Source organism: Hydra vulgaris, chromosome 09 (assembly GCF_038396675.1).
Source record: "Hydra vulgaris chromosome 09, alternate assembly HydraT2T_AEP".
Lineage (NCBI taxonomy): Eukaryota > Metazoa > Cnidaria > Hydrozoa > Anthoathecata > Hydridae > Hydra > Hydra vulgaris.
Genome location: NC_088928.1, coordinates 46344233 through 46416321, shown reverse-complemented (window position 1 = coordinate 46416321; position 72089 = coordinate 46344233). Strand labels below are relative to the sequence as shown.

General features: G+C 28.4%; 3 protein-coding genes across 3 annotated transcripts in view; 1 reads left to right on the top strand and 2 right to left on the bottom strand.

Annotated features, from left to right (window-relative positions):
* LOC101235886 (protein YIPF4) overlaps positions 1–11607 on the top strand; it is a 46053-nt gene extending 34446 nt beyond the window's left edge. Inside the window, exons 4-5 of the mRNA XM_065805875.1 lie at positions 995–1111; positions 11016–11607. Of these exons, the coding sequence (XP_065661947.1) occupies positions 995–1111; positions 11016–11153 (255 nt within the window). The 3' untranslated portion in view covers positions 11154–11607. The remainder of the gene's footprint in view (positions 1–994; positions 1112–11015) is intronic.
* Positions 11608–21533: 9926 nt separating this feature from the next.
* On the bottom strand, positions 21534–52427 carry LOC100198684 (ribokinase). The gene is made up of 8 exons (XM_065805874.1): positions 52294–52427; positions 49912–50044; positions 49527–49590; positions 49378–49440; positions 42625–42789; positions 39955–40046; positions 33995–34198; positions 21534–21718 (listed from the first exon to the last, which is right to left on the bottom strand). Exons 1-8 carry the CDS (start codon positions 52335–52337, stop codon positions 21542–21544), a joined length of 942 nt encoding a protein of 313 aa, XP_065661946.1. The 5' UTR covers positions 52338–52427; the 3' UTR covers positions 21534–21541.
* Positions 52428–59677: 7250 nt separating this feature from the next.
* Positions 59678–72089, bottom strand: part of LOC100214187 (U6 snRNA-associated Sm-like protein LSm7) — a 20427-nt gene continuing 8015 nt past the window's right edge. Inside the window, exons 3-4 of the mRNA XM_065805873.1 lie at positions 69798–69869; positions 59678–59968 (exon numbers count right to left, since the gene is read on the bottom strand). Coding sequence (XP_065661945.1) covers positions 59829–59968; positions 69798–69869 — 212 coding nt within the window. The 3' untranslated portion in view covers positions 59678–59828. The remainder of the gene's footprint in view (positions 59969–69797; positions 69870–72089) is intronic.

Below are 72089 nucleotides of genomic sequence, written 5' to 3'. Positions count from 1 at the left end.
TTAAAAAATTGAATTTAGAAAAAATAAGCACTCAGAAAAAAAGGTTTTGTCTGAAACAAAAAATTCTCATAATATTGTGTGATTTAAAATGGAAAGACCTAATAAATAGAGCAGCCCTCACGCAGCGGTTAGAAAACTTGCTTTAGAAGCTAGAGATCCGTGGTTCAACGCCAGCTCTGGGCAAGATCTATAACACCTGTAAGGAAGGAGGTGTGAACTTCCTTTCAAATGCTCTTTCGCGGTGCTCTGTGATAAGTCTGTAAAGACTTCTTGGGGCACCTAAAATAAACTTAAAATAAAAAAAAACAAGAGATCCATTGTTCAAAGCAAGCTGTTGGCATATCTATTGACATATTCAATTTTATGTTGTTTGTTTGTTTTTTTTTTTAAATTTTGAAAACTGGAAAGAGTTAAGAGAATGAGAAAGAATTTTTTTTTTAATTATTTCATAGATTGTCTGCCCCAACCAAATCCTCAGTTGACGTAGTGGCACTTTCTTGTAGCAACAGGTTATAAGATAGTCAATGTAGCAGCAGGCTATAAGATAGTCAATGTAGCAATACTCCGCACATGTTTTACTGTAAAAAAATAAAATAAAAACATTCAGTATATATACATTCAGAATGTTTTTAAACACATTCTCATCTTTTAATTTGCATTTTTGTGGTTTTAAAATAAAAACAATAAATTTAATTAATTTCCTCAATGCGTTTTGGCATAACCTGACCTCAATTTTGTCTTGTTAGATGTCATAAAGTAGTTAAGTGCGGTTTTTTATACAAAAACTGTAAGTTTAAGATCTTTACTACAGGAATATATATATATATATATATATATATATATATATATATATATATATATATATATATATATATATATATATATACTCTTGGTCATTTGGTATTAAAATGTTTACATTAAGTTCTTACTTTTTTATTTTTGAGAAGCATTTTTTTTTGAAGAGTTGTAATTAATTTGTTTTTATATTTACTAGGTTTCATTTTCACAATGTCTTGGAGTAATTGGATACTCTCTGTTACCTCTAATAGTTACTGGACTTGCACTTCCTTTTCTACATCAATTGCCAACAATTTTTCCAATATTTTTCAAGGTATTCAATAGTTTTTAATGTAAATGGAGTTTATTATATGAGCTTTTATGAAAAAAAATCCAATTAATTAATTCATTTTGAATATATAGAGAAATTTATAATTCAAGAAGCAAATTTCTTAAATTATTTATTTTCTAATATTTTAAAATACACATATATAATTTAAAAATTAAACCAGAAGAGCTTAGCTTTAAGAAATTTATTTTCAAATTATTTTATTAATAATGTTTTATGAATTACAATTTGTCATTACAACTTACACAACACCAAAAAATGTAATTGACACAAATGAATGTTATGTTATGCTTTTATTATTATGTTATGCTAACCAGCTTTAGATGTTTGCAGTTATTGAATTTTTGTTTGCAATTTAAAATTTATGAACCTAGTTTAAAAAAAGCTTAAATGTTAGTTACTTCAATGAAATATGTTGACAACATATTTTATCTGACAATGTCGACAACATTGTATCATCTCAAAAACAATCTGTGTCATAATTGCATGTTTTGTTTTCAATTTTAGAATATGTTTAGTATAAAAGTAATTATAACATATATCTTATGTTTGGCTTTATCAAAGTTGTGGCACAAAATATCTTCTCTATTCTTTTGATGTGTGTTTAACACATTTCCTATACCAATTTTCCGTATTCTACACATTGACACTATTTGTTCAGCATTGTCACAATTAAAACAATACTGGTTGACAACAGGAGCCTGATCAACAATTGCAGAACTTGACCTAAATTGTCTGCTTTTAATTCGTTTTGTATGGGTTGGTGACTGTTTATTTCCATTTTGGAACATTTGGTGTTTTCACTGTTATGTTTTTGGGAACAGAAACTTTAGCATAGATAATGTTCATAATTAGTGTTCAACCGAATCAGTTTTTTCTGGCTCTAGCGATTCACTGTTACCTAGTTCTGTTCTGCCTTTTATATCTGGAAAGCAATACAACCATTTGTAGGAATTGCATTTCATTTCTGAATCACAAGCACATCTAACATCATAGTAAGTTTAATCTGTCAACAGTTCTCAGTTGATGTAGCTTCATTAAACTGGGTTTTTCCAGTTGCAGATTCCAGTAACAGAGTTCCAATTTCAATTTGTACATGGAACAGCATTTTATTGCAAGCTAGTAGCTCATCTGCAGTACATTTAATTACTCCACTGACACCATCAGCAGTCCTATGACCACTTTCAAAAAAAATCAAGCTACCCCATTTAAAACCAAAACTATGTAATATTTTGCAGAAGAAAGTAAAATTTATTCTTTTATCTGTCTTGTGTTTTCAGTTCATTTAAAGTCATCTGGAAGTAAATGATTTATTTTAATTCACTTTCCCAAGGCCATGAAGGCCACTTCAGTCGAAGAGGCTACTTTAGTTGTAGTTACAACCCTCTCTCAACTCAACAACTCTAAACACGAACCTTGACAAACAAGGCCGCTGCGCAGAGAAACAAGTTGAGCACGATACTACCAAGGACATGTTAGGGATTGAACTTAGAACTTCTCGCTTATGAGGCAAGCATCTACCACTACACCACTATGGCTATTTTTGATTGATTAAAATATGTTAGATTATAAATATATAAACAAACTTACCTGATAAAATCTAACATGACAGTTTTGATGTTTTATTTCTATGACAAAAATTAAATTTTAAGTCAAATTTATTATTTTGATAGCAAAAGTATTATTGACGAGACTATGGTTAGACATGACTATGATCTGGCAAATTGATTAAAATCAGTAAGACTAGTAAGTTGTGATGTTATAGAAAGATGGCGGCAGTGACTAAATTTTAATATCAGTGTTAATATATATATTTTTATTTGCAATTTCTCTGAAAGATATTTTTTTTTATTCTAACTACTATTAGTTTGTTGACAAAATAAACTAATAGTAAATACTATAACAACAAATATCTATTATTAAAAACAATATTTAACAAACTCGTTATTACAAAAATAACAAGTTTGTTAAATATTGCATGACAGAAATTTAAATTGCTTGGTCGTTGTTTGTTGTTTTTTTACTGCTTTTTTGTAAAAAGTTGTTGTTGGGACAGCTAAAAAAATTATACTCAGCAACCTTTAAACAGCTAAATTTGTAAATGCTCGCTTCAATTTTGTTGCAAATTTTATTTTTCTAAATTTATTTATAAAGTTTATTTATGCAGTTTATATTATGGCCCAAGAGTCTATGTGGAAATCCTGCATGGTCCTTAAGCCTTAAGCTAGTTATTAGATATGTCTTTTAGGAAATTGTATATACAATTACTAGAATTTGAAATCCTGGGATCCCGCAGTTTTTAACATTCTCAAAATTTGGTTTTTTAAGCCTAAAATGAAAAGTTCCCTTTAATTTTTTTTTTTTTAAATTGTATTTAATTGAAATTTTTGAATTTCAACTAAATATGATTTCTTCGGTTGAGATTTGACTATTTTCATGTTGTAAATTCCTAATATATTTTTTTGTTGTTGTTCGATTGCAATTAAATTTGAACTTTACAAATTCGAAATTCATTTATGTTTATTAAATTATTATGAGGGCACCTTGATCTTTTTTATGTTTTATGGTTGATTACTTGAAAACCCTTGCAGACAACAATACTATTTTCAAAAGTTTTAAAAGAATATTTATTTCTTTATTCAAATCAACAAGCTAATTTAGGTCCAAATAATATTTAGTAAGCTATAACTCAACTTTATAATATCACCTACAAAGGATCACGGTACCCCTTGATCTGCACTATGGGGCACTTTGTTCTTATATACAGTTTTTTACAAATCAATAAAAAGTTTTTATAAATCAATAAAAAGTTGGCAATAAAGCATAATTAAAAGCATAGTTCCTTTTCTGCCAAGAGATTCACATTTAAAGTTTAGTGAACAAGTTTTTTCATCAGAAATTTTAAGAAATGTTTGCAAAAACTAAAAAATCGAAAATCAAATGTCGACTGACACGAGTTGTGCCACCATGCTGCATTTGATCAGGAAGCTTGCAGACAATATCATCTCTGATAAACTAGTACAATTGTTTCTCAACTTGTTTCTCCGCGCAGCGACTCTGTTTCTCAAGGTTCGTGTTTCGGAGTTATAGAGTTGAGAGAGGGTGATAACCACAAGTAGCCTCCTCATCTGTAGTGGCCTTCTCGGCTTTGGGGAGGTGAATTAAAAAAAAATTGCTTACTGACAGAGATGAATTTATACGATTTTAAATTTTCTCTTTTCAAATATTTGAGCATTTGCACATTTTCTTCTTCACAGATTTGTACAACATAATGAATAGTTTTCTTTTTTGTATCAAATTTAACAATAACAAAATCCTTCACATTCAGTGCATCAAAGTCAAAGTTCAGGTCTGATGATTCAACTATCTGTTGAGAAGGTATCATTTCAAGATCATTTTCACTGTCATCACTTTTAAAATGGTGTAGTGGTAAAGCGCTTGCTTCATAAGCGAGAGGTTCCGAGTTCGATCCCCACCACGTCCCTGGTAGTACCGCGCTCAACTTGTTTCTCCGCGCTGCAGCCTTGTTCGTCGAGGTTCGTGTTTCAGAGTTCTAGAGTTGAGAGAGGGTTATAACCACTGTAAGTAGCCTCCTCATCTGTAGTGGCCTTCTTGGCTTTGAGGAGGTGAATAAAAAAAATAATAATAAAAAAAAAAAAAAGCGGTGGTAGACGATGAATATTATCATAATCATTGGAAAGTTCCATTGATTCATCATCCTTAACTGCTGCATTTGTAGCATTTTTTTTCTTATTACTTTTTATCTTTCGAAGTCTCAATTCTTCCTCAAACTCATCATTGGATTCTTTAAACTGAAGTCTTGTAGCAGCATGTTTGTTTTTGGTTTTCTTGTGGTCTTTTTTGGATCTTTCTGAACCATGGGTACTTTTTTTTTTTCAGTTTTTTTTTTTCAGTTTTTTTTTTTGCCAAACAAATCTCATTTCAAACAGGAGTGTTTGTCAAAATTTTTGTTTTTTGTTGCCTTCTTTTAAATTGTTTTTTTCTGGCTAGAGCCTTCGGAAAAGGTCTCAGAACTTCCGGTGTTATGATATTCGGGGTTGCTGTTACGGCAACAGATGATCCTGCTACAGCAACAGAGGGTCCTGCTAATTCAGAAGAGTCTTGCTTATCCAAGCTAGCCATTTCCTGCAGATTTTCATCGGGTTTAGATATAATGGTTTCTGCAATATCTGTAATGATTTCTGGATGTTCAACAGTATGAGTGGGTGCTGGACGATCGGTCACTGATGCTGGCAGATATTTGTCATCTGTGAAAATGTCCAGATTGAATGGTTCGATCCCGGCAACTTTAAATCCAGATTCAATGTTTGATTTTGTAAAGGCTTGACCGTATGCTTCACACACAATCAGAACAATGTCATATATATTCATTAGTCTTGTACTGCTGACTAGCCAGTTGCCGCAAGCCGCATTGTAATACCTCTTTAGAGACCCATACACAGATCTGTCCAACGGTTGCAGCTTGTGACTGCAGTGTGGTTGAAAACTAGGCATAGTTATTCCTAGTTTTCAACCACACTGCACAGTTATTCCTAGTTTTCAACCACACTGAAAAATTTTATCAAACATTTGCACTGAACAGTGCAAATGTTTGATAAAATGTTTCAATCACTCGACAAAGATATCTGATGTCATTCAACCAGATGGATTAGCAATTTCTACGCATCCGGGTGGGCCATCTTTAATCATGAAGTCTTGAAACTTCACCCTTGGAAAATTGAACAGTTGTGGTATCGAATTGCCTATCGCATTTACAGCACAGCAAGCTGTCACGAGACTTCCTCTTTCTGTCGATGATATGCTACCTACTTGTTTGACACTTTTACTAGCAATAACCTTAACAGGCTTTTGTACGGTTGTTATTCCTGTTTCGTCCACATTGTAAATGCTTTGTGGACCAAACTGATGGCGTTCTCGCACTTCCCGGAGATTAAAAAAAAATTCACTTATGGTGAATCTGTTGAAAGCTGTTGCTCTTGCAAAGCTGATGGCTTCTGGAGCTCGTAAAGATAATTCTGGTTTTCTTTTCATAAAGCTCTGTAACCAATTGAAGCCTGCGATTTTGTTCTTAATCCATGAATCCGGACAAACTTTATTATTAGCAATAGCCATTTTATATGCTAATTGGCGAGTCGAGAATTTTTGTTGAAAGGCCATAGTTCATCTTCGAAGCTTAAAGAAAATAATTTGATAAGCAGTCTTCTTCTTTTTCTGTGAAGACTTGTCATGTATTAAATCTTGGTTTAAATGAAACATCCGTATTAAGTCTTTGCTTTTTAACATATCTTTTCAATGTCATACGATTGATACCAAACTCTCGAGCAACTTCATTGTTAGGCCTGATTTTCAATAAAACTTCATCCACAGCTGCTCTTATTGTTTCGGGAGGTACCATTCCTCTATCTGTCTTCCAAATTCTATTTCTAACCATTTTCAGTCAACACCAAATCTGAAATTTTGAAAAAAAATCATAAACATTTTTAGAATTTGATACAATAATTATATATATATATCTTTATTCGTCACAAAAATGACAGTAACATAACAAAAGAACATAAGTAATGATACAAATTCAGTCAATCAATCAATGAAGCAGCATTAGTTTGTTAAACATTAAGAAAAACAACGTAAAACTAAATGAACGAGAAACAGTGACAAATTTAGCAGCTATTTTTAAATACAGACGCTCAGAATAAATTGACCAAGCGTCTGCTATGCACGGGTATCGAACCCCGACACCAAGCATGCACCACTGCTCAATAGCCCGATCTTTTTCTTCAATGAGAACAGCATGGAAAACGTAAGACAAAAAACTACTCTTGTTCACAATCATCTTATTTAAATGTTTGACCTTTTGTATTGACAGTTTAAAATCCAGCGGCAGTTGATACATATTTATGTCTATCAAAAATTCAGCAAAATTAAATCAAGTATTATTACTATTTTTCTTGATAAAATAATTTACCTTTTTATTATTAATTTTGTTTATCTAGCAAATAGAAATATTTTTTCTTTGTGCAATGAATGCATTTCAATAGTTATTCTAATGTAATTAAATATAACAAGTTATACATGTATCATAATTTTAGTATGGGGCACCTTGATCCTCAGATCAACCAGCCCCATGTAAGAGAGATCAAGGAACCCCTATAGGTATACATCATGTAATAATGGCTGTATCTTGCGGATAAATAACATTCAACGGCGAAATCATACCATAAAATATACGTCGATAAAATACCTAGTGACTGCAGTTGATATTTTACAAATATTTAACATAGTAATAAAAATGTATAATAATTCTCATGTTTATCAAATTTACCTTTTATAGTGAAAATCAAACCTTTATTTCTTAAAATTCGTAAAATCCATTTTTCGACAAAACAACGAAGAAGGCAACGACAAAACAACGAAGAAAATAATTAGTCAGAAGTATATGCTGATAGTAACTTGACGTAACGCAGATATAATTATAAATAGATGATGTAGCGCTAAAATATCAAGCTGCCCCACAGATCAAAGAGCCCCTAACTCCCCTATGTTTATTCTTAAATTCACTAATGTATATGCACTTATGTTTTTGAATATTGTAATTTGCAATTACATTCTTAAAATTTGTTAGTACTTAATTGCGTTTATTCAAGTTTCTCAAAATTTTTATCTGAATAGACATTATTTGTTTTATTGACTATGACTATTTTATAGTATTAATTTTAATTAAATTAAAATTGTGAGTTATTTAAATAGTAAATTGTGTTAAATTATAATAGCTACTTACATGAAATATTACAAAGTATTATAAAAAAAGTTATTCTGCTGTTTGGAAACATTTCTTATGAAAGGAAAATGAGCAGACAGCAATGTGTAAGTATACTGACTGCAAAAATACTTTAAATACTGGTGACTCAACAAAAGGTCTCCATACTTTCTGCCCATTAATTAAATTAACATCACACTAGCTACTATTTCAGCAAGCACTAGATGAACCACCAACAAAAAAACCAAATTGTTTACCAAGTATTTTTCCATACTGGAGCAAGAAGAAAAATCACTTCCTGCTACACTTGCAAAGTTAAGAGCCCTTGATGGGATTTTGTTAAACTTTTTATGTTGTTTTAGTGATATATGTGCAGGTATTATAGCTAGAGGATTTAAAAGTTTACCTACAACAGCAAACACTGCACGTAGAATGGTTGTAATAAAAAGCTGGATTTGGTGTAGGAGAAAGATTTTTTTATCTTATAATGAATGGACATCACTACGTAACCATCGTTACTTGAAATATTAGTTTACATGCATAAAATTTTCAATTCTTAGTTAAGCTCATATGACAGGAGCAATGATAATATAATATAATTTAATGACAGCATATAAGTGTATTGAGCTATTAGAACAAAAGCTTGCACAACATGAACATTTGCAAAAAGATATTGTTGCTTTTATGACTGATGGAGCATGTTGAAAAATGATTGTTACTTGTAAATCAATTTGTTTTGCTCATGGTGTGCAACTGGTCGTTATTGTACTATATCAAAGCCAGACAATAGAAAGAGAAATAGATTAGCAGTTTGACAAAGATGAACAATCAGATATAGAAGATTATTTTCTGGGAGTCTTTCAAGGATGATAATTTTCTAACAACAATAAGTTGATTAACTTCAATGCAAGTCATAATAGGCAACCAATGTGACATTGCTGAGGTAAGTTGAGGTTCAGTGATCAAAAAGGTATGAGTATTAAAAGTTCAGACAATCATCATCAAAAATCAATATTTTGCAGAAGAATGTCGCAGCATTTGGAATGCAACTAATAAAAGACTGCAAGACTAGATGGAATAGTCTTTAGCCAATGCTTTAACTCATCTAATTATTAAAAAATTATATACAAAAGACATTAATAAACATAAGTCTACCTGAAGGTGAATCTTTGGCTATGTATAATAATGAGATTAAAACTTTATCTGCCATCATTTGTTTGCTTATCCTAGTTAAAAACAACAGTTGAGGCCCTTTGCCAGCAGGATTCTAATTTGTTTACAGCCAATGTTGCAATAACTTTTATGTTGAGAAAACTTAAATGTGCCAATGATGTTATTAATACATACTATATTATTGATTTTAAAATAAATAAAATTTTTATATTTAAATGGTTGCTAAAAACTCGCACCCCTGAATTTACTAGTTTTACTATTAGATGTACCCATAAGTAATCAACTGTTTTTAGTGTGAAATGTTTGCTTCGGCCTAGCTCCAACTTGAAAGTATAAAGACCTATTTTACTATGCAGTATTACAATCTGTGTAATTTATGAAAAGTGAATTTTTTATTACTCTTTTGTCAAATTGTATACAGTCAACCGACTGAAGAACATTTACTTCATTGCATGCTGTTTCATTTTCAGGTGTTAATGCAACCATTACAGTAAAGAAAATTTATGATGTGTTTGAAGGCGTAATAAAAGTAAATAAGTAAATGTTGGTTTAGAATATTTTCTGATGGTGGTTTTGACTTGTTTGGTAGTAAAATGAAGAGCTATGGCTGAATTGTATTTCCAACAATTGGATAAATTGCGCAACCAATTGTTCGTAATATTTATTTCGATCCATGGACCACTACCTGAAGAATCACAAATTTTAGAAATGTTAACGATGTTCGAACCCATCTAGTAGCATATTTTTCTTCAAAGAATACTATATTTTAATGAGAATAGAATTAAAAGTCTACCAACGCAATGGCAAAATGTCCTAGATAGCGTTGGAGATAATATAATTAGTTAAAAATGAAATTATGTGTAGTTAATTTTTTTGTTGCTTCTTAAATAATTGATTACTTATTTACACCATCCTGAAAATAATTTTTCAGGATGGTATAAATAAGTAATTCACAAATTAAATTCTTTATTTTTCTGATTTAAAGTGTTAAACTTTGAGCATTAGCATATTAGTATTTTGCACGATAGAATCACTTGTTATCTAACATTAGCCAAAAAATATTCATTATTACATTAGGTAAATTGTTTATAACAATTGTAATAAATTAAAGAAATTGTGTCAAAGGTTATTATTTATTTTTAATTACACATTCGCCATTGGCAACGCACAGTGAAACAGATTAGGTTAAAAACTGCAAAAAGTCATCAAAAATTAAAATTGGTCAAATAAAAAGGATGGTATGAGATAATCATAAAAACAAAAAATGTATTAATTAATAAAAAAGTCCTTGCATTCATATCGATGTGCCAAAATTTACCGCTTACAAAATATTTTAAATAGGTATTTTGGCCAAGAAACGGTCTCATAAGGAAACAAGTTTTAATGTTTTAAAATAAAATTTATTAAGGCGTATTTTTTTGTGTTAAATGTTTATTTCTGACATTGTGCGGTGCCAATTAAAGAAGTTTTTTATGAAAATGTTTGTTTTTTTTCCCTCCTAATTGTGTTCTATATAACAAAATGACAATGGATTTTAAAAATTAAGTTTTTAAAATTAAATTTAGGGGTTGCTCAAGGCACTTGATCTTTGGGTATCTTCCCTATATTATTAACCTGGATCTCAAAAGAATCGAAGTTATATCAAAATTTCAAAAATTTGAAATAAAAATAAAATATTTTAAATTTTAATGCATAAAAACTATGGGTTTTTAACTAAGAATGAAAAAATGTATTTTAAGTTTTATGATTTTTATTTGACTTATTTTTACATAAAATATATTTTTAAATAATATGTATTTTTAAATTTTATATATATATATATATATATATATATATATATATATATATATATATATATATATATATATATATATATATATATATATATATATATATATATATATATATATATATATATATATCAGTTTAACTATTTAGGTTGCTGGGATCGTATGGTCGTCGTATAGTGCAGGATCGTTGCTCGTACCAGAAACGCTTTATACCAAACGTTTATTATTGCTATATCCAATCTTTCTTCTTTATGTGTATTTTTTCTCATTGTATACTGGCGCATAGAATAATCAAAAACCTAACGTTCTGCAAAACAAGTATTGTTTTGCATCATGATCAGAACTCTTTTTTCCCAATATGGTATTAAGATGATGAGTTGGTGTTTGTAAATGAAGATTACAAATAATTAGCGAATGGTCTTCTCTATGAACCAAATATATTTTATGACAGTTTCTCATTTAGAAATACAACTAAACCTTTATTTCTTGTCCAATCAAAAAGAAAGTCTTATCTATTTACTTACTGCGTAGAATATAATTTATTGATGATCGTTTTGAAATTTGGATATAACAGAACGTTTTTTTACTGTCGTTGTCAACAAAAGGTTGTGACGTTTTTCGTCAACAAAAGGTTGTGACGTTTGCAACTGCATAATCTTAATGGTTTATTTTTTTAAAACAAATTCGTATTGTAAAATAATTTATTTAACTTAGTGTTGAGAATAAATAATTTTTTTTTTTCGTTTTTATTGTTTTTCTTTGTTCAAGTCTTGCTGGAAATTAGAAATTAATACTCAACTTCCCCATGAAAATGTTTGAAAATAATTTGCCTATTTTGGTGATGAATTGTGAATGAGTTTTGTTGTGGATTGTAATAGAATTGTCGAAAATTTTAACAGACCGATTCATCTATAATGTAGATAAAATATATTTTTAAACTAGTGGTATAACATGTTTTAATAGGCCATGTTTTAAAATGTGAAATTAACCTGTCTGCGTTTGTCTTTCACTTACTATCAGTAATTGTATATCAGTAATTGTGTTTGTTTTCTCAGCAAGTTAAAATCATAATATAGGGAAGAAGTCTTAGCGTTCAATCGACCAATTTTTTAAATTACAGATTCAGATAATATACTTACTTTAGGGAAAAACTGTTGGCTAGATATTAAACAAATTTGAGATTAAATACAAAAGATCATCATAAGTTTTTCACAAATTACCTTTAGATACCTAAATATACAAGTAGGGTCATTCCATATAAGGTCATTTTTCAAAAATATTCAAACGAAATAGAGTAGATTTAAAAACATTAAATTAACAGACACATAAGTACTTCTAAAAAAAATATCTTCACTTCGTCAATTATATTTACGCATGAGTAGATGTTAATAGCCATTTTTAATATTGTATGATAGAAAAAACTATATTTCTTACCATAAAGTTGTGTTAAATGTTGTTTGTTTTTTTGTTGTTTTTTTAATTCTCAGATTAAACATTAGTGATGAAATAAATTTGGTAATAAATGATATAATCTCAACTTTTTGTGTTCTTAAAAATAAAAAAGGCGTTTTTCACCGTCACAACCGCGACTATTATGACAAAGTAGTTTTTTTTTTCACAACCTAAATATTCTTTTTTTAATTGGAAAATCTTTAGCAATTGCAATTTAGTTGAAATTAATATCTAAGTCAATTTTTTTTATTTTAATAAAATCATTGTCTGCAAAAAACTAAAACTACATTTCTTTTTTGTCACAACCGTAACGATTAAATTATTGAATTCCTACAGTCAGATTTTTAGAAAATTAAATTTGAATAAATAAACAAATCTGTGTTTTGCACTAAAATTGAGTAACAATTAGCGTAAAGATGGTTTCGATGTTTAATTGCGTCAACAAAGCAGATTAAGTTCGAGAAACTTTACTTAAAACACGCGTTATAAAGAGTATTTTAAATAATTGATATAACTGTGTATTTAAAGGTCAACCGTAATAGTTATGAACTATTTTAAAAAATTATTACTTTGACATTCTCAACATTATAATACAGGTAGCGTATAATTATAAAAACAATAGCCAAATCGCACAAACGTGTTTGTAAAGATTATAAAGAAACAAAGAAGACTGAATTAAAAGAAGTAGAAAAAGAAAAAATTAATATTTGTTGCCAACAATCAACGCCAGAGCAAGAATTGAAAAAAGGAGCTTGCTAAATTACGACAGCATAAATACAGAGATCTTCAAAAAGCTCAACATAAAATTGATATTCCTGGTTTTTTTTCTTGTCAAATGGAAGAAGTCTGTTATTCAAGCTTGTCAGAAGCTCGTGCTGTGAACCTTGTTCAATAGGCTTTACCAAAGGCTTTATCTTTTCGTGTATTGAATAATGTACATCCCCAAAGAAATATTGATGGACTCCAGATATAAAAGACATTTTAGAAATTGATAGTGAACAATTATAAAACGTTACTTGTTGCTTAAATTAAGAGAATGTTATGCCCTGCATAAAACTTTTTGAATGTTATAACACAAGTGAGTATACAAATGGATTCTACAGATGCCCTCACTACAGAATGCCCTCTCACTACAGAATGCTTCTTACTCTCATATAGTTTTGTGCCAACTGTTCTATCAACCGAATGCTACCACCATCCAAGGAGTTAAATAAAAAATGCATAGAAGTTCGTTATATAAATTGGTACAAAGATAAGGTTACAAATCGTATTCAGCTGGGGATTGATCAAACAGTCCTTTTATGTAACAAATACAGAGTTTTTGAAAATACTGCCTCAGTTTCAGATTCACCATTAAATTAATGTCACCAAGCGTCTATTTATCGCCACCAAATGGATGATACTATAGATGGTGAACTAATAATACGCTTAGATTATAGCCACAACTATAGCTGTATTCATCAAGAACTAGTTCAAAGTGCTTATTGGAGACATTGTCAAATATCATTCTTCACTGTTGCAATTTGTTGTAAAAATTTAAAAACTATTTTTGCTTATTTAACAGATAAATATTGTCACAGCAAAGTATGCGTCAGTATTTTCCCTGAAAAAATTTTGAAGGTATTTTTCTTAAACTGTCCAATTATTATATCTTATATATATAAATATCTTTGAGGAATGCAAAATATTTGTAAAATAGTTTTTAAAGGTTTACGCAACCAATTCAAACATACACAAAGTAACGTTTTAGAGTGATGGTCCATCTTCTTAATTTAAAAACTGCTTTATTTTTAAAAGATAGCATGGCAATAAGTTAAAGCAAGATAAGTTATTATATGCGTGAAAGTTTTATGAAGCTATATCCAAAAGATTCATCTGTAAATTTAATATATTTGACTGAAGATGGATAGGATCAATATTATCGTTAGCTATGTGATATTTTATTATTAAAGAATTTTATTATTGAAAAAGCAGATAAGGTTGAAGACATACGACTTTACTATTTTTGGAGAGTTGAGAACAAAATTTTCACCACTATCAGACGATTAACATAGCAAACAAGGAATCTTTATTTAACTTATTGACCTGTTAAGTTTATTTAAATATATCTTTAATATTGCACTTTAATAAAGTGGTTTGTAACGAATTTTCATTAAAAACTTGTTAATTTGTTTTTTATTATTTTTTTTCTCCTAAGGGTAACAAAAAACTTGTTTATATGTTTTAAAAGATATAAACAATTTACATTTTAAAATATAAACAGTTGGCATTACTAAAAAATACCTTGAAAATACTTAAAATCTAATGTTATCTGATAGTACAATATTTTGTCAAAACCGCGATGTGACAACATTTTGCCATCTTTTTATGTAAAAAATGAACAAAAAGTGAAAAACAGTTATAATATATTTATGTACAATATATAATGTACCATATATACAATATAAACAAGCCATATTTTTTTTTAAAATTCTTTTTTTAAAATCTAATGACGTCATATTCGCGTGTGGTATTCAAATTTAATATTAATTACCAAAGCGTAGTGTTTAAAGGCAGACCTAAATTAAATTCGGTTTTAAGCTTATTTGGCAAAAGCGCAGTATTTAAAGGCAGAATTTTAAAAAAAATGTAAAAAATGTTGACAAAGCTGTATTTTGCTATCAATATTTTGTGGCGAATACTTTGTTGTCGATCACAGCCTAGCATCTTCGAGGCATAGATTCGATCAGGTGATCAATGAAACTTTGTGGAATCGCTGCCCATACCTTTTGGATTTGTTCAAACAGTTGATCCTTATTACGGACGCCTTCGCGATTAATTCTGCGGTTGACGATCTCCCACAGGTTCTCGATAAAGTTGAGATCCGGAGATTGAGGCGGCCAATCCATCACCGATAGGTGGTTGTCTTGAAACCACTGCTTGACTACTTTTGTAGTGTGTTTCAGATCGTTGTCTTGCTGAAAAACCCATTTTATTGGCATATTCCATTCACCATGAGGTAACATAACATCTTTCAGGATATTTTTATACATGAAACGGTCCATTATTCCATCGTTTCGATGTATTGGACCTAGACTGTTAGCAGAAAAACACCCCTAGATTATTACATTGCCTCCACCATGCTTTACGGTCTTATGGCAGTAACGTAAATCGAGGCGTTTTCCGGCCGGTCGACGTACACGGCAAATGCCATCGCTCCAAATGATGTTGAACTTTGATTCATTACTGAACAGGACAGTTCGCCATTTCTGCACATTTCAGTCAATATGAGATGCAGCAAACAGGAGTTTTTTCTTTTGGTTTTTTAGTGAAATCAGCGATTTCTTTTCAGGGCGTCGAGAAAACAATCCGGCTTCAACAGCACGTCGTCTGATTGTTCGGTCCGATACAGGCAGCTCTAATTGCTTTTGTATCTCGACTGATGATATCCAGGGATCCTTCTTGACGGATCTGAAGATCATTGAATTCTCTCTAGAAGTGGTGGAACGCGGTTCTTCCACCTTTGTTATCTGCTGCCAACTTCCCCGTAGAACGTCTTGATACGGTCCATTTTTTCACGCGATATTTATCACAATTACTTTTTTGTGACATTCCACTTACGTAATCGCCAATAATTTTCTTTCTTAGTTCCAATCCAAGACTGTCGGAAGCCATTTTTGCACTTGAAGTCATAAAAATAATAAAAATAAATAATCACGCTTCTCAAGGCTTACCGTGTTACATTTACCTTGTGATGATACAATAATGGTCTGTGGAACACAACGTCTCGGTTGGATGTGGACTGTATTGATGTAATGAAACGCTTGTTGTATTTCACTTCTTGTATTGATGTTCTTCGATAAAACACTTTGATAAAACTTACTTCGATAAACTGTCTTGATAATACTGACTGATTGACTTCCATATACTGACTGAATTACATGTCGATTTACATGTCTCTTATATAGTAAAATGAACCTGTGTGAACCTGTTCTGGAAGATTCTATATGCTTCTTTTTGATGCTTCTGGAAGCTTCTGGATGCGTCTGGATGCTTCTGAATATTTCTGGATATTTCTGGATGCTACTGGATGCTTCTTCTGGAAACTTCTGGAAACTTCTGGGTACTTCCTTTAATTATTAAAAAACTTCCGTGACGTTGACATGGACCAGACTTAAGAAAATGAAACAAACCAAAAAAGTTGTACTTGTTTTGTCCGCTGCAAAATGGCACTTGTCAACAAAATTCTGCCTGTGTGCTGTCACCTGTCAGCTGATTGCTCGTGTCATGGCATGCTATGACTCCAGACTCCTGAACTGTTTGCTGTGGTAGTATAGTTCGTTTCGTTTTTAAGACATGTAAAATTAGGAACACTTTTTAGCATTGTTCGATGTTGGTTGCAAATGTTTTGTCCAATACTGTAATTCTTTCTTTAAGTTGTGAAAGTTTTCTTGCTTGCCAGTTATTCTTATACACAAGACCTTTCAATATTGACCAAAAATTTTCAATGGGCTTGCATTCAGGTAAATTTGGCGGATTATCTTTTTTTGGTACAATTTCAATATTTTTAGCCTTTAAATATTCTAAATACGCTTTTGGCATAATAAGCAGATGCAAAATTTGGCCAGAATACAAAATTATCATTTAAGTAATGCTCTTCTATTAACGGGATAAGTCTCTTTTGAACACAATGCTTTAAGTATATAAACTAGTTGATAGCGTTTCTAGGTTCTCGAAAATATGATTTTGAGGTACCTTTGGCCGAAATAACGATCCAGACCATTATTATTTCTGAAAACTGCTCTTTTTGGCTGTATTTTAGCATGTTCAAATTCTTAGCATCATTTGCTCATCTCGCTACGGAACCTTTTGCTCTTTATAACATTTGATAGCAGACTGATTTCTGAGTATTTTATTCACATACGGTTGCGAAATACTAAATTTACGAGCTATTTGCCTCTGTGAAATACCATCTTGATGGTCAAACATGATTTTAAGCTTAGAAACCTTACTTTTTAGCATTTTTTGGCTATACGACCACTTCCAGGCTTTCTTTAATGTCCAAATTTGTTTTCAGCGCATTTTATTATGTCATAAATAATAGTTCTTGGAATATTTTCAGCAAGAAAATGCTTCACTGTGTATGTTTTGCCGAGATTTATATTTTCCAAATAAAACTCATACACACGTTTCCGCTGCTCATCTTCGTTTTTTTTGTTCACCTTCATTTTTAAATGATTGATTCAAATACTTTTTATGTTTTTCTAAAAAAGAATATGTGAGCTAAATAAACATATTTTAATTATTATGTATACTTATTTTAACGCGAAGCAAAATTAACTTTAAATTTGTCCGGATTTTTAGTTATCACCCGTTATCAAGAACTATCAGAAAATGAATCTAGCAACTCGTTTTCTGATAGTTCTTTATCTTTACGAGTTAAATACCCTGATATATATATATAAGAGCCATATTTGTACTAAGAGAAATTAAAATTTAAGATTTGATAGATTATCAAAGATTCAAGATCTTGTAGATTGTCAAATACCATTGCATGTGCGGTATATTGACTGTGCAGTGTCACAAGTGAGTTATTTCTCCCTTTTGCCTTGCTTTCCAGCCATCTTTAAAGCCATATTTCTAAAATTTAATATATTTTTTAATGTATTATCATTAAGATATCTAATTACTGTTTGAATTTCATCATTAAATCTGATATCAGCACCTGTTCCCTTAACATTGAGAACTTTCCACCATGACACAAATGTTAATAAAATCTGCTGTATCTTGTCTTTCTTTTATGTGCTGCAGCCCTGGATGATTAATTAAAGCATGTTAAGTTTTGTCACAAAATGCCCTTAAACAGGTAGAAACTGACTGCCTCTCAATTGGCTTTAGAAGTATTGAAACATTTAAGTTGAGTAATTTAACTAAATTTTTGAATTCAAGTTCATAAAGATTTTTAAGGTGATCCCATTGTTCTACTTTGCATACTTCTTTATCATAAAAAGTTGACCAGTTTTTTTAGAGAGCCAAATATTTTAATATTTTTAAGCAAATGGACATAATCAAAGATTAAGAAACCAGGGTTTATTTGGAGCTGATCTTTCAAAGATTTAAAAAAATGCCTGAATAATTCCATTTTCATTGCTTATTACAGCTTTAATTTGACCCGAAGACTTTATTATTGATTGAATAGTAATGCCAATTTGTTCAAAAAGAAATTGAGAGTTTAATTTACTTATAGGTATTATTTTGGAAATAAACGATGGTCCACCGAATAAGCAATTTACCATTAGACCCAATATAATTTTTGCAAAAGAATTTAAGTCGTCGATTACTTATCCGAATATTGTACCATTATGGTATAACAACATTTTTATAACTTCATCATGCAATAATAAAAAAAAAGTTTCTGTTTTTCTTTAACAGATTGAAAAATATTAGTCAAAAAATGCTTTTCATTTAATTTAGAAACTTTTGAAGTTATTCTAGTCAAAGTTCTTACCGGATACAATAGGTTATCTGTTCGCAATTGATTATACAAACTTCTGGATGTAGCAAAATACTGAAATGATCTAATAATAACCTCATTAGAATAAATCTTACTACCAACACACCGTGTAACCATAGAAGATGAATGTTCCTGAATTAGAACTTCTTTTTTTCCTGGAATTAAATTCTTAAAATAACGTAAAACTTTTTCTAAAATAGACCATGCGTTGATTTTTGAAATGCAAATCCTCACTAATCTTAATTAAAAAACATGGAACTCCATTTGAATAAACTTGTGATTGTAAATGAATAGTGTTATTAATCATAAAGCATAACAATAGGACACCAAAATCTCTTTTATTATTTAAAAGAACTTTTTTCATTTCAGCAAAAGTTATCTTTTTCTTAAAAAGTTGATAGTTTTGAGCGAAATTTTCGAAAACATGAAGAAGCACGAGTTGTTGCACGTAATGGAGGAAGATGGGTGGGAATTAGACAAGACGGTATGCTAGGCCAAAAATATGATGGAAATTTAGGACGATATTTTTCTCTAACTACTTTTTTTTCAAAATTTATTGGCCAATGCAACTCACAAACTGCAATGTCATAAGTTACTTTTAATTTTGCATTTGGAATTATATGAATTCACATTTGTTTTTCTTCTTTATTTTTAGGAAATCGATATACTGAGAGCTTTTAATTATCAGATTTCTTTATTGCAGACAAATAATTTGTAGTGCAGCCATAAGTGCAACAAACATTTGTAGTGCAGCCACAAGTGCAACATATTTTAATATCACTAAAATAGCAACTAAAAGTAAACGAAATTTAAAATAGGCCCCCAGTCATATACGCAGTTTGCCCCTTTGGCAAGGCCTGTAGTATAGATCACCGTGCGTCTGATGAAATTGGATACCGTGCTGAAAAAAGGATAGCCTTACGTTTAAAAAAAAAATAATAATAATTGCTACAATTAAATGATATGCTGGAACACGCTAGTTCTTGCAATAGAAAGTAGTGGACATGCTATAGACAGCACGATGGATAATTACTTAAATGAAAGCGGTGTCAAACTAAGAAATAACGGGAATAATGCAGACCATTGTAAATAAAACATTAACTAAAGCTAATAAACTTTAATCAAGCGACATTGCACAATTTTTGTAATCTTTGGCAGAAAATTTTCGCTTAGCATATAATAGTATACTGGTACTAATATTAATATATATTTTTTAGTTATAATTCCTTGGGTTGTTAATATCGTTTTTAATATTATTGAATATTCCTTATTAACTATTTTTAATCCTTTATTTAAAAATGGAGTTTTTCTTCTGAAACTAGCAAAGTGGCTTAAATATTTAAAGATGGCGATACTTTAAAATTATCTAACTTTAAACCTATTTCAATGCTCCCACGTTTTTCTTGAGCGTAAACATAATAGGTTTTACAGCTACCTTACAAACCACAAAGTTCTTAATAATATCAGTACGGATTTAGAAAAAGGCACTCGACAGAGCATGCAGTAGCTGAATAAGTTAGAGAAACTTTATATGGGTTTGAAAAACAACCAATACACTCTTAGGGTTTTTTTGACCTCTCAAAAGCCTTTCACACTTTTTTATAGACCCTTATATTCTTCTTTACAAACTTAAAAGTTATGGAGTCAAAATTAATTTTAAACAGTTTTGTTTATATCTTAAAAAAACACAAGCAATGCGGATCTTTCGACAATTACCGCTCAAGATTATAAAACATTATGCGAGGAGTTACACAAAGATCCATTGTCGGGCCTTAATTGTTTATTATTTAAATAAACGATATTTACTTATCATCTAGTATACTAAATTAGAATTTTTTTGCTGACGACGCTCGAATTTTATATAACCACTCTAACCTTAGGACAATCTTTATCACTATGAATTGTGAACTTGACAACTTCAATGATTGGTTTAAAGCCAACTCTCCCTGAACACAACTAAAAACAATTATACTCTCTTTTTTAAATCTAAATTTTTATTGCGTTAGGAAAAAAAGAGGACAAAGGCCTATTTAAAACCTATATCATAAATTTAAAATTATTTTTTGTTTTGAAGTTGTACGGATGAGAGAGGGGTATAACAACAAATAATACCAAACAAGGTCAAGATTAAGCAGCTTTTGCACGAGAGTACCAATGGTCGCTGTAGTTTTGAGGTATCAATAATCCGCTGTTGTTTTGCATTACAAGGGAGACTAGTGTGCGTCTAAAAGCTTAAATAGTTTTTTTATTTTATTAAGTAAATGTTAAAAAATTTAATTTATAAATTTACTTTTTAACGTTAACTCATTTTGCTGGAAGTGTTACAACAGTCGTTGTAAACTTGATAGTTCGCACTTACACCTATGTTTTTATTCAGCGAACTTCGGCGCTAGTTTACGTTTATGCAGATTTTACTTCTACATAAACTAAGATTAAATAAGATTGCTTTAAAAAAAAAGATTTACAAAGATAAGATTGTACCGTTTAATGTGCACATTTATATAATTCATTTAATAATTAGGATTTAAAAAAACAACAAAACAAAAAATTAATTTCTATAAAAACTATATATATATATATATATATATATATATATATATATATATATATATATATATATATATATATATATATATATATATATATATATATATATATATATATATATATATATATATATATATATATATATATATATATATATATGTATATAAAAAACCATTTTTAAATTATTGTATTAGGTCTTCAGGTAAATCATTGAAACTTGGAAAACTTGTTTGAGTGCCATGTTTAGTCACCGATATCGACGCTATCGCGACAGATCTACGAACAACTTCATTAAAACTAAGATCCTTTCGCTGGGCTAAAAAATATGCAAGGGATCCAACAAAACAATCACCAGCTCCCTAACAAAAAATGATAAAAATCAATTAAAACAATTTTGAAAATATTTCTCTCAAAAATTCAACTTATACTGAAACAAAAGAACAAAAAAACTTTTATACTGACTTGTAGAGAATTTTTTATCGAGTTTACGAATGTCTCATTAAATAAATATATAAAATAAAAAAGATAAAGTTTCTGTTTGCGAACAACTAACAGGATTACAAAAACCACACCCTCACACCCAGCACTTTCACATAAGTTACAATTAAGTAAAAAAATACTTCTCAAAAATTTTTTTAATCAGCTTTTAAGTTTATATAGAAATGATTTTCAAAAATTTTAAAAATATTTAGCGATATCTGAATTCTATAAACCCAGAGTAAAATATTAAAATTTTAAAAAGTTAAATTTTTTAATAATCCAAATAAAATTCATATATTAAGTTTAATTCAATTTATCTTAAAAATTACAATATATATTATGGTCTAAGTACATAAAAATTCATATTTTATATTTACATATATGTACATTTTATCATATCTAACAAAACTTTAAATCAGGGAAAGTTATTTCTTTGTTTTTACAATATTTTTAAAATATTGATATAAAATTAGTTTTCTTGTTACTCAAGAGTTTTAATTTTGTTTGGATTGCTTACGCTTCGTTCGTTCCGTTCAATTTTGTACTTATAGTTTACGCTTTACGTTCTGTTCAATTTTGTTCCTATTGTTTACGCTTTACGTTCTGTTCAATTTTGTTCCTATTGTTTACGCTTTACGTTAACACAAAAATCTAGAACTGCAGTACCAGATATCGTGTCAATCGATAGCTGGTACTGCAATCGATATCGTGTATGAACACACCAAGAGGTATACTCTCGTATCGTGTGGTATTGCTTATATACTAATGTCGATACTATCAGTATTGATTTAATACCACGCAACACCGCTTAAAAATAGAACCATGATATCGAAAGGTCGAATATTCTCATTTCATATCGATAAGAAAAGAAAAAAAATACAAGCAATACAGCTATTTAAAGGTTTAGTTAATGTTTGTAGCCAGATATTTTAGCACAGAATGAGAATAATGAAAGACAATACCAGAAAAGAACTATTATACCACGCGAGATTCAATTAAAATAATACCAGATGAGAAATTGAACTACGGAGGCGATACCACACGATAAATTAAAATTGCAAAACGATTAGAAAAAAATAATTTAAAGAGATGATACCACACAATTAATTAAATAAAAATTACGATACCATACGAAACAATAAATAGTAAGTTGGTCATACGATGTCAATTATACTTTGAGTCAATTATTGCGACATATGAGTCAACTCTCAATTATTATATAAATTTACCCTTTTAATAGAAAATTTTTTTTTGTTGTTGTTGTGAAGAACCGAGCTGCGATACCAAATTATACCACCGGTACCGAAACAATATTGATATAAACGATACCAGTATCGCGTGATCTTAATATCAATACTTTATGGTATCGTATGATACCAAACGATAACCGATATTCGATACCGATTACCTAATGCTTAACATATAATCTCAAAGTTATTATAACTCTAACAAGACTACAGAATCAAAATCGTTTGTTGCGCTGTCAAAATCGTGTTTGTTGCGCTGTCAAAATCGTGTGTTTGTTGCGCTGTCAAAATACTTCAGATATGGTACTAGCTAGAATAGACTCAATGATATCAAGAAATCGGAAATAATTTATCAACTTTGATTCTAATAAAAAACATTAAGATTGTGACAAATGTAGGCAAATTCATCCGAAGATTGAAAAGAGAAAACAACTACCTACTCTTAGGTGTTTGGGATCATTGCGCTTAATATATGGGAGGGGACGTTTATTAACTTTCGGAAACTTTCCCCACCCACCCTAAGCTAATTAAGAACTTCCGTTTAGTAATTTTTATTTGTTATAGACAACAAAAACAACATATCAAAACTAAAATTAATTAAAAATTAGAAAAAATATATATCAGTTAAAAATTGTCGACCGTTAAATAATTCCGTAAATTTTGATTCGTCAAAAATTTGGCTTTACTCAACGTAGTTAAGCGAACGAGTAAAACTTAAATCCAAATTTAAAACTTTTTTTTTATCTTTGACAAGCTATAGCTTAGATTTTAAATGAAATGAAATAAACGTAAACTTATTATTGTTCAATACAACTTCTTCTGCTTGTATTTTAAAAAATTGTTAAGAGATTTATTTTTTGTTTTGGCAGAATTTAAGACTTTTATAGAGTCTCTTTTTGAACTTCTTTAGGGTTTTGCTCAGTCGGTTTGCTTCAAATTGTTTTAAATAAAATTTAAAAACCTCCTTAATTTGGACATGATTATTAGGGTGCCTCAAAATTTTTTTTTTTTCGAAAATCAAAATGTGAAAATCGAAAAGTTAAATCGTTATCGTTATGTATTAGTAGCATATAGTGAAAATTTCAGCCGTTCAAATCAACTCTAAGGTAAAGAAGGTGGTTTAGTCAATTTCTATATAATAGAATATTATATTGCAAATATATTATTTTGTAATAACTTTTTTTATGTTAGGAGAAATTAGCAATTCATTTTTCAATTAATGTATATGTTTTAATAAAATTATTAACATAATTATTTTTTAGTTATTTACACTTTTTTATTTATAACACATGGCAAAAATTATTAAAAAATAAAAAATAATGCAATTTTTAAATTTAATTTCTAAAGCACTGTCTCAAAGGACGCATGGTCAAGATGGCGGGTATTGATAAAACATTTCAAAAAAATGCTTGTTTGGCTGTGGAAAAAACAAGAATAGTGGAAGAAAAAATGAGCTCACAAGATGAAAAGCTCAGAAATCAAGAAAAAAAGAATAAAAGGAAGGTAGAAGAACTAGAACAAAGAGAGTTTGAAGTTTCCTGGTACACAGTGATAGCCTTCCAGACTCTGACGAAGCTTTTATGTCTCCTACAAAGACCTAAAAGATTTCAGGGGAAGTAAAAGTTAGTCTTCAGCTAAGTATGGATGAACTCCTAAACAATTGGATCCCAATCATGACAAGATATGGTATTGGTGTTCGACCAGGAACCTGTTTATTGATAACTCTTTATAAAGCTGGCAGTATTAACATTGAGGAGTTGAAGATCTTAAGATCAACTCTGACTAGGAAAGCACACGCTGTAGTATAGTCAGAAGCCTAGATCATCCGAGAGTAGAACATGGACAAAATAAGAGACTTAAAGCTAGTGATTCACTTTGATACTAAAATTGTAAGGCCAGTGAAGAAGCAATTTCCACAAGCCATAAGAGGATAGCTATAAGCGTTTCTTCTCCTGAAGCTAGCCCTTTAGATTTTCCGCTTGGTATTTTGAAAATTAAAAGCTCCAAGGGAAGCGACCAGGCTGTAGCCATTCAAAGTATCCTCGAATACTATGAGCTACCAGATCAAATTATTGGGGTGTGTGCTGACACCACAGCTATCAACACAGGAAAGAACAATGGAGCTATAAGAAATGTTATTGTTCATGCTTTGGGGAGGCCTGTTCTCTGGCTAATGCGCAGACATCGCATATATGAGAAACATGTGCCTCATGTCATGGAACTTGTTTTTGGTACAACAAAAAGTCCAAGCAAACACTTTTGCACCAACTTGCAGTTGAAACTAAAGAATTTTGCACCACAGCACTTCAGAGAAACACTTTCCAAAGAGGAGACTACAAGTATCTTTGCCAGCTACTGGCTTACTTCCTGGGTGCAGGTATATCTAATTTCTTCTTTAAGCAGCCGGGAGCTCACCATGAGGCCAGGTTTATGAGTAACTGTCTTTATCTTCTTTGTTCTTCAGATGACACAGAACTATCATCCGAATGATTCAAAAACAGTAGAGCCTGCTACTCTCAAGAACATAAACACTGCTACAAATTATATTGTGTTTTTCCATGGTCTATTCTTTCCGAAGAGTCCTATGGCAACTCAAGCTCCTTCAAATGACCTAAGAGCTTTTAAGATAGCTTACCAGCTCCAAATGTCAGATGATTACAAAGCCTATGCAGAGATTGGGAAAGTTCTCAACAAAAGCCTTCTATGGCACACTTGGTATCTAGCTTGTAGTTTTGTCTCTTGCTGACTTATATAGCTGCTTGCAAAAGTGAGAGAACCTCTAAGTCATTTGTCAAGTTTTCTGCTTGTGCAAATCAGCTTGCAGTGATAAATGATAGGGCAAAACGTCACATAAAGCTGATCCAAGACATTATTGGAAGGACACATAGACACGAGGATAGACTTCAGGATACTCTTTAGGTAATTGCTAAACATACTGTAATTGCCATTATACAGACCTGTAGTGTGTAAATTGTTAGGGGGAGGGGGTCGTTTTTGAAAAATTAGGCAATTTAGAATAGCAAACACATATCATGCTCATTTTTAATAACAAAAAAGGAAGTCAATTGCATTTAACAATTTACACCTAACAACCACTTACCCCAGCCAATGTACGCGCATGCTATACAATAATGACTGCAAAATTTTTTAAAGTATTTCCATATCATTTTATTTAATAAAATAAACTATTAATTTCAAATACTAGGAATTTTATTGGTTGGATTATTTAATTATTTTACAAAATAACCTGCTTTTTTAATTTTATTTATTATTTTCTAGGTTGTCCATAAAAACAGACAACAAGTATCCAAAAAAGTCACAAAGTACCTGCAGAACATCTAACAAGTATTACAACTGTAATCACGTTTTTGTTGCTTTTCAACTCAATTTAGAACTATTATCTGAAATAAAATTGTCACACAAAATCTGTATCTTCCTTATTCTATTAGATATATTTTAAATCGAAACCAGTGTTTAGTGAGTGTTTTAAATTTAAAACTATCTATATTCGGAACTTTTATATTATATAGAAACTATAGATATTATTTCAAACTATCTATATTCAGGAAAAATTATATCATATAGAAATTGTCTAAAACCACCTTCTTTACCTTAGAGTTGATTTGGGAGGCTGAAATTTTTACTATAAGCTACTAATACATAATGATAACGATTGAACTTTTCCACATTTTGATTTTCGAAAAACAAGGACACCCTTATGATTATAGATCAAAAAAGCTATAACTTTTACATAATGTTTAAGTCAATGAATTTCCTAAAAATTGTGTTTTTTTCACTCAAAGTTATAAGGTTCCCCACTTTATAAGTAAAAGTAAACAAAAAAATTGTATGCTGATAGTAATAGCTCTTTTTCTTCTATTTCCCTGAGGAATATTCTAATGTCTAAAAGTCTTTGCAATAATTAAAATAATTCCAGCAACAAGCAAAATCTTCACTTAAAGATACCATTCAAGAACTTGAGTCTGGAAATTAAAGCTAAAGTTAGGATTCTATAATATACCACAATTTAATATGAACTATATAACATAAAAGCTTGATAAGCAAATTACATTTTAAATAAATTTTAAAAGTTTGCATGTAGTCCACAGTTAGATTTTTGGTGTTTTCCCTTTAAACAATCTAATAGCTTATCTTGCAGTCCATATATTTTTTTTGATATCTTGGTTGTTTACTTTACAACTGACTGACAGCAATTTTTTGAAACTACTATATTTCTACTATACTAACTACTATAAATATTACTTTATTTCTCACCTTAGTATAAAACTTACATAAGCCTTCTCACCTTAGTATAAAACTTATATAAGCATATTAAATTCTATTGAAATTATTATAGCTGTTAAAAAAATGCAGTTTGACCGCAAGCCACAAAAGAATTAAATTATTTTATGCGTGTTCTGTAAAAAATTGCCCCCCTCTTCCCCCCCTCTCCCCACTTATTAGATTTGGATTAACCCCCCTCTCCTTCCCTTTGCATTAAGCATGTGAGAGTACCTGGTGATTTTGAATTTTTTCTGTAAAACTATATACCTCTGACAAGAACAAGCACATCCAAACCCTTTTAATGCTCAAATTGCGAGAAAAACTTTTGAGCAGTAATCACAGATAAAAGGATTTTGAACAAATTAAACAATTAAAAAACACCCAAGAAAGGTTTCTAACGTCTTTAGCATACAAAGCTCTTTTTTAGTAGGACTTTTTTTATCCTATTGATAGTTTTAAATCTATGCTAAGGTTTGTACATTTTTTCAAAAGACAATAAACAAAATCTGTAAAAGATATTGTCAGGCCCCATAAAATGTTTTAAATGCATCAAACAAGTTTTCTACTTTAAAATCCAGATTTGGCATTGTCAAGCAATTCTTCTAGAAGCCAAATATTGTTTAAAAAATGTTTTAATTGATTTCCATTTAATTCTTCTCAAATGAATTGATAACCTGTAGATGTTCATTTGCCCCAACTGCAGCTGTTCATTTGCCCCAATTGTAACTTTCAAAGAACAAGAGTTACTTTTACTAAGAATTTAATGATCAAATATCAAATAACAGGGATATGTCATCAATATGGATACATCCATATTAATGACTAAGAAGTAACTACACAAAATTTTATTAATTTACAATTATTTGCACTTATCTCGCAAATAACTAATTTTAAAACAGTAAATGTTGCATAACAAAATCCTTTTAACTACTCTCATTCCAATACTTAAAAAAATATTTTTTGGTACTTTCATTCCACTGCAATTGATTGAAAAGTTTTTAAAAAATGTATAGTTACTATCATAGGTTTCTTTTTAAACGATAGCAAAAACAGTTGGTAGACTTAGTAAAAGTCTCAATAAAATAACTCCGATAACACATAAAAGACAAACAAAGTACTTAGATCTGGAAGAAACATTTTTTGGGTCTTATGCATAAATAAAAATAATAAAGCAGTTAATAACAATAAAACAGTTATAGCTGTAGAAAGAAACATTCTTTAAAACGAAACAGAAGTTCATCTCTTTTAAACAATTGGTGGTCTTTCCATGGATAACTTTAAAGGAAGAAAACATTGAATAGAGCTGTATTACTAAGTTTTTTTGTTTTGTTTTTGAAAGAAATAAAGATCCAAGAAAAAAAATAAGAATAATTGCAAATCACTTAATTGACATCATCCTTGAGAAATTTTGGTTATCTGCTCATACATATTAAAATTGATTTTTGCATTGGGCATGCTGCTTCTGACCCAACTCAGTCAAGCAGGAAGATGTTGTTGATCAGATTGTGCACTTAGTAGCTGCAGGTTTTAGCAGTAGGTTGAGCAGAGATAATACTACCCTTTCTAAAAACATCAGTTTTAGATCAGCAATGAAAATGGAAGAAAAATCAATTGAAAAAACTTGGATTCCACCATGAATATTTAGAAATTCATTAGGAATCCAAGTTTTTTCTTTTTCCAGCAGTTCATTTGAACGTTTTAAAAAAACGTTCAAATGAACTGCTGGAAAAAGAAAAAGCACTTATTATGCATGTAAGGTTTATTTTAAAATTGGTGATGGTACTGGTCATATGCAAAAACTTATTTATCAAAATAATTGTAAAAAAACATAAAAAAAGCACTTTTTTTCATTTTTTGTTAAAAAACGTAATTTTTTATGTAATAAAACCAAAAATAACAATTTTTTTTCGAAATATTATTTTTGAGATTTTTATGTAATTTCGCTATATTTGAGGGACCTCTTAAAATATTTTTTATTCAAAAAAATTTTAAACCTAGTGTTTTTGTATTAGATAGAACACATTTAAGGGGTGGAAGCAAATTATTTTCAAAAATGTTGTTTTTTGGGACACCCTAATATATATATATATATATGTATATATGTATGTATATATATACAGTATCGGACAAAACGAGCGCAACCAAATAATGCTAATTTAGTTTCTTTATATATAAGTGCTGCATTTTTTCAAGTTAGAGAAATAACTATGTAACTGTTTAGAGACAAAGTTCTTCAAGTTTTATTCATCACAAAGTTCATTATTTGTACACGAAAATTAATAAATTAATCAAAAGTATTAAAAAAAGTTGATTTCCTTCTGGAAAAAATAAGTGCAACTCGACAAAATGTTGACCAAGCTGTATTTCGCTATCAATATTTCATGGCAAATCCTTTGTTGTCGATCACAGCCTTGCATCTTCGAGGCATAGATTCGATCAGGTGATCAATGAAACTTTGTGGAATCGCTGCCCAGGCCTTTTGGATTTGTTCAAACAGTTAATCCTTATTACGAACACCTTCACGATTAATTCTGCGGTTGACAATCTCCCACAGGTTCTCAATAGGGTTGAGATCCGGAGATTGAGGCGGCCAATCCATCACTGATAGGTGGTTGTCTTGAAACCACTGCCTGACTACTTTTGCAGTATGTTTCGGATCGTTGTCTTGCTGAAAAACCCATTTTATTGGCATATTCCATTCAGCATGAGGTAACATAACATCTTTCAGGATATTTTTATACATGAAACGGTCCATTATTCCATCATTTCGATGTAATGGGCTCAGACCGTTAGCAGAAAAACACCCCTAGATTATTACATTGCCTCCACCATGCTTCACGGTCTTAAGGCAGTAACGTAAATCGAGGCGTTTTTTGGCCGGTCGACGTACGCGGCAAATGCCATCGCTCCCGATGATGTTGAACTTCAATTCACATTCCAGTCAATATGAGATGTAGCAAACAGGAGTCTTTTCTTCTGGTTTTTCAGTGAAATCAGCGGTTTCTTTGCAGGGCGTCGAGAAAACAATCCGGCTTCAACAGCACGTCGTCTGATTGTTCGGTCTGATACAGGCAGCTCTAATTGCTTTTGTATCTCGACTGATGATATCCAGGGATACTTCTTGACGGATCTGACAATGATAGAATGCTCTCTAAAAGTGGTGGAACGCGGTTTTCCACCTTTGTTATCTGCTGCCAACTTCCCCGTAGAACGATATTTGGAACATAGTCTTATACGGTCCATTTTTTCACGCGATATTTATCACAATTACTTTTTTGTGACATTCCACTTACGTAATCGCCAATAATTTTCTTTTTTAGTTCCAATCCAAGACTGTCGGGAGCCATTTTTGCACTTGAAGTCATAAAAATAATAAAAATAAACAATCACGCTTCTCAAGGCTTACCGTGTTACATTTACCTTGTGATGATACAATAATGCTCTGTGGAACACAACGTCTTGGTTGCATGTGGACTGTATTGATGTAATGAAACGCTTGTTGTATTTCACTTCTTGTATTGATGTTCTTCGATAAAACACTTTGATAAAACTCACTTCGATAAACTGTCTTGATAATACTGACTGATTGACTTCCATATACTGACTGAATTACATGTCTGTCGATCACATGTCTGTCGTACTGAATTACATGTCTATCGATTTACATGTCTCTTATATAGTAAAATAAATCTGTGTGAACCTGTTCACGAAGATTCTAAATGCTTTTTTTCGATACTTCTGGAAGCTTCTGGAAACTTCCTTTAATTATTAAATAGTTCGTTTCGTTTTTAAGACATGTAAAATTAGGAACGCTTTTTAGCATTGTTTGATGTTGGTTGTAAATGTTTTGTCCAATACTGTATATATATATATATATATATATATATATATATATATATAATATATATATATATATATATATATATATATATATATATATATATATATATATATATATATATATATATAGCCAATTCTGTGAGAGGGAGAAAAAAAAAAAAAGCAAAAAAGTTATGAAAACACATACTAAACTCCATAACTTTTTTTTTAACTATTTAAAAATACTTTTAAGCAAAACTGTTATTAAAAAAATCATTTTATTATACCATAGCATTGTTTTAAAGTTGTAAGGGTTGTATAAAGTTATAAGGGTTGTAGTGTTAAAAATTGTATCGTATATTCATAATTGAGGAACTTTGATAATGTTATAGTGCATTTTTTAACATATTATATGTTGTTGTTGATAATCATTTATACTTTTTTCTTGCATCATTGATTGCCTTTTTTTATTTGTTGTTTTTAAGAATCGGATTTTTTGTTACAACCGCCACAATGGAAAACACATAAAAATACTTGTAAAACTTCAAGTAAAAACTATGAAACTCAGCGTATAATAACATCAATATGTGCTAAATACACATACCTAATGATTTTTTTTACCATGCTGTTTGCTGCATTAAGTCTGACAAAGTGTTTTTTCAGATGTAGTAAAAAGTAAGCATTACAATCGCTACGCTACGTAGAGTTAATTTTTGAAAAAAGTTGAAGACTTTAATACTATAACTTTTACATACTAAATTATGTGATAGTATTTCACATTTTTGGAAAGTTTCAAATCATTTCCATTTTTGGTTCATTTTTAATAGCTTAAAGAGTGTCAAATGTTGCGACTGCCATCTTGTATATAATACTTATAAGCTCTAGAATCCTACTCACTTTCTCTCTATAAGTTCAATAAAAGGAAACAAATTAAAAGATTAAGAAGATGTCCAAGTATTCTCTTTGTCCAAGGACATCCTTTTTTCTTTTTTTATGTACTTTTTGCAAGTTGCTGCTTCAACTAATGACCTGCATTTATTTTATTTGATGAGAAAGTTTAAACTAATTTATCATGAAGGTACAGGAATGAATCAATTAAACAAATTTTGGGACTAGGAATCTGGTCTTTTTTTTGTCTAAGGAATCTATGAACTATGCAACAAAAACTTTGGTAAGTAAAAAACTTATAAACATAACAAGACCTACAGTACTTTCTCCAAGCCAAACTCAAAATTCTCAAACCATAGCATTCTGATATTATTAAAGAAACAAAGAAAAATCCTTTAAAGGATTTTTCATTGGCAAAATATGATTGGTTGTTTTTTTCACCTATTAAAATTAAACAAATCCCAGGAGTAGCAGAACATCCCAGGAGTGGTAAGACATCCCATTAGGGCATTGGAATCAATTCAAAGACCTCAACATTACAAAAAAATGTGTATGTGTACACAATGTTGCAAAGCAAGATATCAAAACTAGTTGTTTGTTGAAACGCATCAAAACAACTTAAAAAAAAAAAAATATTTTAGTAACAATTGATCAATTGCAAATTTATAAATCTTTTAAATAAAATCTTTTACATGAAAAAACAGTTAAAAAAACAAACTATTTTTACATGATATGAACAGTTAAAAACAAATTTTTGAGAATAACCAAAGTTAAGTGGATAATTAAAACATATAGATTTTTAGATCTAAATTTGTTTATGCTTTTTGATTCTTTAGATACACTATATACAATTTGTAAAAAATAGTAAAAAATAATATAAAATAGTCAAATGTAATAAAAATTAGTACTAATTCAAAACTATTTAAGTTAAAGTTTGTTAAAGTAGCAAATACATTCTAAACATAAATATTTTGTCATTTAATTCCATGATTCAGTAATAAAGTATTAATTAGAATCAATTTAATATCTTATTTTACTAATTTTGATTTTATCAGACAACTATCAATTTATTCAGGCATCAAGACATTGACAGGATATACTTAGACACTTTCAAGATATATTCAGACTCAAAAGGAGCAGATTCAGATATCATTAGGGGGAGATTCAGTCATCATCATCATCATCATCATCATCATCATCATCATCATCATCATCATCATCATCATCATCATCATCATCATCATCATCATCATCATCATCATCATCATCATCATCATCATCATCATCATCATCATCATCATTCAGACATCAAATAATCACTATTGCAATAATAAAAAAAAAATAATTTAAACTAACAGATTTAGTTATTAAAGACATTTCAACATATATATTCCAAACAGCAAAGATTAACTTGGCTGGCATTAATAAAACCATTTTTGATTGTAAAATTGAGTTACAAATCAATTTTGTAAATGTTATAATACCTCGAAAAGTTTTGTGAAATGAAATGAATTTTTATGAATTAATGAAATAGACTTTATTATTAATAAAACTCGTTTTTATTTTAACAACTAAAATAAATTAAAATATATCTCATTCCTAATAAATACCCATAAGGCTAACTTTAGGTTTACTTAATATAAACTTTATTATTTTTTAAAACAATATCTTGTCAATTATTAGAATTTTCTATAGCAACGCGATTGGAGATCACAACTTTTTATAGTTATATTATAAGAATCTTCTGCAGCTAGATTATTGGAATCTTGGATTTAAAGTATTTTGTTAGGTTATTATAATAAAAATGTTTATGTTTCACTAAAAAAATCCAAATAACTTAATGAAATAGTAATAGCTTTCACTTTTATTTAAGTTATTGTTAATAATGCTAAAACTTTAAAAAATAAAAAGATATACCGTAGTATCAACTACTTTATCAACTATAGGTGGTGTCAGTATATGATGAATAGCATCTGATCCTTTTTCACCAAAAATAGCTCCATATGAACCCATTGTCAATACCACTTTCAAGGGGCCTTTGCTAAGTAAATTACGAATTGCATTTTCGCAATCTGTTACAGGAAAATTCAAATTAATTGATAAACCTGTCAATATTTCTGCCTAAAAACAAAAACACACGCACATGTACACAAATTAAAGACAATGACATGTAAACAAAAACAAATCAAGTCACACACAAATGTATGTACATATGTATATGTGTATAATATATATAAACACAAATGCAGCTGAAAACCTTAATAATGACACCTAAAAAAACAGTAACAACCAATTCTGGATTGTTTCAGAAAAGAGTTTTATAACAGCCTAATAAATAAAACTAAATATTTAAAAAACATACTTATATCTCCAAGGTTGTAAGGGCATACTTTGGTAGAGGCTATCCTTATCTCAGCCATATAAACCAAAAAAAGTTAGATGTACTAAAAAGAGAGCTCCTAACAACTAAACTGCTGTTACATATATATGGGATTTTATACTTGATTAATTTATAAAATCAAAAAACTTATAAAAGATAGTAGGTCAGTGCATATCTGACAAAGCAATATTATAATAATAAAATATCAACAAAACATGAATATAAATTACCATTTTTTAAAACATTGTTTAAAATCATCATAGAAGATTTTTTATAAAAGCAAATGTATAAATTATTACTTTTATGCTCACTGTGTGCATATTTATTAAGAGTGTGTATATATATATATATATGTATATATATATACATATATATATATATATATATATATATATATATAATATATATATATATATATATATATATATATATGTATATATATATATATATATATATATATGTATATATATATATATATATATATATATATATATATATATATATATATATATATATATATATATTAGTATTGGATGCAACCACTTACAACTTTGAGCACAGTCCTCTAAAGAGAAGAGATCTAAACCTGAATATATTTATTCTAAACTCTCACATTGATGAGATTTTAATATTTAACTATGCTTAATATCAAAAGATTTTTTAATGAAACTTGCAATATATATTAACTTTGATTAAATGACTTTGATTAAATCGTACAAATATTTTCTACACCCTTCCCCTGCCGTTACTACCACCGAATGAAAATGTAACTAAAGTTGATGGTGGAAATCCAATTAAAGTTAGAGTTCATTTTTGTTAAAAAATATTAGTTATTTTACTTAACATTAAACTGCAATCATTATTTTTAGCTGCATAATAAAATATTGTCAAATATACAATTATATCACAAGTAATCAATTCTCTAATCAAGTAGAGTACTCAATGTAAAATTTTATTTGTATTGAATGACTACAACAAGTTGAGGAAATAAAAGAAAAATGATGAGGATTTTCAAATGTTTAAAAAATTTGAACTAAAATATAGTAAATGGCTCAAGAAGGAGAACTTGAAAAAATTAAATATTTTAAAAAAAGGAACTAACTACAAAAGTGTTCACAATATCATTCATTTTTTTAATTGATTAAAGAAGAAGAAAAAAAATTTTATGTTTATTTACACGAAATGTTTAAAAACAAAAATTAAATGAGGTGCAAAGACAAAATATAATTGTTTTATTAGCCTTACAAGACCTGTTTACCTTCTTAGTTGTCCTATAAATAAATTATCAACAAAAAACAACTGACTTCAGTAGGAAATGTGTTAATTCTTAAATGCTGAAAAAAGCTACTGGTTCAGGTCATCAAAGCATTACCTTGCCTATCTAAAAACATGTCTAGGATTTGACCTTTGGGTAATTACACATCAAATCACTGAGTCCACTGAACTGTCTTCCCTTTTTTTAAAAAAATCCTTTGACATGATTACTATTTAGAAAAAAACATAGGATGCAAAATTTCAGCTAAAAATGTTGAGCAGTTAACAAGATAGGGCAATTTCGGTTTCCTAAAAACTCAGTTTTCATGACATTCAAAAAAAAATGTTTTTCTAAATAAAATAAGCTGAATTCAATAAATATACATTAAATGCTGAAATATGAAGGGAACATGCTTAAAAATTAATAAAATAATTAGTTTATATGACTCAACTTTGGGCTCAATATCTAAAAATACCTTTGTTTAAATTTATTTTTTTGCTTTTAATTTTTTGATTTGCTTTTAGTTACTTATAATCTTACATGTCACCAAATATCTAACAAGAAAAACAACATCAACATATACTAGAATTTTAAAAATACATCCTAGATATTAACTATCAAATTAAAAAAAAAAGATTAAATATCAAAAATATATCCTAGATATTAGATAACAATAATTTCAAAAATATATCCATTTTTCAAGAAACTACTAAAAAATATTTGCAAATATAATAAAGATAACTAAATGTAATTTAAAAAATTACTGAAAAATATAAGTTTTACAAGGTATCGAAGGCATAAATTATTTTAACTGTATTTGTAATAGTTCACAATACTTTTGCCATTTTACTAGTATTTCTTTCATTTCTGCTTTTTCAAACATAAAGTTTCTACAATAACTAGAGCAAGCTTATGGAACAGATAGTTTTTCAATGTTTTTGTTTGGAATAAAACAGTAGAATTTGGTTTTGGTTTGGTCATTTCAAACTTTTTTTATACGCTGCCAACCTTTTACAGTACTGGCAGTTTACTATAGTACTGGCAGTTCCATCTCATGGTGACTTTCTGCAGAACATAAAAAAAGGTTTCATTCAGCTTTAAGACCTAATCCACTCGCAAGTTGGTCGCAAGATTGTAAAAGCTTTTACACTTTTTTACTGCCCTGTAGTAACCATCAGTGAATAAATGTAAATTAGAGAGGTCCAGAAATTTTGTTCTTAGTATGGATAAGATTAGTTTATATATTTTGTGCACAAGGGTTACATTTTGTGTAATGCCAGCTGATTTAAAACAATAAGAAATGTTTTAGAACACATTCATTATCTTTATATTATATCATAATTGATGTAAAAAACATTTTTGGGTGTACGACAAAACCATCTTCATATTCTCCAAAATTCACATACAAGTAGGTGGTGAACGGTTCTTTATCAGGATAATCATAAGACTGTGCAAGCATTCACAGTGTTATGCATGCACACTCTTTATTTTTTACTGAGCAAACAATTTTCAAAGTAGTACGCTCCATCAACAATTAACAACTAGAATGTGTAACAATTGCACTTGGCAAAATGCACCAATTTAGTCTAAATGAAGCAAATTTGGAGTAGCTTATTTGTATTTCAGGATTGTTTTCTTTGTATCATACATATAGTGCCTTTAAATTACACAAATGGATTTTTTTTTATTTATTTATTTTCTTTACAATGCTTACATAATATTTTTTTCCAGATATAGTTCAACATAAATCACTCGAGTCATAAATTATTTTAATAGAAACTTCTACATCTTTATGGAAGACCTTTATACAATGGAAAAACAGCTAACAATTCTTTTTTGTTAAAAATCCGCCATCTTTGCTTGGTATTCTTTTAATGATAAAATATTTAAATTTTACAGCTACTCGCTAGTGATTTTCTTGGTAATTGCATCGAATGGATCACAACAAGCTTACTGCCATATAATATACACTTTCAAACATTTTTAGATTTTTCACATAATATTGTTAAGTTTAACAATTCAACAGTGTAAAGATATATTGTTTTTTTTAATCATTGTTTAATGTTTCAATAACGTCTTATTGGCCTTTGCATGCCTCTGATGTCATTAAGAACACATCTTAATAAGATAATTTACTTGGTATGAATCATATTAAGGAAGTATTTTATAAAGCAAATAAATATATTCATCTTTGAAAAAAGTTTTTAATGTATAAATAGTTCAAACATTTTTAGATTCCTCCTTTAGCATGATCTTTTGACCTGGTAGATATTGTTAATTTTTATCAATATTTTTATTTTTATTTAACAAATTGTTTATTTGTTATAACTCAAAAATATTTTTACAAATTAATGTGGTTCTATAGCTGAACTTTTTATGAACTATATAATTGCCAAAATTTGATAAATAAATATCACACTTGGTCAGTTTTTATAAAAAAATAAAGCAGGATGTGTTTTTAGTAGTTAAAATCATTAAGTTTTATATGTAATTATGCAAGACTACCTTAAAGGGATCCCAAACCTCTGAGACATGTTGTGTTCATATTAAAGAGAATGATAGAAAAAAAATTTGGGGCTAAACTTTTTTAATTATAAAAAAAGAATAAATGCATACCAAGAAAAACTTTTTTCTTTTAGTTGAAGCTCGCCTTGTCCGTTTTGTTGTAGGCCAAAAAGTCTTCATAATATATGCCACCATCTACAGACTTGATAATTTATTTAAGCGCATTTTATTACTAAGGATTTTAGTACATAAAATCATTGACTTTTTTTGTTTGTTTACATTATCGATCTCTTAAACAAACAAAAAAGTCAATATCATAATAAAAACTCTTAGAAATAAAACGCGCTTAAATAAACTATCATGTCTATAGATTGCCGCACATATTATGAAGACTTTTTGGCCAACAACAAAACGCATTTATTCTTTTGCTTTAATCAAAAAACTTTAGCCCAAACAATTATTTTATCTCTTTAATATGAAAACAACATGTCTCAGAGGTTTAAGATCTCTTTAAATATAACATAATTGGTCATTTTTTTCTAAAGAGTCTATAAACCAAATTTAATACTTGATTAGAACTCAATAAATATGTTTTTTTTAAATAAGTTATTGAAAAGGTGATTTACCTTTGAAATTATAGTTCTATATATTTCTGTTCTTTTTTAAGTGAGATTTTAAGTGACAAGTAAGATTATAAGTAACTAAAAATATAAAAAATAAAAGCAAAACAAAACAAAAAATTAAACAGGGGTGTTTTGAGATATTGGACCTCAAAGTTGGGTAATATAAACTAGCTGTTTTATTAATTTTTAAGTATGTTCCCTACATATTTCAGTATTTAAAGTATATTTATTGAATTCAGCATCAAAAAAGCATTATAAATGTTTATTTTCATATTAAAATTGAAATATAAACATTTTGTGTGAACTTTTTTTTTTAACATGCAACAGCCAAAGAAGTTTGAAAAAAATATGGGGACCCATGGTTCAAAATTTCCTAAACTTTGGGTGATTTAATGTGGAATTACCCCTAAACTTTGGGTGATTTGATGTAGAGTTTTGGGATCATTTTAGGATGTGTTGCTGTTTAAGTTATCTCAAGACCGAAGCATGATTTAAAAGATTGTATTCAGAAGGGAGCTCAAGTTAGATAATTAGTTAACTCTCAAAAAAATTTTGATATTGGTTCAAACTCGTTTCTTTCCTTCTTTTTTTTCTTCACATTTTAAGTTGAAAATTTAGAACTTTTATAAGAATTTTCTTTTTTTATTGGTTTTTATTTTGATTAAATATTGTTTTCAATTTTCAGAACAGCTTTAACATTATTTTAATAATTTTATTAACACTTTAATTAACGACATGAAAATTAATTTTATTAAACATTTTTAGATAAAAAATGACTAAAATAGTAAAAGCATAAAAAAAAGAAAAATTACAAATTTTGTGGCATTTCAAACTTTAAGTTACTAACTTTGAATTAGAATCTTTATAGTTTTGAGAGTATTGTTTCTTGATTTTCAAATCTTTATCAATTTTTAGAGCATTCTATTATAGAGAGAAATAAATAGATGTGAGGGAAATAGGTTTTTTTTTGAATAGCACTGTCATTAGACATAATTGTTAACATAGACAAATTCCAAAGCACCTAAAGCCATAAACATATTTGTGTATATAATACATGTAAATGACATAGTCCACAAAACTTTTATCATAAAGGATATAGTATAGAAAACCTCACCTCAGTTTCATTACAACATAATATAGATGAATACATCAAGAACTCATTTGGTAATTCTTTCAATGCAGGAGCAGGATTAAAAATAGTTGTAACTAAAAAATAATTTTAATTAAATAAATACTCTTTCTTTCTGTGTACATATATCCATACATGCACACACATATACATACATATATATATATATATATATATATATTTATATATATATATATATATATATATATATATATATATATATATATGCATAAACATATATAACTATGAATGTGTTTAGATAACACCTCTAGCGTCACACACACATACGTTAATTTGTATATATATCATAGAGTGTTTAGATAACAAATTATTACACTATATTCTTTATATATATATATATATATATATATATATATATATATATATATATATATATATATATATATATATATATATATATATATATATATATATATATATATATATATGTATATGTATGTATGAACAAAAAAGGGATTAAATCTAAATCTGAATTTAAAATCTCTCAAGATTTGCTTAAAAAATGAAGTTTTATGAAAACAAATCTTCTCAGGCAGGGGATGTTAATTTATTCAAACGTTTAACATAAAAGCTGTGTGTTTAATAGTTTCTTTACATCAAATCCAACAGCAAATAAAAAAATACGTGGTAAAAAAAAAAACTAGATAAAAATAAAAAAATACATAAAAAAAAGTGATACAAGTAAATAAGATCTGCACCTGTGGTTTTTAGGATAGAAAAATATTAAACATTTTCAATAATAATGAACATATTTGAGTTGCTGATTCAGCTCATTATGCATTCAATCAAGAATTTATGGAAGCATATAAAGTTATAAGTAAGGCATGCGCTGCGAAAAAATTAATTTCTTATCAGTCAAGTTGAATAAGACTATTTATGTGTAAAACTATTTACACTGTACAGAACCCATTGCCAGAACACAACAAAAAAGATAAAACATTCATCATTGAATGGAGTAGTAACATCTCACAGTGGTAATAAACATATAGATATTCATGAACTGTCAAAGCACTGTAAAGCACTGTAAAGCATGTAATATTTGGGAAAGCTGAGGAAAAAATACTAACACAAATGAAAAGCTATCTCTTTAAAATCTCGGTAAAATTAACTAAATCTTCAGGACCTGATAAAGCCAGCAGGAGCAATTGAAGTATTTAGAAAACTGATTTCATTTCATGGATTAGTTTACAGTAAGTTTCTTGGAGATGGTAACACATTGTATTTAAAGATGCTGTTATTAATGAACCTTTCGTACTTTTTACCATTGTAAGTTAGAGTCTGTTAAGCATGTGAGTTTTTCTGCTGTCATCAAATTTAACAATGGATCTAAAATAATATTTTTGATGACTGAAATGAAAGAAAGGCCTAATTACTAAAAGACAGCTTAAGAAGAAGATTACAACAGTTACATTCCTTGAAAATATTGAGTCTTTGTGATATTTTAGTAATTCGTGTTTTTATTTTTTGTGTATAAACAAGATTTCTCAACAAATTGTTTTAGTTTGAAAAACAATTTCTCTAGAATTGCTAATCTAATCAACTTACAATTAATTTTTTACAAGCACGCTGGGTTTTCAACATTATGCTTTTTTACATAAGTGTCAATTGCCTCTAAAACAACACTTCCTTTTAAATATCCGGATTTGCATGTTGCCCATTATCATTGTTACATATTTTAATGATCACTTTTAAGATACTAAAACTATTTAATAATTAAATGAGCATATTATTCAATTTATGTTACTTATATACATCCACATTATGTGTGTGACAATACTAATAACATTATAAACTTCTGATTAAGGAATATAAGAGGAATATCATTGATCTTACAGGTTACTATAAACAGTCAACTTAGTTGCTAAGGTTAATTTGAAAGTGTTTAGAAAACAAGGTATCTAAATAGAGTTTAATTTTAAGCACAAATAAATTGATCATAAAAACTCTACATAAACTTTTATGATTTTTGAATATCTTTTGATATTACCTTACTTTGCTACCTTATAGTAAATATTTCCTATAGGAAGTTTGTTAAGGTTACTAGCAACCTTAAAAAAAAAAGACGTATATTGTTTTAACACTAATAAAAATCTTTTCAGATAACCACACAAACAACCCTGATTACAACTTTAGACCAGGCTAAATTGATTTATAACTGAACCATCAGCCATAATTAAAAAAACACAGGAGAAAAAAAAAAAAAAAAAAAAAAAGGAAGAGTACAAAGTAATAAATTAAGAAAAAGGAAGAATACAAACAAATAGATTAAGTACAATTAAATTACAAAGTAATTTTTTAATTTGAAAAAGGTTAAAAAGAAGAACTTTGTGAACAATTGTCAGTTTTAAAGAGAAGTCAATTACCACAGCAAATCATTTTCTGTGGCTGTTACACTGCAGCAATGTGAGCAAGTTTTACAATGATGAGCTTATGGTTTATAGCGCATGTCTCATAACAACTTTTATAATAACAACTAATATAAAAATGTTATAATACATTAACTTACATTATAAAAATTATTATAGTATAGTATATATATAAATAGTATATATATAGTATATATATATAAATACTTACATTTTATACATAATATAACTCATTATATATACTTCATATTTTAATTTAAAATATAACCTCCGTTTTCATATGCAATCTTTAAAGCATATAGTGTTGTTGCCAAATCAACTTCAAGTTGAAAAAGAGCCACTTTAGCTTTTACTATGGTATCTATAGAAGCTTCAACTTGATTGGTTGAAATACAATTGTTTGCTCCTTTGGTTATCACAATGCTATTCTCACCTATAATAAAGACTTTTTTATAAAGCTGTACAAACTTTATAAATGCTATTTCTAATATGTAAAAAAACAAACAATGAAATTAAACCTATAAATTATTAATAACTTACCAAACAAAACCAAGTCCAACAAAAGTACTAATAGAATTTTGTTGGACTTTTTTGTCAAAACTTTTTCAAGGTGACTTAATATTATTAAGTGACTGACAGCAACAACTAAGTCAAAAGTTGTTATTTAACAACTTTTGATTTAATAGTTGCTGTCGGCAGCTATAATAGTAGTGAAATATTAAAAAAATTATTTTATTTGATTATAATAGACAAAAATGTAATTATTTTAAACTTTTTAAATTGTAATATTTAATATTTTTAGTAATATAATTAGTTTATTAAATAAAATTTATATTTAAAAAAAAAATGTAGTTAAATCTCTATAACTTTAACTTAAATAATGTAGATTTTTTCGATTCTCTTGAATTCTATTTTTAAATTGTTATTTTGCAGTGCATGTGATGAATAAAATCGCCCAGCGTGATATTTTGCGCGTGTAAAACTGAAACACGTTATTAATGAGCTTGATTATGCATGCTCGACATCAAGTCTTTGAGAGCGATATTCTGAGTTTGTAATGGGTAGCCATGTGATCATCCATAAAAAAAGTAAGCAAATATGGGGAGGGAGTCACTCAAAAGTGTACCAGTGTGTAAAAGGGAAAGGGTGGACAATTTTTTGTTTGAATTTTTTTTTCTATGTGAAGTCCGGGAAATCAGATAAAAAAGCTTTAGTTAATGCACTTGTCTATCTACCAGAAAAAATGTTACCACAGATTTGAGATTGAATAAAAACAATGAAATATCGCCATTTACTAAAAGTTGACAACATAACTTTGTTTCCTATTAGTGATGTGCCATCAGCAAAGGCCGATTAAGGCTAATTTTAGAGTTTAATGTATGTATATAAAGGTAATATCTTAATATTAGGTATGCAACTTGCATATGTAAGGTATGCCTATGCACCTGTTTAGTTTGGCTTAATAGTCAATACCGATGCATCGGCCAATGCCGATTAATCAACCGATGCCATCGGCCGATGGTTTAGCCGATTAATCAGTTGCTGGTTACCAATAGCATAGGCTAGTAGGTCGAATCTTTTCTGATGAATAGGAACATATTAAATATGTAATTTAAACCCTTAATATTATTATGACACCCTTAAATAAATACATTAAACCTATTATTAGCCACAATCGGCATTAGCCGATGGCACATCACTATTTCCTATTCAATAGGCTATTGGAGTTGAATCAACATGCTTGATTGCGGACATTCTAAACCACAGAAACGTTTTTAATTTAATTTAAAGTAAATAATAGTTAAAAATAAAAAATAAAAAGATTAAGAATATTTCTTTCATTTAAAAAAGATGTGAAAAATTAAAAAAAAATAAAGCAAAAGAATCTTACATTTTCACAAAATCTTGTGGATTAAAACTTTTGATTTTTCAAAATTCAATTAAGTTTTAATTTTTAATTTAAATTTTCTATTCTCATTGGGACAAAACATTTTGAAAATAGTAAACATTCCATTCTATCTGTTAGCAGTAATGACTTCATAACTGTCCATCCATTGCTTGTACAAAACAGAAAACTGCTTTCTAATTTAAACTGAATGCGCGATTTAATTATTATCAAGCGAATAATTTTTTATATACTTGATTACGTACTTAATAAATATATAATAGACTTATACCAATATAATATATATTAGTGTAAGTATATAAAAATATAATATATACTTATACAAATATAATATATAAATAACTTATATTCTGATGTAATTTTGAGAAATGCATTTGTGAAAATAGTGATATATTTTTTATTTTGTTGTTTGTAAGCATGCTTCCAAAAGTTTCCAAAGTTATGTAACAAATATATTTGTTATACGAATTGTTTATTGTAAGTTCAAAATTTTTACTAAAAATATTTTCTAAAAAATCACCTTATAATTTTCTCCCTCGCAAGTTCTTCAGACGAGAGTAATTTTTTACTCTCGTAACGAAACTAGTGAGCGTTACTTGTCTCTCTCGAAAGACCGTTTACGGGCGTGTTTCACGTGACCGTTACGGGCGTGTTTCCGCGCGGAGCGATTGGTCACACTTCATCACAAGGCCTGATTTTGCTTTAATTTTTTATTATTTAAAAGAAGCAAAAATTTATAAAAATTATTAAAATAACAATTATTTTATAAAAAAACTATTATTTAAGATTTTTTTGAAATTATAATTAAAAAAAATAAACTTTTTTCATTTTTAGTATAAAAGGTCATTTTTTTTGCAATAAACTACAAAATAACAATTTTTTTTTTAAAAAATAATTGTTATTTTTGAAATTTTTATAAAATTTTGCTTCTTTGAGACCCAACATGACATACTTTTGAAAAACTTTTTTTTTTATAATATTAGGAACCTGTTTGATGTATAAGGGCCTTGTGGCACCCGTAAAAATATTTTTTATTCAAAAATTTTTTAAATCCAGTATTATTCTATTATATAAAACACATTTAGGGGTTGTCAGCTGACATTTTTAAAATAAGTTGTTTTTAGCACCACCCTAATACACTCTTAAGTTTTTTCTACTTTTGTTTTAGTGTGTAGCAGAGTTGTTAACTGGAAGATTTTGCACAATTACGGAAAAATAAAATTCTTTCGGAAGGATATTGAGAATCAGGAATTTTTATTTGTATCAAATTTTATGAAAAAAAAAAAAAAAAAAAGTCAATGTTCATTTCGCAAATGCTTCTTACGAAATGTAGCCTTTCACAAGTTGAATTATGAAATAAAACTATTTTGCTACATACGAAAGTAGCGCTTACGGAAGTCGCACTTGCAAAACGATCTTATTCATTAAACAACATTTTGAAGTCTATAAAGAAAGTTTGTTGGCCAAACAGATATAATTGTAAAAAATAAAATTTCTATATACCAAAATGTTCATAATAAAATTTTATTTTCAGTATTGCAACAAATGAACATTTTAAGGTTTTATTTTTTTAAATAATGATAAAAAACTAAATTTATTTTGAAAACTCTTTTGCAACGCAACTTGCGAAACAGTTCTTAACGGAAAAAAACTTACGAAACGCGGTATAATAAATATATTTAATTACGTTTTATGAATGAAATACCTATAATTAACTACGTAATTAAATACCTAATTATTATATGACATTGATAAGATTCATTTGTAAACTTTTATAAATAAACCTAGACTTTCATAAAATATACTTTTTAGAACGCCATTAATGAATAAGAATTAAATAATGAAGATAACTTAAACAACGTTAACATACGAATGCAATTGTGTAATCGAGAAACAATAACTTGGCTGAAATAAAAAAAATATATATAATTTAAGTGATAAATGCTAAAACTTAATCATATAATAAGATGCCTCACTTATAAAAAAAGCTCCTACTTGTTTTTAAATAGAATAATTTTATGTTTAGTTAGTTAAATGTGCTTTCGCTTTTTTAAATGCTAAAAGTTGCAAAGCTCTAGCTGTTTTGGAGAGCAGTAAAAAATTAGTTGCAAGATTTTGTAGCAAAAAAGTGGGCATGTACAATACAACCCTTCCCCTTGTCTTCACCCTTAAAAACAATTTTAACATAAACGCTCACCAGGATTATACAAGCGCTGAAAGTTTCAGGGCTGTAGCTAGTCTGAAAGATAGTGATAAATTAATTGCAAGATTCAGTAAGAACTGACAATGGCTAAACAACACTTAAAGTTCAATTAAACTTTGTAATGGAACCAAATAGTTTACTAAGTTTTTATATATGAGAATATATAAAATATATAAATAGTAAACCTCCATTTCTGCTAAGCCAAAGGTAATAAACAACCGAAAGTCAGAAGTAAACTAAAGTTGGTACTTGATAAATATAAATATATATAAACACTGGCAAAGAGACATGGCGAAGGGAGCATTGTCCTTTCCCTCAAAACTAACTCAAAGTTTCAGTTTTTTTTATTTAAATTTTAGCTGCATTAGACCCCCTTAATTTCTGTTTCAGCCCCTCCCCCTCCTCTATCCTAACTTTCTTAACCTTTCTAGGTCACTGTGTATATATATATATATATATATATATATATATATATATATATATATATATATATATCAGATATGTATGTATAAACTATTGAAGAATCATTTAACAATACTATTGTATTAAAATAATAAATAATAACATTTTTTTGTATAACAGTTTAATGAATGCTTTCGAGTCTTTTCCGTAAGCGCACATTTCAAAACGCTCCTTCCTTAAGGAACTGTTTCGCAGGTATTTTTTCGAAATGATTTGTTTTACAAGTTTCTTTTCATAAAGGGTTATTTTGGAATTATTATTATTTTTTTCGTATAATCTATTCCGGAAGGTGAATTTGCGCATGTACAACTTCTGCAATAGCAACTTAAAATTTGGAAGATAAAAATGCGAAATTTTCATAAGTTTTTGTTTCTGGCAAACAACCCTAGTATGTAGGAACAAAATACTTGTTTTATCAGTACATTTAAATTTAGATCAATAATACCATGTAATAAGAGTTATTTAATTTTTTACCATAATTCACTAGTTTATTATGTAATTATCTAATATATTATGAATTAAAAACTCTATGTAACAAAAAAAATTAACATTAACATTGAATCATTCAAATATTTGTTTGAGATTAATTTTAAGCTTTAATATCAATTTTAGTATAAAGTTTAGTTTAAAAACATTGTCAAACAACTCCTCATTAGGGTGTTGACTTTTTCACAACCTCATTTCTCTTTATCATATTTGGATGAGCTTTCATTAAAAATTAGATAAAATCTTACTTTCAAGGTGATTTGATAAAAAAGTGTCATGCACAAAATGATTTAAAAGATTTTATTTATTAGCTTTTTTGCCTAATTTTTGAGGTCCCATTAAGCAGTTACACGATTAAACACAAGCTTCAGAGTCACATATATACAAACATTTAATAGGGTCATCAAACACACAAGGAAGTCAATTATTTTCGATAATGTCATTGGACAGAATAAATCTTAGTGGGAGGTTGTCCTTGTTGCAGCAGGAATCATACAGGTCTTGAAAAACTTTGATCGCACACTCACAGCACTGATTGCTTTGGGCAATGTTGATTGGAGATTTGCATGTTTTGCAGTGGTTTTGCAAACATCTGAGACCTTCTGAATAGTCATTCAGCATTGCAGGTAGTTCATCGAAATCTTCAGCACGGAACAATTGACTGATAAACCAATGGTTAGCCCATGATTAGGAAATGAATGAACAGATTTTACGTAGCCTGTTACAGGTTTCAGGCATTAGAATAAACGCAAGGGCAAGAATGGCTCAAGAGTTCCAGCGTGCATTGCTGATGTTTGGGATCTGTTGAAATTTTATGAAAAGTATCTCATTCATCTCAGTATGGTGACAAACAACATAAGTGAGATGGTAAAGAAACTTCATGTCGCCTCTCCAGCTGCCTGTTCCCTTAATCTTATTTTTACTGTTGTTGAAAGCTGATTACAATTTATCATGATTGCTTATCAAATCCTTCACAAAGAAGTACTCAATGTTTGGTGATTTAGTCAACCCATTGAACTCATTGTACATTACAACACAAAGGATGCGATCCAGCACATGGTGTTGGCAAATAATGAGCTTGGGTTTGTGGTTACATCTCTCTTCAAACATTTGTTGCAGCCGAACAACAACGCTTGTCAACAACCAATAAAAATTCCCAATATTTAGTATAACAATAGCAATAAATATTCCCAATATCGCCAAAGAAAAGGTAAAAAATATATTCCTCGCTAACTCCATGGTTATATTGTATAACAGTATTTTTTCATTGTTGTTTTATTAAAACAATTGACTGTTATAAAACTTCTATATCATCATGTATTTATTTAATTAATAACTACTAAATATTAAATGAATATAAAAATAATAATATAAAAATTAATTAAATTAAAAAATACTTTTTTAAAAGCCTATTTTCTACCTTTTTATCGCTAAAAAAACAAAAACAATTACTAGAATAAAGAAGCAACAAAATAAAAGTTCAGTGGAAATGACAAAAATTATCATCCAAACATAATAATTTAATTTTCTCGAATAAATCTGTGCAAGACTATCTTGCTGGCAACCCCCGTGGCCTGTTAAGTTTATTTTAGATGGGCTATTTGTAGCTTCTGCACTTATTTGCTTCTGCTGAAGCATATATATATATATATATATATATATATATATATATATATATATATATATATATATATATATATATATATATATATATATATATATATTAGAAAATATTGTATAGTTATAAGCTCACCAAACATTTTAGAAAATATTGTATAGTTATAGGATACTTTAAACCAGATACTTTAAAAAAATAATAATTGGAGAATTTCGAATTAGAAAATTTGTGCTGTATTACATGATAAAAATTTGAATTGTGAATAAGAGAGATTCTGCATTGCAAAAGAAAAAGCAAAAGTAAATTATTACTTATGAAAACTTGTATGCTTATAGATTAAACAAACCTTTTTCATTAACAGTAATAGTAGCAACACCTGTGGTGGCAGATAAAACTGTTTTCAAATTTGCTAAAACAAAACATTCTCTCATTTAAATATATTATTATACATAATAAAAAGACTTTAAAAAAATAAAAACAATAAATCAACCATACTTATATCAACACCAGCAGTGCTAAATGCTTTTAAAAACATTTCTCCAAACACATCATCACCAACCTGAAGCATCAACAACTATTATGATTATCATCTGCATTATGTAATTCTATAAAACATACTGATACCCATAAAATATTATTTAAATATTCATAAAGATGTAAGCTTTGTAATATAAATAAAACTCCTAAATATAGATATAAACTTCAAAAAACTAATAAAGTACAGACCAATCATTTTGTAGAAAATACTCAAAATTTAGTTAAAATTAGTTCAGTAAACATTTTTAACTTATTTTTCAAAATAGTAATGTTTATGAAAAAAAATAAAGGCAAAATACAAATAATAGACAGACAATCATCTTAGAAAAATATATTGTCTTACACAACCAATCATTGCAGCTTTTGCACCAAGTTTAGCAGACATAACACATTGATTAGCTCCTTTTCCTCCACAACCTATGACAAACTTTTCTCCACACAATGTTTCACCCACTTTTGGAAAACGCTCAACATAACTAAAAGAAATAGTGACTGTACAACACTAAATTAAAGCCTATATTCCATAGAATATTTTCCATTGTTATTTAGACTAGATTCTACCTACTGTATTTGTATTTGATAATAATAGGCTAACTGCTATATTTGTATTTGTATTGTACTTAAAAAATTTTTTAAATTATTTGAGTTTGATTGAGGTGTATTTGTAGTTCCATAAACTATATTGACTGGCGTTTTTGGAAAAAACCAAGAGATTCATGATGATTTGTTAAAAGAGTTGCTTTTATTTTCTATTTAGTATGCCAGTTTATCAGTGCTGTCTTTAAAAAATATTTATATATTTTTTTAAACAAAATACAAGTATTTGTATTTGAAAAGTGCTGATTACATATATATTTGTATTTGTATTTGGGAATCTAGAATTAACATATTTGTATTTGATCAAATATATTTGACCCAAAACCTAGTGACCAATACTATTTATAATATATGCAGGTAACAAAACTAAAAGCAAACAAAGCTGACTGCAAATCGGTTGTTAAAAATTTCCACAAATATAGCTATATTTGTAGAAATTGGTTTAGAAGATTGGTTAACTTAACAGTTCTGTACATTCATATAACAAATAAAATTCAGTTTAAATAGAAAGATGCTGTTTTAATTTGTCAAAAATTATAAACTAGTTTTTAAAAATTATGACTAGTCAAACTACAAGTTGTCTGGATACAACCATCTAAAGTTTTTTTTACCCCATAAAACAAATCCTTCATTGAAATCAGATGCCAGACATTTTGTCAGGAATAATGAACAATGGTTGGTTATCCCCCTCAGATGTGTCTCAAAGAGAGCCCAATAGGTACCAATCCTGGTACTATTCCTAATTATTATCTATTATAATAGATATAATTATTATAATTATATCTATTATAATGTATATTTAATTATTATCCAGGTTAATTTAGGTATTATTTTGAGGTTTTCTTTTATTTGCTATATGTATTTGGAAAAGGCAGTTGAATTATTCAATTTTTTATTTGTGAAAAAGCGTTTGTGATTAGTCTATTATTTCTCCCATTCATCTTCTGAAAGGCCAAATACACTTTTTCTAGGGTGTTAAAGAGTTTACCTGATGATTGCTAAAAGCGTTAAACTTTTGATAGTAAACATTATGTGGTAAATCTCTATAATATAAAAATTGAAAAATGTGTGATTTGGTTTAATAATCTTGAACTTCTAAATTTTTCAAAGATAACCTTAAAGTAGAATTATCAATTTATTAAAGGTTTTGTTAAGTTTTTTACTTTTTTTTTTTTTTTTTTTTAGATTATTCACCTCCCCAAGGCCCGAGGGGGGCCACTACAGTCGAGGAGGCTACTCATTTTTTTGTGTTTTTTTTTTTTTTTTTTTTTTTTTTAGTTATTATTCGTGGTGCAACCCTCTCTCAACTCTTTAACTCCGAAACACAAACCTTGCCGAGCAAGGCCGCTGCGCGGAGAAACTAAGTTGAGCGCGGTACTTCCAGGGACGTGGTGGGAGTCGAACTCCGAACCTCTCGCTTACAAAGCGAGCGCTCTTACCACTACACCACTACCGCATTTTTTTTTTTTTTTTTTTAGTTATTATTCGTGGTGCAACCCTCTCTCAACTCTTTAACTCCGAAACACAAACCTTGCCGAGCAAGGCCGCTGCGCGGAGAAACTAAGTTGAGCGCGGTACTTCCAGGGACGTGGTGGGAGTCGAACTCCGAACCTCTCGCTTACAAAGCGAGCGCTCTTACCACTACACCACTACCGCATTTATTCCATTCCACAAAGCTGAGGCGACCACACCATCAAGGAAGCTACTAATTATTTTTTTTTAAATTCACTATTACTATTTATTTTAAATTGTTGTTAAAACCCTCTTACAACCTTATGGCTTCAAAACAAAGACCAATACTTCAATACTTCAATGCTGCTGCAAGTAACAAGTTGAGCACTGTACTGCCAGCTATGTGGTGGAAATTGAACTAATTATTTCTTGCTTACCAATCTACCACTACATTAGTATTGCAATGTAATTTGAGAAAAAACAATCCATTTTAAAATATCTATAACTATTGATTGGCATAACACTTCTAAACATTAGGTATCCAAATGAGTTGTACATTATTTTTAAAAGTTATTTTGTTTAAAAATTGTCATCACTTTAACATTAAAACAATAACTTACTTACTGATATTTGAAAAAGCACTGTAATTATGTTTCATAAAAAATGAATTACTCACCTGAAAAGATCCGCATTACAGGATCCAACAACAACTACGTCCATATTTGTTATTAATTTTTTTATAAACTGTAAAGTAGAAATATAATTATATAAATGTTTCTATATCATCATCATCATCATCATCATCATCATCATCATCATCATCATCATCATCATCATCATCATCATCATCATCATCATCATCATCATCATCATCATCATCATCATCATCATCATCATCATCATCATCATCATCATCATCATCATCATCATCATCATCATCGTCATCATCATCATCATCATCGCCATCATCATCATAATTTAACAACTTTTTGCTGATAAAAATGAACTTTTGCCTTATTAAAACATCCATATTAAGATATACCTATTAGGGTGTGTTGATTTTCACTTTTTTTTGAAATTTGATGATGGCTAGTATTTTTTTTTTGTAAATGAGTATGCAAAACATGAAAATAAATTTTATTTGGAAAAAAAAATCTTTTAAGCTACTTTTTTTCACCCTTAAACTATAATTTTATTGGACTTTTTATTCTTGAAACTGAAGGTTGCCGTAATCTCCGAAGAAGATCGCATTTATTTACCAAACCATGAAGTAAACTAAGATTTAACTTCGTTCGCAAAATCCTGCATTTCAAAATTTAGTTTAACAAACAACGTGTAAACAACAATTATGTTTTAAATACACACTCTCCTTTTCGCAATGTTTATATTATTTTTAGATTATGTAGGAATGATGAACTGTGTGTCTTACATTTTATTTATAAAGCATTATAAATTGTAGATTTTTTGTTTGTTATTAAATTTTAATACCTTTCAAAAATTTGTGTGTGTGTATATATATATATATATATATATATAAACTTTCGAAAAATTGTTTATGTATATATTTATTTATATAATAAAAGTTTATATAAATAAAATTAATTTATTTTACAGAAAGATGGCTCAATGTTTTTAAAAAGTATTACTGTATTAGTAAAACGCCCCCGTCTTATTTTTTTATTTGAAGATAAAGTAAAGTATTTTTAGAGCATAAACAATTTTTTGAATTTAAAAAAAAATATATATATAAATAAATGTCATATACCACCAAAACCAGAAGTAAATCAGCTTGTCAACTTAGTAATTTGATTGGAAAGAGTTCAGAGTTTCTTCCATCAGAACTCCCAACTTCCAGAGATATTCTCAAGTATGGCCTATATTTAAGGGAGATTAGTGAAAAAAATTACAGAAACTATACTGTAGATCAGCTTGTAAAAGATATTATTCCAGGAATTTTGTTACAGCGGAAAAAAGCTAATTCTCAATTTATAAATCCAGTTATTAATTCTGAAAGAAAAATCAAATGTAAAGTAAAAGATTTGTGGTTATTGGCTGTTAAAGTTAGTAATGTAGCCTCACCAATTAGAAATAGATTTATGGAAAAACTTGATAAACTTTTTGATTTGTTTACATGCAATTGTAAAATACTTTTTTGCTTAGAGAATAATTGTGAAGAAAACTGTGACAGAAAAGCTCACATTGTATGTACTTGTAAAAAATAAAAAAAAAATCCTCTTCTTGAGTTGAACTTTGTTAGATATCAAAGAGAAAAAGTTGGAACCAAAGCTATCCTTCAAATAGCTGGCATTGATCATATTGAAACTCGAAAACAAAATAAAAAAAATAAACAATTGTCAATAGAAAATCAGGTTTCACAAATAAAAAAATAAAAAACAGACCAGGAGATTGTTAATCAAGAAAATGATTTTTTTTCCCCCAAGAGTGACTCAGACGAAGTCTGTGAAGATACAAATGATAAAATAAAAATTAATATTTCAAAAATGAAAAAAGTGAAAGAAAAAAGTGTATTATATAACACAATGAATATAAAAAATATAGCATTAGCAAGCTTAAGGCATCATACAGGTTTAAGAGAAACTGCAGAAATAGCAACTGCTGCCCTTATTGATGCTAAAATTATCATTAAAGGAAACACTAGCGTAATTATTGACCACAACAAAGTAAAGCAAGCTCAAGAAAAAATTGGAAAAGAGTTGACCTTAAAACTCCAAAATGAACTTAACAATAATGGTTTGAGTTGTATTTTTTTTGATGGTAGAAAAGATGAACTAAAATTTTTTTTGATGTTGAAGGGAGAAAATTCCCAGGTTTAATAAAAGAAGAACATTATACTGTGTGCAGTGAACCTGGTGGAAATTAACTATTTCATTTTGTTCCTGAAGAGTCAGATTTAAAAAAACCTGCAGAGATTATTGCTGATCATTTAATCGAATGGCTTAAAGGAAGATGTTTACATTTGACATTGGAAGCTATAGGTTGTGATGGTACTAATTTAAATACTGGGTGGGCAGGAGGAGTAATACAATGGGTTGAAAAAAAACTTAATAAAAATATTGTATGGATTGTATGTGATCTGCACACTGGGGAACTAGGGTTAAGAAGTCTTATTAAGTTTCTTGATGGTCCTACTAAAGCTAGCAATCTTTGGTCAGGACCGCTGGGTAAGATGTTTAATGATGCTACCAACCTTGAAATCAACCCAGAATTTTTAAAAGTGTGTGGAAACTCTCCGTTTATCTACGTTAGTCCTGACATTATCAAACATCTAAGCACTGATCAGAGCTATGCGTACCAAATTGTGACATCTATTAAAACTGGAGTTCTGCCTAAGAGACTTGCATTACTAGAAAATGGTCCTGTTTGTCATAGTAGATGGCTAACTACTGCTTTAAGGTTTTGCAGAATCTAGGTATCCAAACATGGGTTAACAGGTGACCTTTTAAATAGATTGAAAATGATTGTTGAGTACATAGTAGGTGTCTATATTCCCAACTGGTTTAGCATTAAAGCAAATTCGCGCTGGGTGGAAGGACCAATAAACTTACTTAAACATATGCAATTACTAAAAAATCAAACTCAGGAGGTAATTGACCACTTTCAAACGATCAGCATGGTATGCTCACCCTGAATCAGTTTTGCAAAGTATGCTCTGTAGTCAAATTGAAGATGAGCGAAAAGAAGCAGTTGATAAAATAGTTAAAATAAGAGGAGCAGGGAATGAGGCACTTCAATTTGGAGATAGATCTTTTAGGATTCGAAAGACTCCTGCCATCATTATGGAAGCAACCTGTTTGTCTGAACTTATAGACTGGAGTGATATTACTGAACCACCTCTAACATGTCATTTATCAACTGAAGCAGTTAATGAATTTATCAACACTCCAATGAAAGTAACAATGTGGCCTTCCCATACACAATCTGTTAAAAGATGTGTAAAAATGACATCTGAAAGTGCTTGCAATGTCTTTGGTCAGGCCAGAAGAAATACTTACATTCAAGGTCAAGTTGCTAGCAGAGAATTAATGTCCAATAATTCTAGTAAGAAAGACATCGTAAACTTCATTAAATAAAATTAGTTGCAAACTATTATTTAATCATCTTTAGTTAGATAACTATTTCTTGGACTTTTATTTTATGAAGTAAATATAAACATATGAGTGTATAAAAAACTTGATGTTCTACTTTTTACTTTGAAATCTAAACTCTTTCTAATTAAAATAATGAGCTGATATAAATTTAGTTTTTGGTATTACAAATGTGTGTATATATATATATATATATATATATATATATATATATATATATATATATATATATATATATATATATATATAAACTCTATACTATATATATATCTAAAGAGTTTAGATATATATATATATATATCTAAACTCTTTCTAATTAAAATAATGAACTGATATACACTTAGTTTTTGGTATTACAAATGTGTATAAATACATGTGTAAAAAAATTTTAATACTTTTTGAAATATATATATACAGCGGTGGCCAAAAATTAAAGACCACTCATTTTTTTTTCAAAATTTATTTATAACCTTAGTACAATTTTATTTTCGAAAAAGGGATCAAAAAAAGAAAAACATTTTTAAAAAGAATTTTTATTGTATTTTATATTTATTATAAAAGAATTTATAATTTTTTTACAAAATAATGTTAAAAAATTAAAAAACTGACTAGTAAAAAATATAAATGGGAAAATAAATTGGGCAAAATTTTAAGACCAGTTTCAAAAATATTTCAAAAAGCAATAAAAAAATAATTTAGAAACGTGTTGTTCCTTCATTTGTTTTCAAGCACTCGTGTACTCGTTCTGGCATTGAATTCATTAAAGTTTTGATTACTTCATCAGGCACATTTTTCAAATGATGAGAGATAGAAGATTTCAAATCTTTCAAATTGTAAAGTTGTTCTTTACCAAGATTGTGATCAAGCCACGACCATAAATTCTCTATTGGATTCAAGTCTGGACTATTGGCAGGCCATGGAAGCACTTGAATTTTATTAGAATTGAACCAATCGCTAACAACATGCGCTTTATGACACGGCGCATTATCTTGCTGGAAAATAAATCCATCTTGCAACTGTCATAAATCAATGCTAGGAATAGGGGAGTTTTCCGAAATTCCGATGTACCTTTCTTTGTTGAGTCTACCATCGAATAAATGAAAAACGCCAACTCCACAGGCACTCATGCAGGCCCAAATGCCTATTGAACCACTGCCTTGTTTTGTTTGTTTCAAAATGCATGATTCATCGAACTGTTCGCTTGGAAGTCTACGCAACATTATGCGACCTTTTCTGTTGTCAACCTCAACGTTCATTTCATCACTAAAGACCACACGGCTCCACTGATCTGTTGACCAATTTTTATGTAGTTTGCACCACTCTTTCCTGGCAAATTTTTGTTTTTCATTTAAGCATGGTTTTTTTGCAGCAGCATGCCACAAATAATTTAAATTGTGGAGGACCCTTCACACAGTTCTAGGGCTTGCTTTCAGACCATTTGACAGTGTCCATTTTGTAGACAAGTCTGTAGATGATGCTTGTCTGTTTTCTTTCATCAATCTCACTAACAAGCGAGCATCACGGTCATTTAAAATTTTATTGCGTCCAGTTCTATGACGATCATTAATTGACCGGGTCTCTTTGTATCGTTGAATTATGTTAATAATGCAAGAGTGAGACCTTCCGAGCTTTTCTGCTATTTGTCTGATGCTATAGCCTTCTTCTTTTAACACAAGAGCCGCGTATCTGTCTTTTTCTTCGATCTTTGCACGCATTTTTGCAATATTTTTATATCCTTATTGCAATTCAAAAAATAAATGTTTATTTGATATCGAAACTCAGGTTTCGACATTTTATTTTATAGCCAACATAATAAGCAATTAAGACAGTAAAAAAAATAATGGATTATTATTTTTAATAAGTGAAAATTAAAGATTTGAAAGTGGTCGTTAAATATTGTCCAATTTATTTAAAGAAGATTTATAAGTACTCATCAGTTTCTTAATAAGTTAAACGCTATTTAATTAGAATTAGATTAAAAAAATTATACCACTTAAATCCGTATGTTTTAATTAACAAGATATTAAAAAAAAAAATTTAATATGTCAATTAGAATCTTCTTAATTTTAATTTAAAGATTAAGAAACCAACTAAAAAATGAGTGGTCTTTAATTTTTGGCCACCGCTGTATATATATATATATATATATATATATATATATATATATATATATATATATATATATATATATATATATATATATATAAAACGTCTAAAATATATATATATATATATATAAAAATGTCTAAAAAAATAATAGTTTAAGGGTGAAAAAAAAGTAGCTTAAAAGATTTTTTTTCAAAAAAAAAATTATTTTCATGTTTTGCATACTGATTTACGAAAAAAAAATACTAGCCATCATCAAATTTCAAAAAAAAAGTGAAAATTGACACACCCTAATACCCATAGGTTTTCAAATATAATTTTCTTCTGTGCAAAAGAAAAATTTCCTTGTTAACTATGTTACTAAGATATCTCTTCTTGGAGGCTAATATTCAAAAATGGAAGTACACTCGATGTTGCAAACTTTTTTTTTTTACTGAATTCAACTTCTTAAAGCTTAGAATGTCACTACAGCTGAGGTGACCTTTTTTCTCATTGCAGTTACAACCCCCTTTTCAACTTTTTAACTTCAAAACACTAGCCTTGACAAACAAGGTGAGCATGGTACTATAAGGAGGGGGTGGGGGGGGGGGGGGTAGGTGGGGGGGGGGGGGGTAGGGGAATCAAACTCAGAACTTTCACAAAAAAAACCTTACTAAATAAATCTGAATTTCAAACTATAAAAATGTTAGTGAAATGACAATTCTAGGAAAAAAAGTTGTATCTAAAAATATTCAAAAAAATGCTTTAAGACTAAAATTTAGTATTTCTAGCCAGGTTTTACTAATATAAAAACTAAACAACTAAATATAAAAAGTATGCAGACCTGTATGCATTCTAATCTGAATATAAATAAATATATTTATTAAAATGTCTTTCTAATTCTAATTTGTATAATTTGCAATGTGTTTGTTCTCAATGTAAAAACATTTTCACATTGAGATCAAACACAAAAATGTTAAAAAATATTTCACATTGAGACCAAATACAGGAAATATTTATTTACTTTTGTATTAGACCTACATTTTATTTTCTTTATTTTTCATAGACTCACCTACTGGAAGATGAGGGAGCCACTATATTAGAACAGGTTACTCATTTTTATAATTTCAATCTTCTCAAACAAGGCTGTTCAGCAAAGAAAAGTCTAGCACTACCAAAAAGATATGATGAACTTTTAATGAATAGCAGTACCAGCAGTTAAATATTAAGAAAAGCAATAAACACAAAAAAACAGCAATATCATAAAAAAATTAAAATAATCCAATATATTAACCTGCTCAAGATGGAAACATAATGGTTTACCAGCTTTACCTGTACATACTAGAATAGGCACAGGGGTTATTTTCAACTGACACGATATTGCAACCAAAAATATAACAGCATTGTAATTTCAATACCATACAATGAAGTAGCCAATACAAATCCAGTTTAAAAGTTCAAGAAAATCTATATAAACATAATCACTAAAGTCATGGCAACTTTTTAAAACCACTTGTTATAATTGACAGGTTGTGTCATGCATTAAAAACTCTGATAAAACAATTAATAATTTGAAGACTTCTATAACTTAAATTATATTCTATTAAATTATAGCTTTGTATAAGTTCATTTATTATTTTTAAAAAATGCTTTATTATTTATAGTTCATGCAGATTTGTTGATCAAAGATGCATAGAAAATTATAAAACTTATTTGATATGTTCAAATTTATTTAAATACTTTTATGCATTTACTTGAATAAATTTATTTTACAAATCCAATTATCAGTTAAAATTTTGAATAAAATTTAGTATTATTATGGAATAAATTTACGATTATGATAAAAAGGATCCAATGAACAATCAATCAGAAAGAGAACAATATGTATTTCTGTACAACACGCACTTTAGATACATGCATTAATATCGCTTTTACAATAAATTTATAATGTTTCTCAGTTCACTCAACTTTGCATAGATCAAGAAACTCAACATTCAAAGTTCTAAAACAACTTAAAAACCTAAGCTTCTTGTTGTAAAAAAGGATTTGCAATTGCTTCCATTCCCTCAACTGGACATATCAAAACGATAGCTGTACCACGACAAACAACAATACCCAAAGATCTGGTGTCTTCAGACAACTTGTATGGATCATCAGGATCTATAAAAATTCATAATTTAATTTTAATTTGTTACATTTATCTTCAAAAGCATAAAAAAATACTCATCAAAAAAAAAATGTCACAAAATATTTAGAAACATGAATATTAATACATATACATGTATATATACAGAATAGAAAATAAGAAATCGAAGATAAGCAGTCAATTTGACCAGCTATCACATTGAATTGACAATCAATTGTTGTTTTTGGACGGCAAAAATTTTTATTTTTTTGTTTGTTTAAATTTTTATCTTAGTAGTTTATCATATTTCATATTTCTTCGAGACTGATAATTTAATAAATACAAAAATAATTAAATGCTTAAAAGTTAACAAATTTGTATTCCTTTAAATACAATAATTTTAAACAAAATCAATACATTTTTTAAATGATTACAAATTAACATTTAAATTACGAGCAAATGTTAACATTTTAAAATAACTCTTTCACAACAGATGTCCATTCACTTAAAAAAGGAAGTTTGATACAATTCCAGAAATTTAATTTTGAACTTTTTTTTAAATATTCAAACAATTTTTGTAAAATATTAAAAAAATTTTAACTAAAATATTAGTATTAAAAAAAATCGCTTCGTGAATTTTATATAGAACAACTATTTATGTTACATAAAACAAAATTTTTACTGAAAATGCATTTTCAAATATGTTTCATCTGATTCCTTGATTAATAGAAAAAAAAGTTAATAATTTCAAATAAATATATATTTATTGGTTATTAAAGTTAAATTTATTGATTGCAATAATTTTTTTATTTTATACAACTTAACATCTTACAAGGCTGCAAACAACAACAACTAGATTTGAAAGTTACTGGCAGAAAAAAGATAAAACTTATAAAGCAAGATAACGATTAACAGATAAATTTTTTTTTTTTTTTTCTTATTCACTTCCTCAAGGCTGAGAAGGCCACTACAGATGAGGATGCTACTTAATAGTGGTTTTAACCCTCTCTCAACTCTATAACTCTGAAACACGAACCTTGACAAACAAGGCTGCTGCGCGGAAAAACAAGTTGAGGGCAGTACTACCAGGGATGTGGTGGGGATCGAACTTGGAACCTCTCGCTTATGAAGCGATCACTTTACCACTACACCACTAACACAAATTAAAAGATTGCAAATTATATGAATCAGAAAAAGATGAAAGGAGTGAATTCCAAAGAAGTGACATCCAAGGAAAAAAACTGGAAGAACAAGAAATTTTGGAGCACTTAAGAACAGTCACAGAGTAAAAGGATGACACTTAATTAAATGACGAGTAACATGAGAATGATATTTAGTAGATGTTACAAGAGACGCTAGCTCTTTTGACCAGTGCCTATTATAGTATTTATAGAAAAGAGAAAGAAAAGCAATATTACGACGACATGACAATGCCTCAAGATTGGCTAAAAGAGCAGGTCAAAACTATGTTTTCAATGCATTTTTGCACCTTGTCTATAAGAGAAAAAGCATCATTCAAAGATTCTTTCAAGATATGGCAACAGTATTCCATACAAGGATGGATTTGAGATTTATGAGAGATGCAGCCTTAGCAATTTTGCAATGGATTTGATATATGGTTTCCAAGAAATATTGAAAGAGTTGAAGATGAAGGGTAGATGACTAGAAGATAAAGGGTAGATGACTCATCAAGTACATTACTGTTCATAAATATATGAAGATCTAGATTGTTGGAATAACAATTTGCTGAAATTTTTTTTATCTGAGCTAAAGTTCATCAGTCACTGAGAGCGTTATGCTGTAGCCAAAGTGAGATCATTTTCAATGCCACTTTAGATGTGAGAATTTCTGGGAGATCGTTAATGTAAATTAAAAAAAGTATAGGACTAAGGATAAAACCTTAAGGAGCACTCTGAAGTTACAGGAAATGAAGATGAGTGCTGTCAATTAAGGACAACTATTATACTACAATTGGTAAGGAAGGATTCAATAGCCTTAAAGATGTTACCTGATACATCATATGAAGAGAATTTATCAAAAGGACTAGCATGTCAAACTTTATCAAATACTTTTAAAATGTCAAGAGCAATAGCCTTAACCTCTCCACATATATCTAATGCATGATAAAACCTATCGGTTATTATTGTTAATAAATCAGAAGTAGAACAAGAAGACCGAAATCCATATTGATGATCAGAAAGTAAGTTATTAGATTCAAAATGAAAGATAAAGTGTTTGTTAATTAAATAATCATAAAAAGAAGACTAATGGAGCGGTAGTTAGACAAGTCAGATCACTCTCCAGAATTTTTAAAAATAGGGATAATAGATGCCCTTTTTCAGCATGCTCAAAAACAACACTCTGATAAGCACTCATAATAGTTATGAAAAATATAGACAACATCTGGAGAACACTTCTGCAAGACAATAACAGGTATGTTGTCTGGACCACAAGTTGTAGAAGAGCCAAAGTTCAAGCAATGAATCAACCTGTTTGTCGGCTATATCAGATAAAATGTGTTTAGTGGAATCAAGAGATGAGATTGATGAAAAGTTTTTAGCAAACAATTCAGCCTTATCTTTAGGTGAGGTAACAAATTCTGAACCATGTAAGAGATGTGGAATAACAGATTTGCCCTTATTATAGACACTGTTAAAGATTCTCCAGAAGTCTCTAGAGCCTAATTTGAGTTGAACTACAGGATTTTGTGACCTGAGAATAGCTTTGGCATTAGACAGAACATTTTACAATGGTTTCTAGCAATAAAAAAGCAGACTTATGTTTTCTGGTAATGGTTATGATTGAAAATTGCAGCAGCACAATGAGAGGAAAACCATAGAGAAGAGTGAGGCTTGACATAGAATAGTCGAGAGGGAACTTTAATATCTCATTTAAACTATCTTAATAACTGGTAAAGATAATTAGTTAACAATAATGTTGTTAACTCTCATGCACAGCTATTTAAATTGAATACTTAATACAAAGAAAACAATCTTTTTATAAAACACTACAATAAAAATTGCAAATGTTACATAAAACAAGATTTTTACTCTATTTATAAAGAACCCTACAGAAGATTAAAAAAGTTCGAATGCACATATAGTAATTCTAAATTTATCTATAAATCATTCATTAATTTAATGCAATTTGTGGCAAAAACTCACAAAATAGTAAGAAAAAAAAAGTACAGTTAAATAAAAAATCTTCTAAATACAAAATTTAATATATATTATTACATCATTATTAAAATAATAGATTAAATAAAACCATCAACAAAGCGAATTAAAGTAGCATATTGTAAACAGTAAAACCATTATAATCCAGTTTTTTTAACCGGTCGACTACAACCAACAAGGTTTCATTTTGGGAGGTCAAAATAGCTATTTTAGTCATTTCGGGCAGTCAATGACCATTGACCGGCCATTATTTTCCACACTGTATGTATGTATGTATGTATGTATGTACGTATGTATGTATGTATGTATGTATGTATGTATGTATGTATGTATGTATGTATGTATGTATGTATGTATGTATGTATGTATGTATGTATGTATGTATGTATATATACACACACACAGGACTTATATTAAGCGTATCACTTCTTTTTTTACCATTCTTAAAAGTATAGAATGTTTTGTCTGAAGTTTTTATTAAGCGTCATCTAGAAATTACATCATACTCAATTTAACTTTTAAATTGAAGCATGATCATTTGTTCTTTGGCACGGAGATTTTCATTCAACATGTATTACTGTTCTAATAAATTTGAATCAATCAATTTAACATAAAGCGCTTTTGAATTTTAATTACGTTAAATCTCGAAGTGGAAGCCAATAATATCCAAAATATACTTTAAAGTTAAATTTAATGTGAATTTAAATTTATTTCTAAATGATAAATGGATAAAACACATCACAAGTAAATTTTCCTATAAACTAAATCAAAACAACTAGTTAAGTTACTTAACTATTAAATATACTTATTATGCTCAAAGACATTTACTTGCAAAAGTTAGCCATAGAAATGTTTCGATTTATATCTTATATGTTGTTAACACATAATAAGCTTATAACTAAAAATTATTTTAACAAAAAATTTTGAATAAAATATGAAAAAGGCAATATCATTTTTATTATATTTTCATTTTATTTGTAGCAATATCAAGATTAAAAATTTTCTATAAATATGCAAATTGTTTTTAGGAATTCATTAAAAAAAAAAATCTATTTTAACAAGATCATTTTAGTCTTCTAAAATTCTCTTACTTAAATAATTTTGTATTAAATTTTTTGAAAAACTTTAAAGATTTTTGCGAGTTTTTAACACTCGCTTACAATAATTTTAAATTTAATTAAATGGAAACTACAGCGACATCCGTAATACCCATTGGCATAGCAAGAATGAAAACCAAACTAGCTACAATAACAATACGAGATTTAAAAGATAGTGCAAGTGAGGAAGAAAGTTTTACTTAAATTGTAAAACATTTTTATTATACAGTTAAATATTTTTTGAAATTGCATAATTTTTTTTTGTTTAAACAGTAGAAACATTGAACAAGTAAAATAAAAACTAAATTAAAAATATTATATTTAAAAAAATAAATAATTCTAATTCTGTTCACAATATATAAATAAATAAATATATATATATATATATATATATATATATATATATATATATATATATATATATATATATATATATATATATATATATATCCATATTTTGTTGACAAAAAATAAAAATTTAAATGCTAGACCGGTATTTTTTTTTTATTACTTGATAAACTGCTTGCCTTAACCAAACTCTCAGTCGATGTAGCAGCACTCCCTTGCGAGTCAGGCTATAAGATAGTTGATGTAGCAACGTTCCGTTGCGAGTCAGGCTATTTGTCAGTCGATGTAGCAGCACTTTGTTGCGAGTCAGGCTATAAGATAGTCGATGTAGCAACACTTTGTGCATGATTTACAGTAAAAAAAATAAAAATAAAAACATTGTTTGTATTATTAAAAACATTCAGAATGTTTTTAAAAACATTCTGGTCAATTAAATTTGTGTTTTTGCGGTTTTTTTTAAAAAAGTGATTAATTTGTAGTTAAATTAATGGTTTTTACTTTCTGACAACACGAAAATGACGGACAAAAGTCAAAAGTATTTAAAAGTGACCTATTTGTTGACAAAAGAATCATTTTTTACCTTCTGTACTCCCAAATGCAACAATTTATAGAACTATACATATGTATATATATATATATATATATATATATATATATATATATATATATATATATATATATATATATATATATACATATATATATATATATATATATATATATATATATATATATATATATATATATATATATATATATATATATATATATATATATATATATATATATAATTGCTCTGTTCTTTTAAGAACATTGAGCACTTTATTTGTAGAATACATTTAAATAATATATATATATATATTTAAATATTAAAAATGTTTAAATATATATATATATAAATAAATAAATATATATATATACCTTTTCTTAAATAAAAAATTGAACGAAAAAAATTGAACGAAAAACATCAACTTAATAACCCATTGAATAAAAAAATCATATTTAAATGTTGAATAGTGAGTTAGATCAAAAAACAACAAATTAGAAAAAACGTGTTATCTAATAAGTTAAAAATTTTTGAGTTGACTCATTTAGTTTTTTGTTTGATTTGATCTTACTCGTTTGGTCTATATATAGATTATGTTTTCGCACAAATATTAAGTTTAAAGTTTTATAATAATAATGTTTTCATCAACTTTTATTAATTTGAATAATTCCATTTATTTACTTTGTTTTATTTTAAACGCCTTTAATAATGTTATTCTTTAATATCTTCAATGTTATAAATTGTATAAACCAGCAATAAAACAATGTAGCAAAGTTATTTTATATTAACACAACCTTTTTATATTATAAACAAAACAACTTTTCAGTATTGTTTTATTAATGTTATTATTTATTGTTGTAATAGAATGCAGGCATTTTAAGAATTACACAGGTCAACAAAAAAAAATTTTTTTTCTGGTGCCGAGCAAACAATTTGTTTTTTGTATAGCATTTCTCATTTTGATTTCAAATATGCAACTCTTTTTTTACCATCACGCCAAGTTGTAAAGATATTTAGGTTCAAATCTAAAGTATTTAGGGTAAAGTCCCTAATATTGTCGAAAAAAAAGTTATTCAAAAGTATGTCAACCTGGGTCTCAAAAGAAGCGTATTTTCATAGAGATTTTTAAAATGTTATTCATTTGTAATAAAAACAAGTACTTTTTGTATTATTGCTAAATAACAATCAGTTGAAATTTTTTTAAGAGTCTTTAGCATTTTTTAACATAATTTTTTTGTCAATAAATTTTAAGGAAAAATATTTATGTTTTCTAAAATCTCTATGAAAATACGCTTCTTTCGAGACCCAGGTTGACATACTTTTGAATAACTTTTTTTTCGACAATATTAGGGACTTTACCCTAAATACTTAAGATTTGAACCTAAATATCTTTACAACTTGAAGTGATGGTAAAAAAAGAGTTGCATATTTGAAATCAAAATGAGAAATGCTATACAAAAAACAAATTGTTTGCTCGACACCAGAAAAAAAATTTTTTTTTGTTGACCTGTGTTATTAGAACAAATAAAAATTCCACAATAAAAAGAAATAACAATATATTAAAGTAATTAATATATAAAATATATAATTCATTACATAAAATAAAAATTATGATGCAATAATTTAGAGTGTAATAATTCTATTTTTTATCATTTAAACAATTTTATACTTTATCAATATTATTTCGAGTGTAATAATTATATATTTGTCAAATAGTCCAATCTGATGAAAACGTTTGCATTAAAATCAGCACTCTTTTATAACATTTTTTTTGTATGTGTGCAAAATCTGTGCCTTTTGAAAAGCATTGCAGTTTATTGTGCAACTAATTTATTAATTTTTTATAAAAATGACTTAGTGTTTTTGTGTAGCGAGAGCTGTAATTTGCCTGCCAAGGCCTGATATATATATATATATATATATATATATATATATATATATATATATATATATATATATATATATATACATATAAATATATACACATATATATAAATATAGATATATAGATATATATAAATAAAGTATCGTGAAAAAGTAACCGGACAAGAGCATAACTTGAGATAACTTTTGAATGAAAAGTCCAATTTCTTTCAAATTTTCACTGAAATGTCTAAAAATTGATTACAAATCTAAAAACAAATGAATTTTTACTAAATCTAAGCAACCTAATCTTAAAAGTTCATTAAATTAAAATTTCCGCGTGCAAAAGTATCTGGACAGAAAAAAAAAACTTGAACTAGATTTTTTTTTTAAACATTTTTTAAATTGAAAATACTTTATTTTAAAGTAAATTACTTTAGTACTTTGTCGGGAAGCCCTTAGCATTAATTACTGCTTGACAGTGAAAAGGAATTGAGTCCACCAGCTTCATAATCACAATAATTTTGATTTTTCGCCATTCACATTTCAGAATATTCAATAAATCAAATTTACTTGCTGATTTTCAACCTGAAATTTGTCAACCTATGTGTTTCCATAGATGTTCAATAGAATTAAGGTCAGGACTTTGCTATGTCAATTCCATTAATTGAATTTTTTTGTTTTTGAAAAAGTCTTTTATAAGGGTTGAAGTGTCTTTTGAGTCATTATCCTGCTGAAATATCCACCCTCGAGCCCTGAAACATGTTCCACGCCAAAATGCTGTCTTGATAAATGCTGAAATTAAAGAACTCTATAATGAAAAATGTGGTGTTGACACAATCAAACATCTTTTGAGGTCTGCAAATCTACTTAGAAGAAAACTTTTTATTTATATAAAGAATCGAAAAGCACGCTTAAGATTTGCTAATGAACATTTGATTTGGGCAAGAAAACAGTGATTGAAAGTACTTTTTAGTGATGAATTTAAGTTTATGTTATTTAGATCTATAATATTAGATATGTCCGTCGACCAAAAGGCCATAAAACGATCCTAAACACCAGTTACCAACAGTAAAGCACAGAAGTCAAAACGTTATGAACTGGGCTAACTTGAATAGAGATTGTATCGGTCCTATCCATTTGATTGATGGCGTAATGGACAAAAATATGTACAAATATATAGTTAAGAATGTTATGCTACCACATGCTAAAGACAAAATGCCTCAAGGAAGGATGTTTTAGAAGGACAATGACCCAAAGCACACTTCAACCCTTGTGAAAAACCTTTTCAAAACCAATGAAATTCGATTAATCGGATAGCCTTAGCAAAATCCTGACCTTAATTCTATTGAATATCTATGTAAGCTCATTGATCGACAAATTTCAGGTCGAAAACTAACAAGTAAACATGATTTATTGAATACTCTAAAAAAAAGTGGGAAAAATCAAAATTATTGTGATTATGAAGCTTGTGGACTCAATGCCTTGTCACTGTCAACCAGTAATTAATGCTAAGGGCTTCCCGACAAAGTAGTAAAGCAATACTTTAAAATAAAGCATTTTCAATTTAAAAAATGTTTTAAAAAAAAAATCTTATTCAAATTTTTTTTTTTTTGTCCGGATACTTTTGCACGCGCATATTTTAATTAAATGAACTTTTAAGATTAAATTGCTTAGATTTAGTAGAAATTCTTTTGTTTTTAGATTTGCAATCAATTTTTTGACATTTCAGTAAAAATTTGAAAGAAATGGATCTCAAGTTATGCTCTTGTCTAGTTACTTTTGCATGCTGTATGTGTGTGTGTGTGTGTGTGTGTATATATATATATATATATATATATATATATATATATATATATATATATATATATATATATATATATATATATATATATATATATAGATATATATATATATATATATGTATATATATGTATATATATGTATATATATGTATATATATGTATATATATATATATATATATATATATATATATATATATATATATATATATATATATATATATATATATATATATATATATATATATATATATATATAATGCGGTAGTGGTGTCGTGGTAGAGTGCTTGCTTTATAAGCGAGAGGTTCCGAGTTCGATCCCCACCACGTCCCTGGCAGTACCGCGCTCAACTTGTTTCTCTGCGCAGCAGCCTTGTTCGTCAAGGTTCGTGTTTCGGAGATATAGAGTTGAGAGAGGGTTATAACCACAATTAGTAGCCTCCTCGTATGTAGTGGCCTACTCGGCCTTGGGGAGGTGAATTAACAAAAAAAAAATATATATATATATATATATAAACAAATAGAGTGTTACAAAAAAAGCATAAAAAATTAGTGACTAACATTTCACATAAATATTAAATGAAATATGTAATTATTTCATTTAATATTTATGTGAAATGTTAACACCTAATTATTTCGAGGGTTCTGACCTGCTTCATTGTAGTGCATAAGTCAGCTACACTGTGGGCACTTATGAATAGGTCATGTCACAACACATCTTATTTGTTGACTGTTACACCAAATATTTTAACTACAGTTATGCATAAAAGTTTCATGCTCTACAAACTATTCAAAAAAATTACAAAAATAACCTGCTCATGTATAGCCTTCACTTCTGAAGTAATTTCAGAAAATGCTATAGATTGACTTAACACAAAGAACTCTAAATTTATTTAAAATGATATTTTCACGACAACCTGAACTTAAAGCATGGTTCAACTTTAATGGGAAAGACGATTAAACAGTTGCCTTTTTTATTAAGTCGCCAAATATTTGTGACATCTCTATATAATTGTCAATAAACACTCACCACGGATAAATTCTGTACAGTTATCCAAAACAATATTAAGAAGGTGATCAAAACCTTTTAGTACGCCTGCAACTAAATATAACAAAATAAATTAATACAGTAGTTGTTTTTTCTTTTAGAAAATATTCTGAAAATTCAGTATAAAAAAAATATTAAGGACAAACATGAATTTATTTTATAAATAAATTAGCAGGTTAATAACTTTTACATATCGACGGCTTAATCTACAAATGAGATAAATCCAGTAAACTGAACTATGCAAGAGCAATATAAAAGTATTTCATATACCCATATACACTTATATGGAGTTTTATTGCTATTTTTTCATATTTATGTATTTATAATCATTACTAAAAACAAATGACGCATTTGTACAATGATGTCTTAGAAGTAAGAAAACCTTGCAACAATAAAGTGGATTTATCTTGCTTGCAGATTAATCTGCTGATATGCATTATAAGTATGCACATATTTATTTAGTAAGTATAGGTAAAAGGACCTCAAAATGCAGTGGGACCTCAGAATGTCAGGTTTGAATTAAACCAACATAGAACTCAATTTTTTTAATTAAATTCTAAAAGCGTTGAATAATCTGATTAAAGAATGTTACGTCATAAACAAAAAAATAATACATATAAATCCTTACAAAATAATCTAAATTATGAAGACGTTGAAAATTGTCTATAAGCAATAAACTTATTTTTTTTAAATAATTTTAAATATTTCAATCCTTTCTGAAAATAAGTTTGCAGAACCTTATCAGAAATGTTGCCTTAAGACTCCAAAAACAGTGTTAAAAAGATGCGTGCGCAGAATAAATCCAATTTTCTTAAAATTGCTTTTTTAAATACCTAGTATTTTGAGGTGCTGCACCTAACGTTTTGAGGTACCAAATCAAAAACTACATAACAAACTTAAGTTATTACTTTTTATCATTTTTTTTTTATAACATTACCCAACTTAAAAAAAATGTAATGAACAAAAAATAAAAAAACAAGATCCAGGTAAACTTTAATTCAATAAGAGGCGAATAAAGAACGCTAGGTTGTATTCTAGATAAAATCAGTTATAGGAATGAAGTTTTCAATGTTATCTTCATCAGACTCAAACTGAAGGTATTTTTTGGATCCTATTTCACAAAAGGGTTTGATCATATTTGGTTTTATGTCTGTTTTACCTCGGCATGATGCTTTACTACATGTAGATTTCAAAACATTATGGCAACACAAGCATTCTAGAAGTTTATTTGCTGCGCAAACATTTTCCACATGTACACTCTTCCTTACATTTATAGAATGCCTCAATTTGTTGTTGTAGCTCGGATTTCCTTTCTTTATTTGCTTTCTCCTTTTTGGCTTTGTCTTCTTTGATTAAAGAAACCGTTTCCAATATTTATTTCCCCTTCATTGACCCGTGAACCTGAGTAACTCTAACATTTTCTTTTTTCAATTTAGGTGTTACTTTGGTTACAGGCAACAAGTTAGGTATTTCTTCCAGTGATATTGATTTATCAGATATTGTTTGATAAGCTTCCATGGCACTTTTGTATTTATGTTTCTAATATCTTGCTGAGCCACAGCAAACATCTTTTGGAGACGAAACTGTTACTGCTGTTGATATATGATCTTTTTAGGTATTTTCATGAATATACAGCTCAGCTCGTAAAAACTTATCTTCCTGCATCCACTTAACACTAAGTCCTCCGCTTGAAGTTCTGCTTGAATATTCTGCTTGAACTATAAGCAGAATATTCATTTCATAACGTTGAAATGAAATTAAATGCAAATAACTTTTCTTTTTTTTAATTAACTTTCATTTTCCTAGCGTTCTGAGGTCTCTTAACCTAGCATTGTGTGGTGGAATAAAAAAAGTATAAATGATAAGTGAACCAAACATTTAAAAATATATTCAGCATGGAAAATAAATCATTTATGCAGAAATTCATGATTCCCTAAGCAATATTGGCAACAATACTACCTACTATTTAACCTGACATTCTGAAGTCCCTAATGAAAAAACAATGTCCTAAATATTTATCTAAAGACATATGAAAACTATAGTATAAAATTATCAAAACATTTTGGCAATATAGCCGGAGTATTACTTTAACTCATAAAAGTGAAAACAAAGTATATGCTCAAATATTTGGAGCTTAGCAGGATCTTAAAAAGCACCTAATGTTCTGAGATCCCTTTACCTGTATAAAAAAGAATTAATTAGTGAGTAAAAAACAATTATCTTAAAGACACCTATAATAACTTACAACTTAATGAATTTTGAATAACTTACTGA

Excerpts from the sequence above, each read along its gene's own strand:
- LOC100198684 (XM_065805874.1), bottom strand. The coding sequence starts at position 52,337 with ATGGACGTAGTTGTTGTTGGATCCTGTAATGCGGATCTTTTCAG. Across the intron at positions 42,790-49,377 it reads TATTACTGTTAATGAAAAAG|GTGAGAATAGCATTGTGATA; the intron begins GTTTGTTTAATC and ends TCTTTATTATAG. Across the intron at positions 40,047-42,624 it reads GATTGCATATGAAAACGGAG|TTACAACTATTTTTAATCCT; the intron begins GTTATATTTTAA and ends ATTATTTTTTAG.